Source organism: Gracilinanus agilis, chromosome 2 (genome assembly GCF_016433145.1).
Source record: "Gracilinanus agilis isolate LMUSP501 chromosome 2, AgileGrace, whole genome shotgun sequence".
Classification (NCBI taxonomy): Eukaryota; Metazoa; Chordata; class Mammalia; order Didelphimorphia; family Didelphidae; genus Gracilinanus; species Gracilinanus agilis.
In genome coordinates, this window is record NC_058131.1 from 303,578,168 (window position 1) to 303,650,256 (window position 72,089).

General features: G+C 35.9%; 1 protein-coding gene across 1 annotated transcript; it reads left to right on the top strand.

Moving 5' to 3' along the window:
- The first annotated feature begins 10,229 nt into the window (after positions 1-10,229).
- SHCBP1 (SHC binding and spindle associated 1) lies at positions 10,230-51,066 on the top strand. Its single transcript, XM_044661430.1, has 13 exons — positions 10,230-10,323; positions 14,324-14,491; positions 14,956-15,071; positions 21,860-22,068; positions 24,821-24,913; positions 29,473-29,706; positions 29,787-29,952; positions 30,423-30,543; positions 36,362-36,493; positions 37,132-37,250; positions 47,442-47,528; positions 47,914-48,055; positions 50,738-51,066. Exons 1-13 carry the CDS (start codon positions 10,230-10,232, stop codon positions 51,064-51,066), a joined length of 2,010 nt encoding a protein of 669 aa, XP_044517365.1.
- The last annotated feature ends 21,023 nt before the right edge of the window (positions 51,067-72,089 follow it).

Here is a 72,089-nt window from a genome sequence, read left to right on the forward strand (position 1 = left end):
AAGAAAAAGAAATCCTGGAAATAATAAATAGAATTATGCTTATTGGTATGTGTAAGGGGGATTTTCTGGCCATTGATTCCAGGTTCGCTTTGGAATTGCATTCTCACAAAGGCTATATATGAATTTGTAGCTTGAAGTATTGTGGGACATGACATGACAACATTAAAGGGCCTCTGGGGCAACCTACACACATACACACACACTTCTGTGTGTGTGTGTGTGTGTGTGTGTGTGTGTGTGTGTGTGTGTGTGTGTATAAATAACCCTTACCTTCAGTCTAAGAATCAATACTACAAATTGGTTCCAAGGCAAAAGAACAATAATACAGTAGACAATGGTTAAGTGACTTGCCCAAGGTCACACAACTAGGAAATATCTGAGGCCAGATTTGAACCCAGGAATTTTGTCACCAGGTCTGTCACTCTATCCATTGACCTACCTAGCTTTGCCAAACTACAGAGTATTTTAACAAAGGAATCAAACAGGCCTTAAAAATATTTGCTCTCTTCCCCTTAGAATCCACATGATTTCTGCTACAACCTTGCAACCTGTAATCTCAGCTATTAGGGAGGGTGAGGTTGGTACATCCCTTGAATTTAGGACTTTTCTCCTGCAATGGGGTAAGCCCATTGGATGTCTGGACTAAGTTTGGCACCAATATGGCTAGCCCCTAGGAGGATCAGAGAGGTCATCGGGCTGCCGAAGGAAGGGCAAACTGGCTCAGACTAGAGACCAAGCAGATCAGAGCTCCCATGCTGATCAGTAGTGAGATATACTCACCCAGAATCTGAATGATTCTGATGAGCAAGCAAAAACCAATAAAAGCAGAAAGTAGGAAGAGAAATTTCTAATAGTGGTCCCAGAATAGCTATCCCTTTCGTAATTCTCTTCAGAGATTCAAGTAGATAAACACTATTTCTACCTACCTCACCATCTTCTCTCTTCTCTCCTTTCTTTCTCCCTTTTCCCTCCTCCCTTTCTCCCCCACATCCCACCATTTCTCATTTCTCTCCTATCTCTTTTCTCCCTCCTTCCTTCTTATTTTTTTCTCCCCTCTCTCCTTCCACCACAACCGTCTCTACTCTACCAGTTTTCAAAATAAGATTTACTGGTTACTCTTTTGGAGTGGTTTCTTTGGGGAGGCTAGAGATACTTGTTTTTTTTTTTTCCTTTTTCTTTTTATGTCCTGTATCCCTGTTCTAGCATCTTTCCGAGAGATAGGAGAAGAAAAGAAAGCTTTCAGGAGAGGAAACAGTGGTATGGTAAGTAACCTGGGGACCTATGTTTAACTCTACACTCCAACACTTATTAGCTGGAGGACCAAAGATAAGCCTTTTTATCTTCTTGGACCTCATCTGTAAAATAGAGACCCAATACGTGTGATAGCCTCCTTATTCTGCTGACAAAGATATTTCTTTATGGAATTTAAAAGTGAACTTAAAAGTGAACTGGTATCTCTAAAACAGTGGATAGGAATTTCCCTGAGGACATGACTGGGAATTTCCTGCAGAGGTGCTATTAGCCCACATGATGGGGTTCAAGTAGTATAGGCCTTCTTCCAAAAGAGTAGTTAAGGTTAGCAAGTAGTACTTCTGGTCTTTTTAAAGAATATATATATAGGCGTCTGGTGGTTGAACACATTGTACAACCATAGATACCTAGTTTTTTTCTAAAATAAAATTTTATTTATATATTTTTAAATATTGCCTACATTTCCCCTTGTGTTCTTTCTGTTACCTCTTCTCAGAGAGCCAACTCACATAATAAGGTATGTTTTTAAAGGAAAAAAAGAAAAAGCAGACAAGAAATAAATAGTAAAACTAATCAATATATTTAAAAAATCTGCAAATGAATGTGATATTCCATATTCATGGATCTCTTGCCCCAGCAAAAGATTGGAGAGAGGATACCTCTTATATCTCTTCTTTGGGGGCCATGTTTTTTCTTTATGATTTTGCAGCATTTAGTTTTAATTGTTATGTGATCATTATTCTTTCTATTTAAGTTTTTCTCATTGTTTAAATTGTTTTCTTGGGGGTACCTGGGTAACTCAGTGGATTGAGAGCCAGGCCTAGAGATGGGAGGGCCTAGGTTCAAATCTGGCATCAGACACTTCCCAGTTGTGTGACCCTGGGTAAGTCACTTAACCTCCATTGCCTAATCCTTACCACTCTTCTGCCTTGGAGCCAATTGGCTCCAAGACAGAAGGTAAGGGTTTAAAAAAATTTTGTTTTCTTGGTTCTGCTTACTTCATTCATCATTATTTCAAATTTCAAATAAATTTCCATGCTTCTTTGTATTTATCATATTTGTCATTTCTTAAAACATTAATATTCCATTGCATTCATGTGCCACAATTTTTTTAGCCACTTCCTACTTGGTGGATATTGTAGATGATCAATTGTTCATTAATTAAAAGTAAGCATCAGGGATTTATGGGTTATGTGACCAACAAAATAGAATACTAAATACTCTCTGATCCCCACAAACTCTCGAAATCTTTTAAAAAAAATGGTTGTCAAAGAAAAGCAACTTTAGCTGGTTCTATGTTCTAAGATACCTGGAACTCAAAAGACAGTAAAAAACGCCATCAATTGACACCTACCCCGAATTTACACAGCACCCCTTTTCCAACCCACCATTCTTTATACACCAGGGCTACACTAGCTGACCCAAGATGTAACCTATGAGCTTGCAACAAAGTCCAACTCCATATTCTGGTTCACTCTTGCTTTTTCCAGGGTTATGGAGATCTAGGATCCAGGCTGTGGAAATCTTAGTAGCCAGTTCCCTGGAAGTGTTCTATGCTACAAAAATTTTTTACAGGGGAATAAAAGAACAAAGGGAAAGGGGCAGGACAAATTTCTGGGTTTGAAATAAAGTTTAATCCCTTACCTTACCTTCTTCTCCTCCAAAACCCAAACTCCAAATGACAGAAATCAACTATTACTTGCAGGGTACTGGTGTAATAGTACACTGAATTGCCAGATCTGAGGGAAAGAGTCCAGAATTCATTTGGTATTATGTTTCTCCAGTAATCACTTGGGACAGAGATCTAAAATAGTTATCATGAATTGCCTAGCATGAGAGGAGACTATATTGCTTTGAAATTCACTCCTATAAGTTTACTACTATTAGGGGGAACAGAATCAGAAAGTGAATAATAGGATAAAATAAGGGGGGAAAAAAGAATGAAATTACTAAAAATCTCAGGAGGAAGAAATTCAAATACCTTTGAACATAAGCTGACAAATCAACAGGAAACCCATTAACAGCAAAAGGAAATATAGCTTCCAGATCTAGTAAACTAGTTCAAAAAAATTTTTTTAATAAATATTGTAAAACAAAGGGAAAATATCACTTCATGAGATAAAAGACTCTATGGAATTTGAGGTGAATATGGGATCACAATGCATTTTCCTGAATAGTTTAAAAGAGAAATGAGAATTATGAGAATAGAATCTGTGGCCAATAATATAAGCAAAAATAATTGGCAGAACAGAAAAACTAGAATCCACGACAATAAATATCACTAAGGAAAGAAAAAAGAGTATAATTAATTAGGAATGCAACAACGCTTAAGTGAAGGACTATTTAGAAGAAGAGAAGCAAAAATAGTAACATTAAAAGAAAATGTTCTCAAACAAAACATACTGATCTCAAAGACAGGATATATAGAGACAACTTAAGGATTTTAACAAACAACCAATCCTGAGCACCACAAGGTAAAGAAAATACAAGAAAATTTCCCAGAACTTCTGAACATAGAAAAGAAGATGCCAGTTTAAAGAAGTCATAGATCATCTAAACCAGAGAAAAATATAACACAGAAAGAAAACTACAGGCAGTATCATTAGTGAATATTGCCTCAAGAATTTTAAACAAAAACCTGCTAAGTAGACTACAATGACCTTATTCAAGAAATTAGTCATTATTACCAAATAGTATTTATACCAGGGGTTCAGGAACTGTATGACTTTAAGAAAACTATCAATATGATTAATAATTTCATTTTTATTTATTTATTTATTTTTAAAGATTGATTAATCATTTTAAAAAATCAAAACATGGAAAGATGTAAAATAGCCTTTGATAAAGCATAACACTTATTTAGGCTAAAATAAGCAAGCAAACAAATAAAAATCCTTGAGGTATAGCAGGACCTTTTTTAAAAAAAGTCATAAAAAGCACCTAACTCCAAAAGCAAGTATCATATGTAATGGGGTTACATTGGAACTTTTTTCAATAAATACAAGAGTGAAATAAATATGGCCACTTTCTTCATTATTATTTTATATAGTTCTAGAAATGCCAGCAATAGCAGCAGTAAGAGAAAGAAATTAAAGGCATTAAGATTAGGTAAAAAGAAGATAAAACTATTCCTACTTAATGAGGACATGATAATATACTTGGAAAATCCTAGGAAATCAGTGAAGATACTAATCGAGACAATTAATAGCTTCAGCAAAGTTGCAAACTATAAAAACTATAAAAAAAACCAACAGCATTTTTATGTAATAATAAAAAACATCAAGAAGTAATAATAGAATATATGTTGGGGAGTAAAGTATAAGAAGATTGGAAAGGTGGGAGGGGATTAGACTATGAAAGGCTTTGCATGCCAAACAGAGCATTTTGTATTTGATCCTAGAGTTAGGGAGCCACTTGAGAATTTATTGTGTAGAGTGGTAACATAGTCAGACACATGTTTTTGTAAAGCCACATTAGTGTCTGAATGGATGATGAATTGGAATGGGGAGAGATTTGAGGCAAACAGACCCACTAGGAGACTAATGAAATATTTTAAGAGTGAGATGATAAGGGCCTGTACTAAAGTGGTGGCAGTGTCAGAGCTAAAAAGGGGAGTTATTCTAGAGATACTGCAAAAGTGAAATTGGCAAGCCCTTGCCCACCAATTGGATATGAGGGATGAAAGAAAGTGAGAAGAGAATGACTCCTAGATTGTAAGCTTGAAGGACTGGGTGGATGGGGTTGCCCTCTACAATAATACAGAGTAGGGAGGGGACTGTTTTCCATTTTAGACATTGAATTTAAGATACGTACTGGACATCTAGTTTGAAATGTCTGAAAGTCAGTTGGAGATGCTTAGTTAGATATGAGGTCAACAGAGAGATTGGGGCAGGATAAAGAGATCTGAGAATCATCAGTTTACAGATGGTAATTAAATCCATGGGAGCTGATGAGATTACCAAATGAAGTAATATATAGAGGGGGATAAGAGAAGAAGGTTCAGGACAAAACCCTGAGAAAGACCTGCAGTTAGGAAGTGTAATCTGGAGAAGGATCCTGCAAAGGAATCAGAGGAAAGGTCAGATTGGTAGGAGGAGAATCAGGAGAGAGTCCAGAAAACCTTTAGAAAACATAGTGTCAAGGATAGCGTGACTGACAATGTCAAAGGTTGCAGAGAAGTCAAGGAGAATGAAGATAGAGAAAAAGCAATTGAATCTGGCAACTAAGAAATCATTTTACCTTGGAGAGAACAACAGTTAGAGAGAAAGGTCAGAAGCCAAATTATAACAGTCTAATGAGAGTGAGGTGAAAGCAGAACAGTTTAGAAAGTGTATTATTGATGGTCCTTTTGAGATTAGCTGAAAGGGCAGAAGGGATGTAGAAGACATAGTTAAGGTTTGAATGAGGGTCTTTTATTTTAAGATTGGGGAGATGTGGTCATGCTTGTAGGCAGGAAGGAACGAGATAGAAAACAGAGATTGAAAATAAGTTAAAGAATTGGAATGCCAGAAAGGCCAATCTGTTGGAGGACATGAGATGGAAGAGGATCACTTGAACAAGTAGAGGGGATAGTCTTGCTAAGGAGAAAGACCACTTTGTTGTTTGAGACAGTAATGAAGGAGGAGGAAGTAAGAGAAGACATCTGACTGATAGGAAATGAGGAAGAAGGTAGAAGAGGGGCTTTTGGTGAATGGCCTGATCCACCCCCTTCCCCCTCCCCCCCCTGCAAAATATTAGGTAAGGTCCTCTGCTGAGAGAATAGGAGGAGGATGAGCCGTGGTTTGAGGTTTGAGGGATGAGAAGATTCACATGACTTGCTGTAGAGTGGGTCTATTGTATATTCAAGTATATTGAAATCTTCTGAAAATACTAAGAAATAGTATTTTCTTGAGCCTAAAACTCTATTTAGGCTTTTCCTTTTAGAAAAGTGAGTAGAACAAAGGCTAAGATTCCAGAAAATGAATCAAGGTCAATAACCAAACTTTACTCTCCTATCCCAAAATGCAGGAGACATTGTAAAGTTCAATAAGTCTGTGAAGCTGGGTTGGAGCCAGTCCATGTAAGTTTTAAAAGCTAAAGAGAAGAATAAATACTTTATTCTAGAGGCAATAAGAAGCCCTTTGATTTGATTGAGCAGATTTGTGGTCAGATTGGAGTTTAACGACAATTACAGGGGTGGGATAGAGTTGAAGGGGATGTAGATAAAAGAACAGAGCAAATCCACAGAAATATAAATGCAGCAGGATCAATATAAAAGTTTAAATTGAGGCTACCTTTCCTTAAGAAATATCAGCGCGCCCCCATGTGGTGCTTAAAACCAAAACACACAAATTGTTTCTACAGGATCATTTTTTATTTCTGTTTTATGAAATCAGGAACTTCTGAAATCGTTATAAAGAAAGCAGTTAAGATAGTCTCCTGCAAGAAAATGGCAATGGCACCGCCAGAATTTATTAATAATTGTGCTGATCACGGTCTTTTTTTTTTTTTTACCCTCCTCCCCCCAATGTATTTTATTGTTCAAAATAGCATAAAGAGCATAGCATCACAGGGGTACAGCAGGATTCTACAATGGCAGATAGAACAGCTGATCTTAAAAAAAAAGCAAGAAATTAATGGGGATGAGTGATAGAAGATGGAAGAAAAACGGTGGCAGGAATAAGGAATGGAGTCTAGGAGACAGTGAAATTTCTTATAATACATAAGAACAGGGGTCCTGCAGTTTTATAGGGGTCAACAGCAGAGGGGTGAAGAGGGTAAGATGGGTGAGTTGGGGAAAGGACATTGATCACTACCTCTCTTGCTTGGCCCAAGGAATGAGGAGAGACCCTAGCCAGGTCTTTGAAGCTGGCTTCTTGTTTGCAAATTCTTTTAAATAGCATTTTTAACAGTGTTCATTTTGCCAATGAAGATTGTGGGTGGGGCAGCTGGGTGGTTCAGTGGATTGAGAGCCAGTCCTAGAGACTGGAGGTCCTAGGTTCAAATCTGACCTCAGACACTTCTTAGCTTTGTGACCCTGGGCAAGTCACTTAACTCCCATTGCCTACCCTTACTACTCTTCTGCCTTAGAACCAATACACAGTATTGATCCCAAGATCTCTGAAAGAGAGAGAGCTTAGTGAACCAGATGTTACATTTATTTAACAAGTAGTGCCTGAAGTCTTTGAGAACTCTGGCTTTGGGGCCCCTTGTTTCTTTTTCTGTTTTGAGTAATCAGTTATAGAAATCATGGCTCAAAGTCTCTATTTAGCATAAAATTACTAGACCATGAAAGAGAAACCAATCTAATATTAAAAGCAGTTAATTAAGACATGAAAGCAATAAAACTGTTAGAGGAACTGAAATTGTAGAGTCATTTTGATACCTCTTGTTGAGAGTGAGAAGAAATCTCTTGGGGAAAACTTAATGGGGTATAAGGTAGTGGTGGGGAAATTGTTCCTTATAAAGGTAGATAGAGTGAGGATATTGTCAGTCATTCTTCATTTAAGGTTTTCATTGGCCAGCCATTCCACTTGGGGCTGATTGGAATCTGCTGAAGTCTCCCAGCTTCGTTTTGCAGTTGTCAGGATTTGTGAGGTCTCATAGATTTGGGGTGTCCATGGCAGTACCACCCTATGCGTTTCTCCTTCTGTGTCCCCATTCTGACCCCAGTCCATAGCCTGCCTATTGGTTTCCATTCTAGGTAGCTCAGGAACATTACAGGATTTCTCTTTCCATATGAATGTCTCACTTTTTCTTTCTCTTTACCAGACAATTCTCTCTTCTCTTTATCTGTAAAAGTTCCTTGCCTGCTCTTATACTCTGGCTCAAGGCCCAAAGGGAAGTCCAATGACCTAGAGTTTTTCTCAGTGAACAGTAGTTCCCCTTTCTTCTCATTATAGACATAAAGCTGTTCTGGGAGTGTTTCCCTTAAAGACAGGTAACCCTCATCCATACTTACTGAATGAATGAAAGGACATTTTAAAAACAACTAAATTTCAAAGTCATTTAATAAAAATTTGAGTTCCAAATTTTCATTTCTTTCAGACCCTCTCCCACCCATTGAGGAAAGCAAACAATATATTTATTATATATGTGAAGGCATATAAAACATATTTCTTTCTTTTATAAAACCCTTATCTCTTCCATCTTGGAGTCAATACTGTGTATTGACTCCAAGGCATAAGAGTGGTAAGGGTAGGCAATGGGGGTCAAGTGACTTGCCCAGGGTCACACAGCTGGGAAGTGTCTGAGGCCAGATTTGAACCTAGGACCTCCAGTCTCTAGGCCTGGCTCTCAGTCCACTGAGCTACCCAGCTGCCCCCTATAAAACATATTTCTATATGAGCCATGTTACAAAAAAAAAGGCAAGAAAAATAAATACAAATACTAAAGTGAGACAGTCCTCACTTTCAAGAAGCTAACACTCCGCTATTTGGGGGTGGGGAACGTAACTCACATGGGATTCACCTGTATGGAAGATCGAAAGGCCTGGAAGTCTTAAGAACAAAGCATAGTGGATAGGGCTTTGGTCTAGAACTTGGGAAAACCCACATTCAAATATTTCCTCAGTAACACAAAATAAATTCAAGGTTATGAAGGGAGAGAGTAGAGGGAGACACTAGTTGCTAGAAGGATAAGGAAAGCTTTCATGTAGGAAGTAGCCATTGAGCTGAGCCTTGACAGAAGGTAGAGAGTCTTTGGGGGCACAGGTGAGAAAAGAGTACATTCCAAGCATAAGAGGGAACCTGTGCAAAGGCATGGAGAGGGGAAATGGAAATTCCCTACTGAGAAATTTGGCAGGAACACTAGTGTTTTAATTTCCTCTGGTGTTTATACAGTATTTTACAGTTTACAAAGCACTTTACCATACCCATTTTCTAATGTGATCTTCTTAACAACATAGTGAGATAGGAATTATACACATTAATGTCTCCATTTACAGATAAGGAAAATGGGGTTGAGAGAGCTTAAATGACTTTCTGGTGTTCTTATAGCTCCTCATTAACCACCTGACTGCACTTATATTGGCTTTGGCTTTCTTTGTTTTCTTTCTCTAGCCTCAGCCATTTTAGACTTTTTTTTCTTCTCCAGATGTATTTGCACTCGAATTTCTTGGACTTCTCCACTATGCCTTCAAGCTGAGAGTCTTCCAAACTGAGTTGGAATTATTCTATCCTCAGCTTATTTTTGTGTGTTATCTTCCCCATTAGATTTTAAACTTCTTGAGGGCAAGGATTATCCTTTACATATTTGTATCCTTAGCATTTAGCACAGTGCTTGCCACATGGTAAGCACTCAATAAATGTTTATTAATTACTGATTTGTGTCAGAGATACAATGAAACACCTGGTCTCTCTTTATTCTACGTACAGCTCCCCCTTGTTAACACATTATACACAGCCTCTCAAAAAAATGAAGAACCTTGATATTTATTTAGTATTTTTAGATTTACCAAATCAATTTCTTAAGTGCCTATTATATGGCCAGTAGTAGAGGCTCTGGGGATACAAAGACAAAAAACCCAAACAAACCAGAAACAGTTCCAGCACAGATAAGTAAATACAAACTATATACAGAGTAACAGGAGACAATATTGTTTCATGGGGAAAATGTCCCACCCAGGGACTGAAGTCTTGTTTTATTTCTGCCCCGGTCGTTTACTAGCAGTAGCGACTCCAATTAGGCAAGTCATTTAGCCTTCCTGCTCTGCTTGCAAAATGACTGGGCAGATCAAAATCTAAAATCCTACCACATCAAACACAAAAACCGCACACGAGGCTGCTTTTTACAAGGCAACTTCGCCTCCTCGCCAGCAGGGGGAGACACCCTCTAGTCTTGATATGCCAAGAAGCGGCCAGGGTCTGTGCCTGCCGGAAGGGCGAACCTAAGAAAGTCTTCCTCTGATTGGGTCTCTGTGCCTCTGGCTACTGGCCAACCAGAGGCATCCGGTGGATTTACGTCACCACTTCCCAGGGTGCAGCCCGCGTAAATTTGAAATGGCTGAAGGGTTGATGACTGCTGAGGATCTGGAAGTTGAGAAGCCGGCCCTGGAACCCCAAACGCCTGGGGTGCCAGCGAACGAGCAGCACGGTGTGCATTTCCCTGTCCCCGGGGTGACCGCAGTGGGCCTGGCGAGCGAGAGGGGGCTGCTGCGGCCGTTGTTCGCCCCTTGAGCCTGCCGGGTCGCGCTTGCTCTCTCTGGCTGGGCTGGGCGTGGGGGTCCCTCCCTTGTGTGTTCTAACCCCCCCGGACCACTCGGCTAAGGCGTCGGGTCAGGAAGGGCCCTGGGGAGGCCAGGACACGTCCAGACTTGATCCCGTTTTCTAAATCCCTCTTGACTGTGTGATTTTGGGCGGGTCCCTTGACCTTTCTGGGCCTCATTTAATTAACTTGGTCTGTAAAAGGAGGGGACTGGACGGGGTTTCTGCTATTGACTCCCTACCTTGAGGTCGGGAGTACCATGGACCCCCTCAAAGCCTGGCCAAGAGAAGGCAACCAGGAAGGTTTATTTTAAGGATAAGAAAACTAGGGGAGTATGGGGGTGGGGATGGCGGCTGCAGAACTATTTAAGTAATTCATATATTCATACAAATACGTAAAAAGACTGTCCTTCCTTTCAAGCGCGTTTCATGCATTTGGGGAACGGTAAAAGTAGGAGCAAGGGGAGAGGCCAATTTAGGTTTGGTGTTTGGAAAAATTCTCTGATAGTTTCAGCTGTCTACAGTTGAACTGGAAGTAGTGAGTTCCCCATTGCTAGGGATTTTCAGAGCCACCTGGACGGTCGCGGGGATGTTGTACTGGTAGTGAGTGCTGGATTACCTCCTGTCCTTCCTGACTTGCGATTCTGTGGAATGCTCAGGACCTGCCCAGCCGGAGAGGAGAGAGGGCAAAGTTTGGACTATATGTCTGCTCTTCAAACCAGTTATCTGCTGCTCAAAACATTAGAAGCAAGTCACTTGACCCCCATTGCCCACCCTTACCGCTCTTCCACCTATGAGACAATACACCGAAGTACAAGGGTTTAAAAAAAAAAAAAAAAAATTAGAAGAAGGTGATTGCAATAGCTAACTCCCAAAAAGAATAGCTAGTGATTTTTATAGTGCTTCAAAGTTTGCAAAGCTCTTTTCGAGTATTGTCTCATTTTATCCTCACAACAAACTTAGGAAGTAGGTGCTAATAAATCTTGACCACTCAAGGCTTTAAGTTCAAATGGACATCACCTCTGAGCATTGGCCCCTCTACTTCAGCCTCTTAAGTCATGGGGGGAGGGACTTTTGATCCTGGTTTCTGTGCAGTTGGAGAATTTGCCACACCTGAGCTACATTCCCAGCATCCTTTTAAGTTCCGTCCTCCTTTGACATACAGGGGCTTGGAAGATAAATTTGGCTGAGACCCACGCTGTGGGTCTTTTTTGGGAGCTTGTGCTTTGTTTTGGTAAAGTGCTTTTTATTGGCTGTCTTTGCTTTGCTCACTTTACTGAAAGAATCCTTTTTCTTTTCCTCCACTTTTTGTTTATTATTAAATAATATATACATATATGTATATATATATGTATATATATATACAACACACACACATATATTTTAAAACACTAGGAGTATTTATTTTTACTCCTACATTTGGTTGAGAGTTCATACACTCTCATGAATCCTTTAAATACTAAAGTATTATATTGTAAGAAGCGTGGTGATCTAGGTGAAGGTCCAGGACCCAATTTCATGAGAGAACAGTAGTCTTAGAATTAGAAGACCCAGTTTAAAGTCTTGCCTCTGACTTTAGGCAAAACCTCTTCCTTCTGTGGGCTTCATTTTTCTTACCTGTAACATAAAAGGATTGGATTTAGACCTTTCCAGTTCTGTTCTTTTTTAACCTGAGTTGAATTGCTGACTGTTAATAAATAACTTCTTTCTGACTTTGAAAGTAGATTTTTTTTCCTTAAACTTTTCCTTACTTATTTTCTCTGGATATTTTTCTTTGTCCTTATTACATCCTGTCTTATAAAATATGTATTTCTGTACATGCTGTATCCCCTCCATGTAGAAAATAAATATTCCATTAAGAGAGCACCATGAAAATAAGTTCCTTGAGGAAAGGAATTATATTATTTTTGTCTTTTTTTTCCCCTCTCCTACTTTGATACTGAGCACATAGTAGTTCTTAAAAAAATGTTTCTTAAATTGAATTAAAAGGGGAAGCTGGGTAGCTCAATGGATTGAGACTCAGGCCTAGAGGTGGGAGGTCCTAGGTTCAAATTTGACCAAAGATACTTCCTAGCTATGTGATCCTGGGCTTACTTACTCCCCACATTGCCTAGCCCTTGCCACTCTTCTGCCTTAGAACCAATACGTGTATTGGTTCTAATGTGGAAGGGAAGAGTTTAAAAAAAATGAATTAAATCATAACTTCCTTCTTTGATAAGTGGAAAAACAAAATACTTTTTCTACAGGAAGCCTTTCCTCTCCCCTTCTTAATTCCAGTGCCTTCCATCTGTTAATGATTTCCTATTTATCCTGAATATAGCTTACTATATATGTTTGTTTGCATGTTGTCTCCCCTGTTAGCTCTTGACCTCAAAGAGCTTACACAATCTATCTTTTGCCTCTTTTGTATCTACAGTGCCTGTCACTTAGTAGGTATTTAATAAACATTTATTGATTGATTCTTGAGGAAAACTTGTTGTAAACCTTGAAGTTCCTTATAAATCTGAGTTGTTAATTAGCTTTCACACCAAATTCTTAAGAGGAAAGTACTTTGCTAAAAAGTTAAAAGATTTGGGGTCAACTAGATGTCTTGGACTGAGAGCCAGGCCTAGAGACAGGAGGTCCTGGGTTCACTTCTGGCTTCAGATATTTCTTAGCTGTGTGACCCTGGGCAGGTCACCTAACACCCCTTTACCTAGCCCTTACTCCTCTTCTACTTTGGAACCAATACACAATATTGATTCTAAGTTGAAAAGAAAGGGTTTAAAAAAAAAAGAGATTAGATAGCAAGTTATTGCTTTTATTCTGTCACTTTATGGTTTCTCTAGTTTCAACACAGTCAGTATTGCCATTCCTGAAATGTAGGACCCCATTGCACTATAATTCTCCATTTCCTGTAGGGCTAAGTAATGCCAAGTGCAGGCCAGGGCAGACCCTAGACTTGGAGTAAAAAGAGTCTAGAAAAGTAGGAGGGAGAGATAAGATAAGTGAATGCTGCCAATAGTTAGTGCATACTGATAGTAACTTGTTCTAAGACCTTTACTCCTCTCAACCTTAATTCCATCTGTAGAATGCTACCTTAAATACTGACATTAGTCAAACCCTGTTATAAAATGAGTTGTTACTATTTAGAATGAATGCTGTGTGGGAAATAGGTAAAATTGGGAAGTCAACATAGAAAAATAAATTTAGTAATGTTATTTGGCTATTAAAAGTAGAAGCACAGAGAGGTAAGGTAGAGAAATGACTAGACAGTAAATGTTTGATATATGATTAATCATATTCTTATCATTGAGGGCCAGCTTATAGTTTTTTAAAGTGCCAAGACCCCTAGGGAGGAGGAGTCCCATGGTCTATATAAGATGAAAGTAAACCTTTTTCTATTAAAGGTTATTTTATCACTGTATATTAAATGACCACTGTGAACTTGAAGTTGTGTTAGAAAAAAAAAGAGAGCCTCTCAGTTCTCTAATAATGCTAGTCTTTAGAGAAAGAGTCATAAATTACCCTTTTCCCTATTCCCCATCAAATTTATAGTATTGTTATAAGGGAAATGCCATATGAGTACTGAATGTTGAATAAATGAGAAGTGCTAAATCATAGTAAAGAAGTAGAGGTATATTCTTTGGAGAAAGGACAGAAAAGCATCTTTTGATCTAAAAATCTAATCTTGCAAAAAGCTCTTAGGATTTCAACATAGAACTTTTAATTTGCTATGTTTTCAGGCTTGTTTGGATAAACATTAGTTGCATATCACGAGGAGAGAGGTAAATAAACTGTTACCAGACTACTCAATTTGGGCTTTTCTGTTGAGTGTTTTTAATTTTTGTATGCCTAGAAAACATTGAAAGTGTTCAGTAAGTTGAATGTTTTCTTTTTTATTCTTTTAGACTTATTTGAAGATGAAGATGCACTCAGTGATAATAGCAGTCATGATAAACCAGGGACTGTTTGGCAAAGGTTTGTGCCAGAAGGGAATGTACCTTTTCCAGACATTTTCCAAACAAATCAGCTTTTGTTCTATGAGCGATTCAAAGCCTATCAAGATTATATTCTAGGTAAGTATTCACTTTGCATATAAGATGTGCTTTCTTGCTTCTCATCTATTCAGTGTATTTGTAATTTGGTGGGAGTATGGTATTTTTTTTACTGCGCTGCTGTATCCTAGAACCTGCTTTTGGAATTACTGTGTAAGTAGGACCCCTGTTTCTGAGGGAGAGAATAGAATCATCTTTCCTACCTATTCATTGGTTGTGGGACCTTGGGCAAGCAATTCAACCTTTCTGAACCTCAGTTTCCTCATCTGTAATATGAGGATGGTAATATTTTTTACTACTTCATAGGGTAGGTACTACAAAGAAATGTACATTTGTAGTTCAATGTATTTGAGAATGGTCCTGTCAGTCTGATTGCAGTGTTATATTGAGAATGGAATGCATGCACTGAATGGTTGGGTGGACAGTAACTTCCTTCTGCTTTATGTAGTATAAATTCTTATTTCAAGTATTTAATTTGTTTGTAGCTGACTGCAAGGCTTCCGAGGTAAGGGAATTCACAGCTGAGTACTTGGAGAAGGTCCTTGAACCATCTGGATGGCAGGCAATCTGGCGCACTAATGTGTTTGAGGTGCTGGTTGAGGTAAATTTAATTCAGTTGTTAAGACATTTGTCTCTAGCTAAAAGCACTTTACTTCAGACTGTTATAGCCAAAGTACTTATTTTTAATTAAAGTTTATGAGCTGATTGAAAATAGCATGTTTTCCACATCTAATTGCCATAGTGGATAAAGCATTCAAGCAAATTTTAAAAGCAACTGAAGGAAAGCTATTTGGGAATCTCAGTAGTTTAAGTTTCAATGTTCTCCTGATAAGGGGAAGTTGACTATAGATCTATGGAGTGTAGGTGTTTTGAACTCATTTAAAAAAGAAGGTCTAGTTATAAAGTCAACAGCAGTTTCAATTAATTTTTTTTTGTCTTAATTGTAGCACATTAAATAGTTCAAACCAAATAGGCAATATGAGACAGCTCATTTTTTGCTTAACAAATCTGTAGTTATGTGGTTAATCTCTTGGTAATGTGCCCCATTGCAGAAAGTAAAACAATCTTATTTTTCAACTGACTGGATCTTTCCCATTAAATTTGCACTCTAATTACAGCTCTGAATTTTCTCAGTGTTTGTTAACTGGACCACAAAAAACCCTGCTAAACTGTAATGTTAAACTGACAAGTGTGAATATAAGTAGCTATACTACAACTCCTTTAGAAACAGTCATTACTGTACTTATGTACAGGACAGTGAATCACAGATGTTGCTTGTGAATTTTTGATTTTAACTCAATTTCTATATTAATTTGGAATAAAATTCACACATGGATTTTATTAGAATAGTTCCTTGAGAATCTTCTGGAATAATTTTTTATTCTTTGAGATCAATATTAAAAATTATATTTGATCAAGATACCTTTTTTTTCCTAGTTCATATGGGAGTGAGGATACCTTTTATTGTCTGAAGATGTTTTGGTACCGATTAACTTTATTTTCAATGATTGCCTCACCTGGTTTACCCTGTTTTTTTTTTTTTGTTTGTTTGTTTGTTTTTTTTGTCCATTCTCCCTCCCTTATTCTCTTTAATATCCTACTTCCCTATAGGGTAAGGTAGGTTTCTATAGCTGGTTGAGTGTGAGAATTATTCTTACTTTCAGTTGGTTCTGATGAGAATAAGGTCCAACCATAGCCACCCCCAATCATCTCCTCCACTGTATTTGCCTTTTATGCACCTCTTAATGAAAGGTAATTTATCCCTTCTCTCTCTCCTTTTCTCATCTTCCCATGTGTATTTCTTTCCCATCCCTCTTTTAGGTGGAGAGAGGATATCAGCCCATCTTATTTAGCTTCCTTCCTTCTTTCTATATATACTCCTTTTAATCCCTATGATAGTGATATAATTCTTAAATATCTTAGGTACGTTTAGGTTTCTTGCATACTTTTAAGTACTTATCTTTCTCAAGTATCATAGATATTTAGTTATTTCATTTTCACCTTCCCAGGTATGTATGTACATAATTCAACTGTATCAAAATCCCTTAAGTTTTCACTTTACCTTTTTATGTGTCTCTTGAGTGTCAAATTTGCTCATCAAAATTTCTTTTTAGCTCTGTTTTTTTTGGTCAAAAGTATGAAATTCCTCTATTTCATTGAATTTCAATTTTTCCTAAAGGAAAAAGGGGGAAAAAAAAGCTCAATTTTGATAGGTTTGTAATTCTAGGTTATAGTTCTACGTTCTTTGCCTTTCAGAATATCATGTCTTCTAGTCCTTTAATGTAGGAGTTGCTAGGTCCTGTGTAATACTGACTGTGGCTCCTTGATATTTCAATTGTTTCCTTCTTGTTGCTTGTATTGTAGTACCTTGTAGTACTTTCTTCTTTGATCTGGAAATTCTGGAATTTGACTATAATCATCCTAGGGTATTTTATTTTGGGGTCTTTTTCAGGAGGTGATTAGTGGATTCTCTCAATTTCTGTTTTCCCTTCTTATTTGAGAATATTAGGGCAGTTTTCCCTGATGATTTCCTTGTAAGATGGTGTCTAGTCTCTTTTTTTGATTGTAGCTTTCAGGTATTCCAGTGATTCTTAAATTACCTTTTCTGGATCTATTTTCCAGGTAGGTTATTTTTCCAATGAGATATTTAAGATTTTCTTCTGTTTTTTTTTTTCCTTTTTTAAAAAAATTTTAGCTTACTGTTTCTTGATGTCTTATTCTTTCATCACCTTCTATTTGTCCAAATCTAACTTTTAGGGAGTTATTTTCTTCCTCAAATTTTTGTCTTTCCTTTCGGTCAATCATACTCCTTAAAAAGTTGTTTTCTTTAGTGTGTTGTTTATTTATTTATTTTTAACGCTTTTCCATTTGGTACAATCTATTCTTTAGGGAGTGGTTTTATTCAATGTATTTGTGTGCCCCTCTTTCCTTTTGACCTATTTTGGGAGTTGATTTTTTCAGTGAATTTTTCCTCTTAGCTGTTGAGTATTTTGTCATTTGTCTGAATCATTTTTTAAAAAATTCTTTTCAAGGTCTTCAGGAATCATTTTGGGGCCTGAGAGCCTTTCACTTTTTTTTTTTTTTTTTTTTTTTAAGGCTTCACATGTTTCCTTTTTTGGTATTGCAGTCCTTTTCTGACTTTGTTTTTTGGTCTTTCCTGCCACTTAAGTAACTTTGTAAAGGCAGGATTTTTTTTTGGTTTTTATTTTTTTGCTCATTTCTCTAGTTGTTTTTTTCTCTTTATCTTATCTGTTTCTGGGGTAGAGGGTGTACTGCTCTAAGCTTGCAGAGTATTCTTCTCTGGTACTTTGGTTGGTCCAGCTGCCTTTGTGCCTCAAGGTGTGTTTGTTGAAGTTTGCAGCTGCTTTGTCCAACTATATTTTTATGGGCTACTTTGGCCAAAAAGATGCATCATCTGGTGATTGGTTAATCCTCTGGTGATGAATCTTTCTGTTCTTAATTCTGCTGGTGCTCAGATGTTAGTATGCTTTTGGACCAATATCTGAAGCAGTTCCAGTTTGATAGTACTTTAGGAGCTTGTCCCCTGATAGCATAATTAAAAAAAACACAGAATTACTTCCATACCATGATGATGCATTGAAGTAGGGCTTTAGTGGAACTGTTTCTTTTCATATAGGGAAAAAGATTCTATATAGGGAATATATATGTATATATATATATATATTTATTTTCAAAATTTTAATTTTTAAAATTCCGAACTTCAACACAAAAGAGCATTTCCACATATACAATAAAACATAAAAGGAGGTTTCTATATGAAACTGTGAATCTCCATGTCACACTGCTTATCTTATTTTAAAAAAGTTTATAATTCCACAGTATTTTTCAAAACTGTGCTTCTTTAGGTGAGAATTTTTCCATAAGTTAAAGATTTGTATTTTTTGTGGAGAAAAACTAGTAAGATTTTTCTCTCATAATGATTACTTTGCTATATTTCTATGAACAATAATTGTTTTCCTTTATCATTGGGTTCTAAAGAGGTTATTTTCCATATAATTTGAAAATTTTAGAAATCTTAAAGGATCTTCTTAAAGGCCCTTTGACTATTGGCATAGTACTATCAGGTCATAGAATTATTCTGCAGTGTTAAAAGTGATGACATTCACAGTAAACTTTTGAATTTAGAAAAATGCTTACATTTTTGGAATCAAACATGGATATTTATGATTTAACTTTAAAATCTTTTTTTCTTTTTTTAAATGTTAAGCTTTATCTGTTCTGTGTTCCTTAAGTAATAACTAATTACAGTAGGACCTCTTTTTATGCAACCAGTATATTCCCAGACCTTTTGTGTAGTTGAAAATCATGCATAATAGCATTCTCCATTATTTAATAAAAGTATTTTCTTAGACAAACAAACGTAGGCACTTTACAACTTTTCTTAGGCTTATCAGAGCTACCAGGATCCCTACTCTTGTATTTTGGGGCCATTATTAATAATTAAATAGTGTTAATGAAATAAAAGAGAAGCACTGCCCTGATGCAGACATGACATTACAAGTGAGAACTTTGGACAAAGATTGAAGTGTGAGCTAATGTTTGGCTCAAAACAATGTAGTGACGCATTCTAGCACTTCTCAGAGTGAGAATGAGTGTGAATGGCCAAACTGCTGTGAGATTTTAGCCGTTTAGGAAAATGGCTTGGATTTAACATGTAACTAAATATTTTTATTTTATTATTTTTTGCCTTCATTTTTTTTTTGATTGCCAAAAGTGTATACTTGAATTCACATGCGTTGAGTTCTTGTAACATACAGTATGAATTCATTTTATCTCTCCTCTAACTATACATTTTAGAGTTGGTTTTGATTTGGTCTTCCTTTAATATTTAAGTGCACTGGTGATCGCATTGGTGTGGGTAGTCTTATTATACAAATCAAGTACTTATCCATACCTTCTTATCCTTTCATTATTATTCTTATATTTCTATAAAGTCTCCTTAGTAGATTTATCCAATATATTGGAGGCCTTCCTCTGCTTCTCTTAATAGTTTATGGATAGCCATGCAATTTGTAGGATTGAGAACTAGAATGGATCTTCACAACTACCTATTACAAACCTCTTCTTTTGCAGATGAGGTGGCTGAAGCAAGGAGAATCAAAGTGACTTGCTCCGGGCCAACTAAGTGGTTGGCAGAGCCAGGATTTGAATCCAAATCTTCTGATTACAAATCCAGTCCTCTTTTTCCACTCTCCTGGCTGCTTGGTGGCACAGTGTAGGGGAGTGAGATTTGGCATTGGAAGACATGGGTTCTAATTCTGCTTCTGCCATTTTATTTCTTGTGTAACTTTGACCAAGTCACTTAACCTGCCCAAGCTTCAGTTTCCTCATCTATAGAAAAAGTAAGATTACTAAGATAACTTCAAGCTCTATATCTATCATCCTATATTTCCTAATTCTTGGGCTTTTGCTGCATGACTGATTTATCTCATTTTTGGCCTTGATGATACTGTTCATGGTACACCTCATTTGTGATTTATATTTGATAATAGGCTGTACCTGAACTTTCTCACTCAATTTAAAGTAAAACTCAAATACTACATAAAATAATTTATCTGAAAATCTGTGGGTAGTATTTGATAGAAAGACAGTTGAAATTAGGTTTCTAAGATTATTTGGAATAACTATGGTTTTAGGCCATCAGTTATTTTTTAAGAATGTTCCATATGCTAGGATCTGTAGTAGATGCGGAGGATACAAAAACAAAAATGAAACCTTTCTTGTCTCTAAAGAACTTACCTTTTATTGTGAGGACTGGTTATGTGTTTGGCTAAGTAATTGAAAAATATATACAAAATAAATACAAGGCAATTTTTTTGAGGAGAGTCTAGCAGATGGGGGCTCAGGAAAGCCTTCATGTAGAAGTTTACTCTTTTACTGAGGTTTTTTTTTTTTTTTTTTTTTTTTTTTTTTACCCTTGTACTTCGGTGTATTGACTTATAGGTGGAAGATTGGTAAGGGTGGACAATGGGGGTCAAGTGACTTGCCCAGGGTCACACAGCTGGGAAGTGGCTGAGGCCGGGTTTGAACCTAGGACCTCCTGTCTCTAGGCCTGACTCTCACTCCACTGAGCTACCCAGCTGCCCCTTTTACTGAGTTTTTGAAGGAAATGAAATTGTGAGAGGTAGAGGTGAAGGGTGCATTCCAGGTGTAGGAGATGGCCAGCCAGTACAAAGGTGGGAGAGAATTAGAGGGTGGAGTGTATATGGAGTGTGAAGAACAGTGAGATCACAGCATGTGTGAGAGGGAGTAATATATAATAAGGCTGGGTAGGTAACTTGAAATTAAGTTGTGAAGGACTGTAAATGCTTAACAGAGGAGTCTGTATTGCATCTTGATGCAATAGGGAGCCAATGGATTTTATTGACTAAAGAAATGACAGTTAAACCTGCATTTTAGGTAATCATTTTGGCATTTGTGGAGGATGGCTTGGGGCAAGGGTAGACTTGAGGGAGGGTGATGAACAAGGAATTAATAACTCTACATGTTAAAGCTTACATTTTTTTGGAAGTCTCAGACCTTTAAGTTGTTAAATCTTCAGTGATTTTTTTTAATGTCTTAGAAACAAAACTTCTACCAACTCTGCCAAAGAACTTGACAGCAACTGGTTTGGAAGGGACATTGGAGGCCATCTAATCTAACTCAAAGCTGAACAAGAATCTTTGTGACATCCTTTACAAATGATCTTTTAGTCTTCTTAGAAGATAGCATAACCACCCTTCCTCCTGGTGGATTAGACAGAATAATTCTAATTTTCCTTTCATATGACAGCCTGTCAGATATGTAGACAATGATTATTTCCTTTCCCTAAGTCCTTTCTTTTTTTAGGTCAAGCATTTATAGCCCTTCCTTTGCTGTTCATATGTTGTGGTCACTGGTTCTATTGCCATCCTGGTTGCTCTCTTGTAGATGTTCTCCTCTTGTCAATGTGGATTCTAAAATATGGCATGCAGAACTAAATGTGGCATTCCAGATGTGCCCTGACTGAAGCAGGGTACAATGGGATTGCCGCATTCTTGCTGTGTCTCCTAATGCAGCTCAAGGTTGAATTAACTTCTCTGAGTGCCATGGCATATTGCTTACTCATTGTGAGTTTGCAGTGTGAAGCCAAACTTCCAGGTCATGAGAAAAGAACTATTATCTAGATGTACCTCCTCTATCTTACTTTGGGAAGTTTTTTCTTTTTTAAACTGAAGTGTAGAACTTTATATTTATTCCTATGAAATACTATCTTTTATGTGATCCACCACCAAAACCTGGTCTTTTGAGATCCTATCATCCAGTGTATTTAGTACCCTTCTTAGCTGTGTGTTACTTATACACTTGATAAGCATGCTATTTATCAAATTGTTGTATTTTAAATTTCAGGTCACAAATGTGGATTTTTCATCTCTGAAAGCAGAGGTGAAACTTACTCAGCCTTACCTTTGTGAATCTCGGGTTAGTACCTTTACTTTGGAATGCATGAAAGAACTGCTGGAGCTGAAAGAAAATCGGTTGCCTCTTCAAGAACTGTGGGTTGTGTTTGATGATTCAGGCGAGTTTGACCAGACAGCACTTGCAATTGAACATGTCAGGTAAGAAGAGAAATGTATAAAAATGGTCCTGTATACATAAACATTGGATGAAATTAAGGTAGTAAAGACCCCAAAACAAAGCTATCAAACTAGTTATTATGTCTTTACTTAAAATATTTAAAGGTGGAGATTTTTTCTTTATATGCTTGCAGAAGCAGCAATATCCAAAGTTAAAACAAATTTGAGAAAGGACATTTCTTTGGTGAATTTTCGTAGGAGTTGTATTATTTGGAAATTATTGCTAAAGAATTTTTAAGGTTCTGGGAAGCTGGGGCTTATGGGCAGCATCTGTGAATTCAGGGGAAAATAAATATTATATGTTCTGAGACCCAAGACTAAAGACTGAAGAACTGACTTCTAACAAGATGGTAGAGAATGACATGTGCTAGATTTGCCCTGATTTTTCCATGTGCCTTACATTCCTTTTTAAAAATGTTTCTGGGGCTAATGCTAACTAAAAACTGGTCCTCTGCTCCTTCCTATCGTTTTTTAGGGAAAATTCCATTTTGACCAGTACTTTTGGGCATAATTTATTTCTACCTTACATGATTACTACAAACTTATTTCTGTACTTCAAATGAGATTAAAACAAATCAATATAAACAGGTTCAGGTATTATATTTTCCTGAGGTTTAAAAAAAATACCATAAAATAGGATCACTTATATCTCAAGTCTCATTTATTTTGGATAGCTGCTGTTTTTGTATCTTTAACTGATTAATTCAGGAGAGTGATTGGACGTTCCATTTCATTAAAAAAGGCTTAAATGAAAAAAGGACTTAATTTTTTATTCAAGGATAGAATATATTGTTTTTCCTTTTTAATTTTATCTACAAACTGGAAGACAAGTCCCCATATGATTAGTAAACTATCTATCCTATTATTATATTTTCAGAATGGGGTCTAGATTTTATAGATTGAAAATTCTTCTCTTTGTCACCTACTTTAATGCCAGGTTGCAAATAACATTTCTGATAGTATTCAAACAAATTTAGCATAAAACGCCATCAGTTCAATACTAAGCTAAGTAATATGTATTTTTTTTTATACCTTTAACTTCTATCTTAAAATCAATACTATGTGTTATTTTATCAGAACAACTAAAAAATATCTGAGGTGAAATTTGAACCTAGGACTTTCTGTTTCCAGACCTGCCTCTCTATCCACTGAGCCTCCTAGCTGCCCCCTAATAATAGGTCATTTTTGGTAGTACTTTATAATTATGAAATCTCATACTTCATATTATTTTATCTCAGTTTATCCTCACTGACCCAGCAATTTTTGTAGTTCAAATATCTGGAATTTTTTGCTCCTGAGGCTCAGAGAACTTAAGTGTTTTATTCAAGTTATATAGCTACTATTTGAGAAAGCTGGGTCTTGAATCCAGGTTTTGTTATTCTAACTCCCTTGTTCTTTCACTGGAACATATATTGTCTTTTCTTGGCTAAAGAACTGTGTTCAGCATTATCAGAAAAGCAAAGTATTTATCCTGGTTCTATTAGTGTTTCTCTTAAATAATGGAAACAGTTTGAAGTAAAGGAAAACTTCTTATTTTTAAAGGAAATTATGAGTAAGAATGTATGTGTACGGGTGAGAAACTTGTGATTTATAGGTTTCTCAAAAGTAAGTTAGAATTCAATCAAATATATTTATGTTTTGCTTTACTAATAAGGTTTTGGCTATGGGATGGACTTTTTGGGGAAAGTTATACAACTATTTCAAAATTTTTCTTTGTCATAATTTTATATAAGAAGAAGCTGGTATACATTAAGTTATTCCTGATCTATAGGAGCATGAAAATTTTCTTCCATTAACTATTGTTCAAGTTTTTTTGGTTTAGGTTTTTAGATATAACAGGTGTCTGATCAAACAATATCATTTATTTGACGAGCCTGTGTCATTACATGATGATTCATTCATTTCATTTAAGATCACACAAATCTGACATTTTGAATTTCCTGATTATGAACTGTCTGAAAATTAATGTGTATGGTAGATCTAAGGGGAAAATCTAGTAGTTTTTCCTGATATGGAACATATCAATCTATGTACATATAGATAGAAACACATTTATATACATGGATACACATATCTGTACACACATAAGCATATAGCAGTGACACATGGTGGCTTTGTGACCCTGGGACAGTCATTTAACCTCTTAGTGTTCTAGACAGTTCTCTAAGATCATAAGTTGTAGAGAATGTTCCAGTCTGCACTGATAAGAGGGAGTTTCCTCATTCAGGAACTTCCTATACCTATAAACTCACAAGTTCAGACCCTAAACTCACAGTGAACCCAACTTTGATTCATAATACTTATGGTAATACTGAGCAGTTTACAACCAGTTTTTAATTGTAGTGTTGTCTTGTTTTAACTTTTTATGCATCTGTGTGTTCTGCCTCCCTAAGCAGTGAGGCAAAGAACGTGCTTTATATTTCTTTGTATTTGTCACAGTGTCTTGTCTTATTATAGATGCTTAATATTTTATTTTTGAAAAAAAGAAACTGAAAGAACCAGTGATTCTGGGAAACTCCATAAGTAGGTAGAAGGAATGTTTATATCTTACCTAATTCATGAGCCTGATTTTTGTTAGGCCCTGTGGGAATGTTTTATGTCATTTGGGATACTCCTTTAATTGACAGCTGCTTGGATTTATTTGCAAGTTCACTGTTTTTTCTACTAAAATATTTACTTTCTGAGCTAATGACCAGATTTTTAATTATTTTCCCTCTTATTTCATTATTTTTAGGTTTTTCTACCAGAATATATGGAGGAGTTGGGATGAAGAAGAGGAAGATGAATATGATTATTTTGTCAGATGTGTGGAACCTCGATTGCGTTTGTAAGTATGTCATTACTGGTCTCAGGGTGGTTTATTGCACTGCACTTGCAATGAAATGCTTTATTGTTATTGAATTGTATAAAACTAGGGCTCATACAGAAGCAGGATCAGTTACAAAGGCCATATCTACCTGCCAGTTTCTTGAGGACATCACCTGGTAAAGTTGGGGAGACTTTTGATTCAGGGATTGCACATAGTTTAAAAATACATACTAATTTGAAAAAAATCCATGTCATCAAAAAAGTGAGCTAAACAATGTCATTTAGCAAAAAGGGTGCTGGATTTGGATTTTGAAGGCTTTAGGTCAAATGTGAACTCTGCCACTTCTAAGTTATTTAGCCTCTCTGAATCTGGGTTTTCCATATGCACTATATGCACATATATATATGCACTATATGCTGAATCTGTGATACTATGAATAAAATCAAAGAATTTCAGAGCTGAAAGTGACTGCAATGCCTTTTGAGTTCCAATACCTACAGCAAAGGAATCCCCAATATAAGTCGTCAACAAATATTGATTAAATTATACTGTATGCTCTGGAAGTACAAGTACAAACAAAAAAGAGACAGTCCCTGCCTTTAAGGATCTTCTATTCTAGTGGAGGAAAACATCACGTTAAAAGAAACTGAAAATGGAAAGACAGGGAGAAGGTACCCATGGTAGAGAAAGTCCACAGAGTCAGGAGTAGGTTCTGGAGAGGAATGAAGATGTGGCTAATCAGGGCACTTTATCACAGATTGGAGAGTCTGGGAGTAATCAACCAATAAAGGGAAGAGGTCACAGTTGCAGAATCACTTTTGAGTGAGATAGTCAGAACCTAGTGAACTTCTATGAAGAGAAGACTGCTATGGCATGATAGAGAATCAGAAGTGAAAGTGGAACAGAGAAAGGAAGGAAGACACTTAGCTTAGGCCTGTTCAGTTCCTTAAAATGGAGATTCTAGAAGTAACTAATCAGATGAAGTGGCCACAGGGAGGGGAATAAACTTGGAGGAGGAACTTGCTACTGTGGCATGTTGGAGAAAATCTGGAGAAACAAGAATGAAACCCCCAGAAAAATAAAAATCTCTACATATCTAAATCTATGACAGATTTAGAAATATAGCAATAGAAAAATAGCAAAAATTAGTTGAATTATAGAATATTTTGTCAATGAATATAATTTTAGTTTAAGTCCAGATAGTAACACAAACCAGGCTAATAAACAATTTTCAGGGTATTTTATAAAGTAGAAATCTTTGGATTTGTTATAATGACTTCATAAAAATAATATTAACCAATTAACATTGGTTGTGAATGGGGGTGAACAAATGCTTAAATATTACTTTATTAAATAGACCAAATAACATCCCAGTTATACTGTTTACATGATTTGCTTTGCAAACTTTTTTTTTTCCTTTTCAGGAAAACTTGAGTTTAAATCAGTCTTAGACTAGCTCTATGACCCTAGGCAGGTCACTTATTCTCCATTTCCTCAGCTGTAAAATGTGGATAATTATAGTAACTGTCTTTCAGGGCTTAAAAAGTACTTTGTAAACCTTAAAGCATTATATAAATACTAGCTATGATTCATAGATAATTCAAAGATAAACATGTTATTATTTCATGGTCTGTTATTGAATTTTAAAACTAACATAGAGGGGAATCTGAATTAACATAGATTTGTATTAATTCAAAACTACACATTTTTCTATACAGTTGCCGCACCCCGCCAAACCCAATCACCCTCTTTCTACCCTTTGGAAATTAAAGATCTAAAACACATTTCTCACTAAATAGGTTCTGTGCTACTCTCTGGTTCCTTAGGTAATATGTGATTTTTGAGCCTTCCACTAGATGGTGCTACAAAACCAGATAACTTTTCTTACATTCAGGAAGGGGGACTTGGTACACAATGTTGAAATGATGAATAAAATTACTATTTATTCATCATAAAATATTGTTGAAGATGACTTTTTTGTATGGAAGGTGATTTGGTTCCATATGTTAATACACTAACCCTGTCAATTTTTATAGAGCCTTAATTGCCTGAGGAATGACTTATGTATCTAATTGGCAAAAAAAAAAAATCTCAATAATAACAAAAGATGAGAGACTTTAGTAATAGTTCTTTTGGGTTTAGAGTATTGTAATATGTGATTTCACTTTTTTCACAAATCACCTGAGATTTTTATTATCCCCTTTCTTTCTTATTTTCTAAAATGCTTGCATGGCAATGAAATGCCAGAATTGTAGTCAGACAAAAAATTCTCCAGGTATGTTATAATTTCTCTTAAAGAATAATGATTTATTTTGACTTAAATGTAATGATAGTTTTGAAAGCTATTTGTACCTGAAGAATTTAATCTTTACTTTTAAAAATGTATTTAGATTTGACAGTCTTAAATGGCTTAGACAAGAATAAAGAATTTATACATATACATACACATTTTTATAGATGATAAAGCAGAAGGGAAGAACTGTTTTCAAGAGCTGAGAAGAATCTTGTTGATTAGTCTTGAATGCTGTCATACAAAGGAAGATTCTTTAAGAAAGTCTTAGATGAGAGTAGATCTGGAATTAGCACTCAAAGGAAACCAAACTACACCATCTTGGGTTTTCAGTACACAGATATTTTTCATTTCTATTCAAAACATCAAAGTTTAAAGCTTGCTGATCTGAATTACACAGATAATTTTTTTCCTTGTCCATCCAAACTCTGGAGAATCAAATATAAAGAATAAAAAGATGGATTGGTACAGGTATTAGAAATGTTAGGATGCTTATACTTATTCTTGGACTCTTTTGGCTTAATTTTTTACAACTTCCTAAACTTTTGGCCAAATAACTAATGTTTTGTTTCTTCAATTTCAGTTTGATTTTTTTAGAATGGTTTTTAACTATTTGTAGAGTAATTAGTACATTTAAAATCCTTTCAAGATTTATCTAATGCATTTACTTTTAGAGAAATGAGTTCATTTTATACTCATTTAAAATAGTGTTTGCTTTCTTTATTATTTGATGGTAATTTGTTTAGGATTTGGGTTCAGATTTTTTCTTCATATTATCCAGAAAAATGTCTTTTGTAATTTTATTTTTACTTAAGGTTTTTTTTTAAACCCTTGTACTTCGGTGTATTGTCTCATAGGTGGAAGATTGGTAAGGGTGGGCAATGGGGGTCAAGTTGACTTGCCCAGGGTCACACAGCTGGGAAGTGGCTGAGGCCGGGTTTGAACCTAGGACCTCCTGTCTCTAGGCCTGACTCTCACTCCACTGAGCTACCCAGCTGCCCCTACTTAAGGTTTTTAAAAAAGAAAACAAACCTTTTTCTAAGGCAGAAGAGTTGCAGGGGCTAGTCATTTTGGGGTTAAGTGACTTGCTGAGAGTCACACAACTAGGAAATGTCTGAGGCCAGATTTGAACCCATAACCTCCTGATTCCAGGCCTGACACTATATCCACTGTGCTGCCCCTTGTGATTTGATACTTATGTAATTTTTTTTTTACCAGACCTCTAATTTCATAGATATACAAGGGAACTCTTAGTGATGAGCTTCATTTACTTATGCAGATTAGTAATTTCTCTGTAACTTAAAGAATTTTAGAGTTGACTGGGACACAGAGGTTAAATGACATGCCTAAGTTCATGAAGCTAAAATCTGGCAGAAGTGGGACAGGAACCTAGGTCTTTCTGACTCATAATAAAACTATTATCTTAAAACTGTTTTGATAATATTCTTTGTAGATGATAATGCTTTTACATCTTTTTTAAAAGTCATTAGTTCGAATTCCAGTATATATACATAAATTGTTTTGTTGACTTAAAAAGAGCTAAAATTTTTTAGTTCTCTTTTTGCAAATAACATAAATATAAAGTTGATTTTATAGGGTTATGCAGCTGTAACCATCTATTGTTCTTCCTTTATAGTATTTCTTTAATTTACTGTTAATTTTCTACTTAGAATCCCAAAGGCTTAAGTTTTCTAAATTGGTTAATCATCTTCCTAAGTGAAGATTCAGCATAATTAGGTATGATACTACTTAAAGGCAAAAGGAGGACTTGAATTTTTTGTAATTTCTGATGTGTTATAAACATGGTATTGTTTTGTTATATTTTAGATCTTAGGCAAACAACATTTTTAAATCATTGGAGTTACCTTCCCCCCCTCCCCTTTTCTTAAACCTCACTGTTTCTCTTATGCATTTCTCCCTCTTGCTTATGTATTGATGATCATTTTTTTCATTTTTACATGTGGAAAAAGAAATGTTGCTTTTTAAATAACTTAGAAATAGTATAAGTGAAGAAGTGTCATATTGTACTAATGGACTTTCAGGATTAGAGAAACACCTTGGCCTAAGTATTAAGAATTAACCCACCTTTCAAAATTCTTAATAAACTTAAAATGATCTTCTTTACCTGCTTCTGCTAGGTACTTGTCCATGTATAATGGCTTAATTTAATTAAAATATATTTGAGTATGTACAGTTTAAAACAAGCTTTTTCCTATCTATGTCTTTAGGAAAGACCCATACTGTCTTCTGAAAGGCAATGATTTTAACTATGTTTTTAAACTTCTAGGCATTATGACATACTTGAAGAACGGGTCCCTTCAGGGCTTGTTATTGACTACCGCAATCTACTCTCTGAGTGTGAAGAGATTTATAGGAAGTTTTTAAATCTGAGGAGCAGTATATCAAATGGTGACTCTGACACTGAGTTGGAAAATGTTTCCATGGCAGAAGGGTTAAGGCTATATTCTGAAATAGAACAGCTGAAAGAGAAGTTAAAACTCATTGAAAACCCTCTTCTAAGGTACTGTATTACTCTTAGCTTGATAATGTTCATCATATGGCCCTTGTTGAAAATTGACAGATATATTTGTTATCTTTAAGATACGTGTTTGGTTATCAGAAGCACACTGATATTCAAGCAAAAGGAGTACGTCCAACTGGTGGGAAGATCACCCATGTTGTATCAACTTCTATGATGGCTAGTTTGCTGCATTCTCTGCTCAGGGACAAGCTTTATCAGGAATCTCATGAAGAAATGGAAATTCAGGTATGTCCAAGTAGTTAAAATAGTTTAGATATCTGAGAAACCTACAGATAGTTTCCTAGAATCTATAATTTATACATGGTAGGTTCTTGATGTTTGTTGGACAAATTAAAAACAAACCTCAAAAATAAAGGGATGTGGGAACAGCCACAGTGGGCCTGGGCCTGGAGTCATGAAGACTCATCTTCCTGAGTTCAAATCTGACCTTAGATGATTCCTAGCTGTGTGATCCTAGGCAAGCCATTTAACTTTGTTTGCCTCAAAAAAATTAAACAAGGGGGCGTGAAGAGAATATGTGGCCAAAATTGTATGTTTTTTTCATTATCAATGTCCATTTTATTTGTATTTGGTGCATTATATAAAAACATTTGTATTTAATTATGTATCATGATTTTTCCAAGTTGAGATTTTAAACTAGCTGCAGTAATTTTTTCATGACATTTTTAATTGGTTCATATTTTTTCCATTTCTAGTTTCACAATGATCCACTGACAGCTATAAATGCTTGCTATGAAGGGGATACCGTCATTATATGTCCTGGTCATTATGTGGTAGATGGCATGTTCTCCATTGCTGACTCCATTGAATTAGAAGGTATGTATAGAAGATCACCTAACCAACAAATGTGCATTGCATGCTTAAGAAGTCAATTACTCACCTTAGGCTTCAAGAATATAAATTTGGTATTTGAATGATTTCTGTAAAAGTTTATAGATGAATTGCCTTGAAATCTGTCTTGTTTTTAAAGTTGGATTTTTGAGTGGTTTATTTATATTCACTTTTTTTGTGGTGTAAGGTTTTGAAAATATATTTACAGACATAAGATGTAAATATGGAAGAATTTTTTGGAAGATACACCCTAAATATTTTCAGGCGAATTGTGTATATTGACATTTCATTTTTAGAATTTATTTCTGAAGTGTTTTTAAGTTTAGAGTTTCTCTTGCGCTTGTGGCTTGTTCTTTTATACATATTGCAAGCATTCTGCTGTAAATTCAACTTGTCTCTATGAGAGAAAGAAAGTATCATGTTTGGGGAGTTGGCATAAACTAAACTATTGTTATTTAGTTTAATTCTTTAAAAGCTTGGTGACATTACAAATTTTCTACTTTGTACTTTGATGTGTTCTTTCCTTAAAAATTTTTAACATTGAAAAAGCCTATTTCAAAACATAATAACTTAGTAGCATTCAGGCAGCATACATTTGGAGTGACTTCTAAATTTAGGTTATTTTACAATCCTTTATCTTTGTCCAGTATATTTCCATAATGTGTCAAATATATATGCACCTGTTCCACTATTTACCAAAACAGCTCCAAGTTAGCAATAAAACTTGTAATGCAAGAAACTATATATCATTTTGGGGCTTCTGCAGCTGTTCACAAACTGCTTAAGCTGTGTTCTTTATCTTTATCTTGTCAAAACTTCTTAATGGAAGGAAGGCTGGGAGTTTAATTTCCTGCTGTTCACCACTACATCATCTTATCCCCTTTTTTATTTTATGTGTATAATTTTCATTCTCTTTTTCCTTTCCTACATTTGATTTATAGAGATTTGTCTGTATAAATAACACATCTGCAAAATAAATCACGGCAATAAAAACACCTTTTTCTTTAGCATAGTGAAAATAATATTGGTATCATGGATTGTGTGGATTTCTCTATCATGGATGAGAAGATTTCATGAATTGGTGAGGAAATTATAGCATAATTGCTAGAGCATAATAAATAGCTATATAGAATCTAACTATAAAACCTTTTTAGGGAATGAGTGCTGGTAGTTACAAGGGGAAAAGAGTGTAGATTTACCAACAGTGGGCAGTTCTGGAAAGTTGGAGTCTGAATGACTTGTTTCTTTGATGTGAATAAATAGAAATTGTAAGTACTTAAATTCTGTATTTCATTAGCAGGAAATCATTGGCTTATATAGTAAGTTGCTTCACTCAATAGAATGCAAGCTTCTTCTTCTCCTCCTCTTCCTCCCTCCTCTTTCCTCCTCCTTCCTCCTTCCTCCTTCTTTCCTTACCTTCTGTCTTGGAGTCAATACTGTGTATTGGCTCCTAGGTGGAAGAGTGGTAAGGGTAGGCAATGGGGGTCAAGTGACTTGCAGCTGGGAAGTGGCTGAGGTCAGATTTGAACCTAGGACCTCCTGTCTCTAGGCCTGGCTCTCAATCCACTAAGCTACCCATCTGCCCCCAGAATGTAAGCTTCTTGAGAGCAAGGATTGTTTTACTTTCATCTTTGTGTTTTCCACCATCCAGTACAGTGTTTGTCACATAGCCAGTACTTAACAAATGCTTATTGATTGATTTTTAATATATAGATTTGATTGTCATTCCCTAGTTCATTACCTTTCCTGATTCTCCTTTATATATAGGATAAAATACGAACTACTAAAGTTGGTGTTCAAAACTTGACATATTTTAATCCTAGTCTACCTTTCCTGTTTTCTGTGACACTAATCTACTTCAATTAGTCTATGTTTTAGCCAGCTAGGATTACTAACTTTTCAACCTCCATAAATTTGCTCTCACCATGCCCCCCATTCTGGGAATGAATTCCTTCCACATCTTTCCTAATTTTCCCTTAAAGTCTAACTCAAACTACGTTCATAAGAGCCTGCCTTATTCCCCCTTTCTTTTTTTAACCTTCATCTCTCCTTAGAATTAGTTGTAATCTGTTTTTCCTGAGTCCTATGCGTTATTGATTTCCTATCCACTTAATGCACCCTAATTTGTGTGATTATTCTTTCTACTAGACTATAAGACTCTTGAGGCCATGGGATATATGATTTTTATGTCTCCTTAGGTCATATCATAGCACATTGCTATGTGTATAGTAGGTGCTTAGTAAATTTTCATTGAATTCAGCCAATGCGGGCTATTGAGAAACATATACTCTCTCCCCTCATTTTTTTGTCTCATAAAATTTATTTATGCCTTTTAACTTTATAGATCTATATATTATTTGGGGTCTAGGTAATGAATAGTGTGTTTTTCAGGTTCCTAAGGAGTAATTGGCCAGCTGGGACATATGAGCAGATTCAAGTTTCACTTTGATGATTGTCCTCCCAGGTAAAGTCCTACAGGCTTCTGAGCCTCAGTTCAGGGTCAGAGCAGCACAGGGACCAGGGATCCTTGGCTAGACCCTGGAGCAGGATTGGTCTGCCATATAGCTTCAGGTTCCCTTGATCTAGGCTCAGTCTTGGTTTGTGAATTGGAAAACTTCTCAGCTCTGTACTTGATACCTATTTGCTGTCTGGACCTATTTTCTATTTCCTGCAAGCCTCTGGCTATGGGGACCTGAACTGGCAAAATGCTCTTGGTCCAATTTCTTCTTGGATTTCTTGATCATTTTTCAGCCTGATGTTCTGTTTTAAATCCTTGTTGGAATGATTTTGAAAGAATTAGGTTATTCCACTTTCTTATATTCCACCATACTGAGAAGTGTCTCCTTATTGTTTTTTACATCATGGTTATTTCCTCCCCTTCCTCCGTCTAGACCAGGGGTCAGCAACGTATGGCTCTTGAGCCATATCTGGCTCTTTCTGCAGGAGCCATAAAGTCAATTTTTTTTCAGGTGCTGTTACAGGAGCGCTCACTGTGAGCACTGTACAGCTCTCATGAAATTATATTTTAAAAAATGTGGCGTTTATGGCTCTCACGGCCAAAAAGGTTGCTGACCCCTGGACTAGACTGAATCCTTTGTGGTTACAAAGAAAAAAAAAAAGAACCCAAATGAAAACATCCACTGTGGAGATGTTCCTCTCTGCTCTGATGTTTGAGGAATGTTTTGTTATCTCTTCCTCAGGACCATCACTATACCTTCCTTTTCATGATGTTGTTCTGTTGTAATCATTATCTGTATTTTTAATTCTGCTTATTTTACTTCAGTTCATCTGAATATTTCATATTTCTCTGAATTTCTCATGTTCCTCATTTCATATAGCACAATAATATTCCATTATATTCATATACCATAGTTCTTTTTTCTTTTAGCTATTATCCAGTTGAAGGGCTCCCACTTTGCTTCTAGTTCTTTGTTCCTTCAAAGAATATTCCTGTGTTGTGGTATATATTGGACCTTTCTTTCTTTTCTTCTTAGAGGTCTGTACTTAGGAAGGGGATTGCTGGATCCAAGGGTATGGATAGTTACTTTTCTTGCACATTTCACACTGTTACCCAGAATGATGGCTCTACTCTGACAACTGCTTATTGGTGCCTTGCTCTCTAGTATCGACTTCTTCCTATCATTTTCATTTTTGTCTGTTTTCTTGGAGTGAGGCAAAAATCAGAAGTTTTGAATTTGTGCAAATTATACCATTAGTGATTTAGAGTATGCTTTTATATTCCTATTTATAATTAGCTGATCTTTGTTAACATATTGTTAGCATTCTTTGAATACTTATTTATTTGGGAATTGTTCTTGGTGTTATTTGTTCCAGTTCTCTATATATTTTGGATATCAGACTTTTCTTATTTATTTTTTTTTTAATTTTTATTTTTTAGGAAATTCTTCCGTGGTTACATGATTCATGTTCTTACTCTCTCCTCTACCCCATCCCCACCGTAGCTGATGTACATTTCCACTAGTTTTAACATGTTAGACTTTTCTTATTAACAGTTGGTGCAGATATTTTCCCCTGACTCTCCTCTAAATCTATTTTAAATTATTTTAGTTGTGTAAAAGCTTTAAAATTTTATGTAGTAAAAATTGTCTTTTATCCTTTGATTATCTCTATTCCTTGATTCTCAGAATATCTAAGAACATTACTATTTCTTCCCAATGTATCCTACCTTGTATTATGCCTTTCTGTGTATGTCACCATACCACCAATAGTTAAAAGCTTAATTTTGAACTTTGCATCCCCTGTTCCTAGTTTAATTCTTGGCATTAGTATGGCAATCATTTAATAAATGTTTGAATTGAAATGGAGTGATTGATCTTATATATACATTAAGTCAAGGAAATAAAAAGACCCTTGCAAAGATTGGTAAGATCTACTGATCCTTAAATGCCTCATTGTGCAATAATGGTGACTGGGTATTTGAAAACCATTACCTTAGAATGTAAGCTCTGACAATATTTCTAGAGCCTTGACAGTGGACTGTATGTCTTCCTTCTCCTTATCAGCCTGGATAAGTTCAAAAGTGAATCATCAAAAGGTTGACCACAAAGTGAAAACATTTTTTGTCTATACCAGATCATGAAGATATTTACTAATGTGTAGGTTTATTATTTGTGCCAATGAAAGGAATATCCACCCTGATGAAATCATAAATGTTTTGTATTATTCGAAATCAGATCTTAATTGTTCCAAGTAAGCCAGCCTTAATCAAAGCCTTTTTGTCATCTCATTAAAGTGCAACTTAAAGTTTACTCACTTAAAATGCAAATTTGGATATCTAAAATACATAGGAGCACTTTCCAATTATGTATTTAGTGAATAAATGGTACACGCATACCTACAATTGCTGAATTGAGAAATTTAGACGTAAGAAAGAATCTCTTCTCATGGCCTGTTTGGATCTGCTTTGAGATGAAAAAAAAAATTACTAGAGCCAATACTAGAATATCTTTTTTCCATGGTAGACCATTCAAAGGCCCTGGTATCATTTTTACTTTTTGATTTAGACTCATGGAAATCTTACTAATAAAGTACCTTTTAGCTATGTAACAAGGGAAGAAAGAAAGGATTTTAAATATTTGAAAACCGAGTAGTTGAATTGTGACTAATAGAATGTGCTAATTTTTCTTCTCTGTTGTGGGCGTTGTTCTTTATTGAGTTTCATAACTTTTGAAATTGTTGTGTTCATGTATTATGCTTTTCTATCCTATAGAATGGAATTAGAAAACATTCTTTTAATATCTTTTTTCAGGACATTGAAGGTAAACCATCTGGTAGAGTGCCTTGCAATAGATAATCAATAACAAAGGGAGGTTGAATTTTTTTTCAACAATAAATTATATGGTTCCTATTGAAACATTGATTTGACTAAATATTTTGAGAGGCTCAAGTTTGTCTTTTTAATTTAATTTAGACTCATTACTATATTCTGTTGATTCAATTATGCACATTTAAGAAGTGGCAATTTTGTGATGAGATTTGCTAGTAACAATGATTGTTTTTTATTATATTTTCTAGCAAATAACCAGATTGATGTGGATGAAAGTCACATGGAGTTATTTGGGGAAAATGTTAGTGCCATTAGATGTCAAGGGGGAAACTTTATAGTGAAGAATCAGTGGATTGTATCAACTCTTTCTCCTTAAACAAATTGTTTTATCTAAATTTCTGCTGGATGGATTGGTTTTAGAAGTTATGATTTGAAGTCCAGTGAATTACAAAAATACTTCTTTCAGATTGAGTTTATAGTTTTTCTAATTTATATTAACTTTTTTTTTCCTAATAGGGTATGGTCTGCCAGATGACATTGTGATAGAAAAAAGGGGAAAAGGAGACAATTTTGTAGATTGTACAGGTGTTGATGTTAAAATCTCAAATGTGAAATTTATTCAGCATGATGCTGTGGAAGGAATCTTGAGTAAGTATCTGACTCTGAGTTTTTAACCTTTGGAAAAAAAGAAAAACCGTGGTGTTTCCTTATCAGAGTAAGTAAGGGAACAAAACCCTAAGTCCTCATCACCTTTTAGTGAGTGAAGGGACTGATTATTTTTGTGGTTAAAGTGTACAAGAAAGGAAGCTTTCCCAAGAGTGTTCAAAAAATAGTTCATAATAAATTGCTTTTGTGTATTTGTGCATGGGCCAAGATTTCCTTAATACACTTTTAGAATTCTAATACTTGTTTATCTCTAACCCATGATCCATAGTCTTTTTGTAGAAATTGTGGCTTCCTTTTTTATCTGAGATATTCCACAGGAAAGGCTAACATATCCAGTAATGAAAGTTTAAAATTTTTATTTTGTCCTTTTATAGCCAGGACTTCCTTTTGTATCCTACATCTGTGTGTTGGAGAACAAATTAAAAATTGTCATTTACCTATTGTTAGAATTATAGTAATATATAAAGCATCATTACCATCAATTTACAATTAGTTTTAGATATTTACCTCTTTAGTCTTTACTTGGAAGTGCTCTAAAAATACATAGTTTATATATTAATGTTAAAAAAGACAAGATAACTCTGAATGCTGTTAACATTAGATAAACATTTCCATCACAGGCATTCATCATGGCAAGACCACATTGGAAAACTGTGTGTTACAATGTGAAACTACAGGAGTAACAGTGCGAACATCTGCAGAATTACTAATGAAAAATTCCGATTTATATGGGGCCAAGGTATACAATACTGTTTACTTATTACAAGGCACACCCTACCACTACTTTTATTCATTTATTTATTTTTTTTGTAAAGATATTTTATTTTACTAATTACATGTAATGACAAATTTCCACATAACTTTTCTAAAGTTAAATGAACCAAATTGTCTCCTTTCTTCCTTTCCTGTCCCACAGATGATAAACAATTTGATCTGGATTATCCATGTATTTTTATGCAAAACATATTTCCATATTGTTCCTTTTTGTAAAACCAAAACCCCCAAATACGAGCCCAAATAAACTACAGTGAAAAATCATATGCTTCTATCTGCATTCCAACTCCAACAGTTCTTTCTCTGGAGGTGGAGAGCATTCTTTGTCATGAATCCCTCAGAATTGTCCTGGATCATTGTATTGCTCAGAGTAGCTAATATTACAGTTGATCATTCCACAGTATTACTGTTACTGTGTACAATGTTCTTCTGGTTTTGATTATTTCACTCTGTATTAGTTTATGTAGGTCTTTCTGAAATCATCTTATTAATCATTTCTTACAGCACAATAATATGCCATCACCATCATATACCACAATTTGTTCTGCCATTCTTGAATTGATGGATATCCCCTCAATTTCCAATTCTTTGCTACCACAAAAATAACTACTATAAATAGTTTGGTACAAGTAGGTCCTTTTTCCTTTTTTTTTTTTTAAATTTCTTTGGGAGATAGACCTAGAAGTATTATTACTGAATCAAAAATTGCATTATATCCCTTTGGGCATAGTTCCAAATTGCCCTCCAAAATGGTTGGACTAGTTCACAACTCCACCAATGATACATTAATATCCTAATTTTACCACATCCCCTCCAACATTGATCACTTTCCCTAACTGTCACATTGGCTAACCTGAGAGGTGTAAGATGGTATCTCAGTTTTTTAATGTGCATTTCCCTAATCATGAGTGTTTTAGAACATTTTTTCATGTGATTATTGATTGTTTTATGTCTAAATCATATACCCATTTTGACCGTATCTTGGTATAGGGTGTGTGATATTGGTCTGTACCTAGTTTCTGCCATACCATTTCCTAGTTTTCTCAGCAGTTTTTGTCATATAGTGAGTTCTTATCCCAAAATCTGAGATCTAGACTGTTAATGTTATAAACCTCCATCTATTCCATTGATCTACCATTCTATTTCTTAGCCAATCCCAGATTGTTTTGATGATTATTGCTTCATAGTACAGTTTGAAATCTGGTATTTAGGCCACCATCCTTCACATTTTATTTTTTCACGAATTCTCTTGATATTCTTGATCTTGTGTTCTTTCAGATGACTTTTGTTATTTTTTCTAGTTCTTTAAAATAAGTTTTTTGGTAGTTTGATTGGTATGGAATTGAATAAGTAGATAATTTAGGTAGAATTGTCATTTTTATCATACCAGCTCAGCCTACCCATGAGCTTTTCCAGTTGTTTAGATCTGATTTTATTTGCGTGAAGTGTTTTGTAATTGTCTCCCTATAATTTCTGGGTTTGACGTGGCATATAGACCCAAGTATTTTATATTGTCTGGAGTTGTTTTAAATAGAATTTCTCTTTCTCTTGCTGTTGGATTTTGTTGGTAATATATAGAAATGCTAATGATTGTGTGGGTTTTTTTTTTTTATACTAAAACTTCAATAAAGTTTATTATTTCAACTAGTTTTTTAGTTGCTTTTCAAGGATTCTCTAAGGATACCATCATATCATCCACAAGGAGTGATAGTTTAGTTTTCTTATTTCCTACTTTAACTCCTTGTTTGGTGTCCTTGTTTCACCCTTGATCTTATTGGGAAGTCATCTAACTTATCCCTGTTGTAGATAATACTTGCTGATAGTTTTACCTAGATACTACTAGTTCTTTGGCTTCTTCAATTTCTTTTTCTGAGATGGAATTATTTAAGTATTCCATTTTCTCTTTTGTGAATCTTGGCAATTTATATTTTTATAAATACTCATCCATTTCACCTAGATTGTCAGATTTATTGTCATATAATTGGGCAAAATAGCTCCCAGTGATTGCCTTAATTTCCTCTTCATTAATGGTGAATTCACCCTTTTTCATTTTTGATATTGGCAATTTGATTTTCTTCTTTCCTTTTTTAAAAATCAAATTAACCAATGCTCTATCTATTTTATTTATTTTTTCATAAAACCAACTCCTAGTTTTATTTATTAGTTCAATAGTTCTCTTACTTACAATTTTAGTAATTTCTCCTGTTTTTTAGGCTTTCCAACTTAGATGGTGATTGGGGATTTTTAATTTACTCTTTTTTCTGATTTTTCTAGTTTTATGCTCAATTTTTTGATCTGTATTTTCTCTTTTTTATCGAAACTAGCATTCAGAGATATGAAATTTTCCCTAAGTACTGCTTTGGTGGTATCTTATAAATTTTAATATGTTGTCTCTCCTTATTTGTCATTCTCTTTAATGAAATTGGTTGTTTCTATAATTTTTTCTTTGTGCTGCCCCTTTTTAGAATTAGATTATTTACTTTCTGATTTGTTTTTAATTTGTCTTTCTGTGAACTCTTGTTGATTAAAAATTTTATTGCATTATGATCTGAAAAGTATGCATTTATTATTTTTGGTTTTCTATTTTTGGTTGTGAGGTTGTTATGCCCTAGTACATGGTCAGTTTTTGTATATGTACCATGCGCAGCTAAAAAAAAAAAGGTATATTCCTTTTTATCTTCACCAGAGATCTATTAAATATAACTTTGTAAAATTTCATTTGCTTTAAATTTCTTTCTTATTTATTTTTCAGTTAGATTTATCTAGTTCTGAGGGGGAAAGTTGAGGTCCTTATAATTTTATTGTCTATTTCCTCCTTAAGCTCATTTAGTTTCTCCTTTAAAGATTTGGAGGCATTTGGTGCATGTTAATATTGATACTACTTCATTGTCTATATTACCTTTTATTAAGATGTAATTTCCTTCCATATCTCTTTTAATTAGATTTATTTTTGCTTTAGCTTTGTTTGAGATCATGATTGCTACTGCTGCTTTTTAAAAAAAAAAAAATCTTATTTGAAACCCAATATATTCTTCTCCATCCCCTTACCTTTACTCTGTGTGTGTCTACCTACCTCAAATGTGTTTTTACATGTAAACATTTTTTAATTTACTCTGTTAATCAACTTCCATTTTATGGATGAGTTCATTTCATTTACATTCAGTTATGACTACCATCTCTGTGTCCCCTTCCATCTTAGTTTCCCCTTTTGATCCTGCTCTTTCTCTTTCCTTCTACTTTGTCCCTCCTTACAAATGTTTTACTTTTAATCATCTTCCTAATTTCCCCTGTTCACCACCCCCTCTTATTTTTCCTCTCCTACTTTTCTATAGAGTATTCTATACCCCAATGAGTACAGTACAACCTTCTCTGAGGTTTAAGCGTTGACTCTTACCACCTCATCCTCCCCTCCATTGTAAGAGTCTTTTTTTTGTACCTCTTTAGGCGATATAATTTACCTTACCTCTCCTCTTTCCTCTCAATACAATTCTTTTTTTCACCCCTTATTTTTTTGGCTATCATTTGCATATAATTTGTTTCATCCTAAACAGCTTGCTCCCATACTCTTTATGTATACTCCTTCTAACTGCTCTAATAATGATAGAAATTTTGATTTACAAGTATCATCTTTCCATGTAGGAAAATACAATTCAACCTTATTGAATCCTTTACATTTTCTCTTTCTTATTTACCTTTTTATGCTTCTCTTAAATCTTGTGTTTGGACACCAAATTTTCTGTTTAGGTCTGGACTTTTCAAGAATGCTAGGAAATCTTCTTTTTTACTAAATGATTATTTTTTTTCCCTGAAAGAATAACCTCAGTTTTGTTGGGTAGGTGATTCTTGATTGTAAACCTGGTTCCTTTACTTTCTAGAATATCATGCTCCAAGTCTTCCATTCCTTTATTGTAGAAGCTGCTAAGTCCTGTGTAATCCCAACTTGATATTTGAATTGTTTTTTTATGGCTGCTTGCAGTATTTTCTCCTTGATCTGGGAGCTCTTGAATTTGATAATAATAATCCTGGGGGTTGTCATTTGAGGATTTATTTTAGGAGGCCATCAGTGGATTCTTTCAATTTCTATTTTGCCCTCTTGTTCAAAATATCATGGCAGTTTTCTTTGATAATTTCTTATAATATGATGTTTCGGATTTTTTTTATCATGACTTTCAGGTCTTAAACATTAGTTTTTTCTTGCTGCTACCCTTAGCTTCATTCTAGGTTTCTGCAAATTTCAGTTCTTTCAAGACGTTATGATGGCCTGTGGGTTGAGATCCCGCACTGCTGATTCAGTTTCCTCTAGGGATTGCTTATGGTTTGCAGAGCTTAGAGCACTGTGAACTATCTTATGTTGGGGCTCAGGGCCTTACTTCAAACCTGGGCTGGTGCTCTAGGCCTCACTCTGGACTTAGGCCAGGCTCGCTGCAGACTGCCTTGCCCTGGGGTTTGGGGCCTCACTGCAGGTTTGAGCAAGGCTCTGGGCCTCCCCTTTGACTAGCACAGACAGTCTTGAGCTGAGGTTCAGGTCTTCACTCCCTGTTTGGGCAGAGGCTCAGAGCTTCACTCTAGGCTTACACCAGCTTGGTACACTGTGTCCTGCCCTGCAACGGAGCTTGAGTCTTTACTGCAGGCTTGAGCAAGGACTCTGGGCCTCCCCTTAGGTTTGAATGATCCAGGCACCTCAGACTGCCTTGCTCTAGGGCTTGAGGCCCCACTGCAGGCTTGTGCTAGGCCCTGGAACTTCAAGGGATTGGTGTGGTGTACTCTGCTGTTAGGCAGGGTCTCAGCGTCTTGAAGTTGGCTTGTGCCCAGGTCCATAACCCAGAGCATTAGCTATGGGGTGGGTGGCTTGTACTCCTCTGCTTGGCTTTGCTTCTAGCTCCTCTCTCAACTCAGAGAAATAGACCCTCATTTCCTACCTTTCACATTGTTCTTTGCAGGAGATCACTTCACTCTCTTCCCTTGTTTGTTCTGTCACTCAAGTATTTTGTTTTGAGGCGTTATTTTAAGGTGGGTTTGAGAAGATTCTCAGATTGCAGTTTTTTGTGCTACTATGTCATCTTGGCCCTACCTCCCATTTTTTTTAAACCCTTACCGTATGTCTTAGAATTGATATTAAGTATCATTTCCAAGTCAGAAGAGTGATTAAAGGCTAGGCATTTAGGGGTTAAGTGACTTGCCTAGGATCACATAGTTAGCAATTAGACTGTTATTTTTAATGAACCAAAAAAGCCAAATTATAAGAATTAATAATATTATTAAGCATTTTTGAAGTACAGGGGAAAGGAAAAATAAACTCCAAAGTTGAGGAAGTTAACTTGAAGAGAAATTTAGTCTTTTAAAATAGTTTAACTATTTCTTATTAGCCAAATATAAATTAATTTATGTTATCGAATTTTTCATGATGTATCTCACACCTGGTTCTCTATTTCCTAAGGAATGGTTGGTTGGTGAAATTCTTTTATAGCAACTTGATAGATCAAGTTTGCATATTTGACCTCCATATTGGTTCTTTTTTTTGGTTCTGTTGCATGGCCACAAGCTATACAACTAATTCTAGGCTGGTACTTGCCAGTAGTCAAAAGGTGGAAAACTAAGCAAGAGCCAAATGGCTTTTATAAGGAGTTAACTATAGCTCTCTCCTCATAGTACCTCTATGAGGTCTTGGTACTATTGGATCCATTTTAAAATTTATTTATTTTTTCAATTATCAGACATTTTTTCACTCCCTTCTACTTCCTCTACCACTGAAAAGAAAGAAACATAGAATCGTTGAGTCATATAAGCACGGTAAAGCAAAGCAAATTCTCACATTGGCCATGTCAAAACGTTTCTCATTCTGCACATTAGTTGATTATCTCTCTTTCATGAGGTGGACAATAGTCTTCATTAATCTTTTGATATAGAGGAATCATGATTGATTATTTTGTTGTTCAGAATTCTCATTTCTTTCAGAATTGTTTGTTTCTGTAATATTAATGTTATAGTAGAAATTATTCTAGTTCTGGTTACTTCACTCTATCAGCTTATACAAATCAAACCTGCTCTCTTGTCTCTTCTTATAGTATAATAATATTCCTTTACATTTATAGAATGTAATTCTTTAGCCATCTTTCATTGATGGGAACCCTGGTTATTTCCAGGTCTTTGCCACTATAAAAAGAGCTTCTATAAAAATTTTTTCAATATATTGGCCCTCTTCCTCTTTCTTTGGGATATAGACTTGTATAGTTGTATTAGTCAGTCAAAGGGTATACACTCTTCAGTAACTTTGGGACAATAATTCCAAATTACTTTTTAAAAAAAATTTAAAAAAAATTTTTTTTTAAACCCTTAACTTCTGTGTATTGGCTCCTAGGTGGAAGAATGGTAAGGGTGGGCAATAGGGGTCAAGTGACTTGCCCAGGGTCACACAGCTGGGTCTGAGGCCGTATTTGAACCTAGGACCTCCCATGTAAGCCTGATTCTCAATCCACTGAGCTACCCAGCTGCCCCCCCCAAATTACTTTTGAGAATGTTTTAACTAAATCCCAGCGCTATCAACAAGGGTCTGTATTCCTGTAGCTCCTCTAATATTTGTCATTTTATTTTTTTGCTAGCTTTGCCAATCTAGTGAGTATCAGGGGGGACTTTGGAGTAGCTTTAATGTGCATTACTTCAAGCAGTAATTTGTAGCATTTTTTTTTACTTTTTAATATTTTATTTTTTTAGAAACATTTTCCATGGTTACATGATTCTTGTTTTTACTTTCCCCTTCACACCTCTTCACTCCCCATCCCCCATATCCAACTCTCGTTTCCACTGGTTTCATATTATCTATCTATAAATGACTTCAGTTTCTTCACTTGAGAACTACCTGTTCACATTCTTAGGTTATTTGTCAATAAATGAATGACACTTATTCTTATAAATCTGAATTGGTTACTTCCCTGCCTTGGAAATGAGACTTATCAGAAAATTGTTCTTAAAAAAAATTCTGCAAAGGTTTTTTTCCCATCTGTTTTCCTTCTAATCTTAGCTATATTAAATTTTGTGCAAAACCTTTCTATGTAATCAAAATTGTCCATTTTATTTTGTATGATTTAGCTCCTCATTTAGTTGTGAACTCTTCCCCTATCCATCCATCTTAAAGGTAATTTCTTTCTTGTTCCTTTAGTTTATCTGTGACTTTTTATATCTTTAGCTCACATCCATTTAGAGTTTATGATGGTGTAAGTAAGTTGTGAGGTGTTTGTTTAAACCCAATTTCTCCCACATAGCCCTTTAAGAAACATTCATTGATTGATTTTATTATCCTGTTTTCCTAGCACCTTTTATCAAATAGTAGGTTCTTATCCTGTTAGCTGATGTTTGAATTTGTTAAACACTAGACTGCTAGGTTTGTTTGTTTCTATATACCTAATTTGTTCCACTTATCAATCTTTCAAATTTTTAAACAGTACCAAATTGTTTTCACAATTGTAGTATAGTTTGAGATCTAGCATTGTAGGCCTTCTTCTTTACCACTTATTTTTTTTATTATTTCTCTTGAAATTATTGACTTTCTGTACCTCCATATAAATTTTGTTTTTTTTTCTAGTTTTCTAATGTAATATTTCATATGGTAGTAAATAAAGAAGTTAATTTAGGTTGTATTGTCATTGTTATTATGCCAGCTGAGCCTACCCATGAGTAATATTTTTCCAATTATTTGGATCTATATTTTCTATAAACTGTGTTTTGTAATTAATTATATTATGTAGTGCTTGTGTATATCTAGGTAGTCTACCCAATATTTCACACATTTCACACATTCATACAATATTTTGTAGTTATGGAATTTATTTTCCTGGTAGCTTTTATTGGTAATGTACAAAAATTTATGGTATTTATGTGGACTTATTTTATATACTGTAACTTTGCCAAAATTATTTTTCAGCATTTTTTAGTTGAGACTCTAGAATTTTCTAAGTGTGCCATCATGTCATCTGCAACAAGTGGATTTTATTCCTTCTTTACGCTTAATCTTGCAATTTCTTTTTCTCATCTTACTGCTGTAGTTGGCATTTCTAGAATTATTTGAAATAAGAATTGTGATAAAAGGCTTTAGTTTATCCCCATTACACATAATTCTGGCTTTTAGTTTTAGATCTGTACTATTTATTATGTTTTTTTTTAAAAAAAAGTTATTTCCAACATTCTTTTTTTTAAATTTTGAGTTCTAAATTCCCTCTGTTCCTCCAGCCCTTCCCCCATCCTTTGAGAAGTTGGACAATATATCAATTATACTTGCTTCCATATTAGCTATATTGGTTAAAAAAAAAGCAAAAAAAATAAAGAAAGTGAATTTAAAATGTTTCATTCTGCACTAAGAGTTCATCATCTCTCTTGAAATGCATAGCATTTTTCACCATGAGTCTCTCAGAAATTGTCTTGGATCATTTTCTTGATCAGAAGGAACTGTCTTTCATAGTTGATACTTGTTACAGTATTTCTGTTACTGTGTACAATGTTTTCCTGGCTCTGCTTACTTTGCTTTGCATCAGTTCATGTAAATCCTCCCAGATTTCTCTGAAAGCATGCTGTTCATAATTTTTTATGATACAATTCTATCACAATCACATACTACAACTTGTTCAGCTATTCCCTAGTTGTTGGGCATCCCCTTAATTTCCAATTCTTTGTCACTACAAAAAGAATTGCTATAAATATTATTGTACCTATAGGTCTTTAGTTCTTTCCCCTTTGATTTCTTTGTGAGGGGTATTGCTGGTTTTAAGGGGATGAACAGTTTTATAGCTCTTTGGGCCTTGTTCCAAATTGTTCTCTAGAATTATTGGACCAGTTCACAGTTCTACCAGTAGTGCATTAGTGCCTCTATTTTTCTCCCTCTCTTCCAGCATTTGTCATTTTTCTTTCCTGTCATGTTAACCAATCTAATAAGTATGAGATGAAGTGCCTTGGAGTTGTTTTAATTTTCATTTCTCTAGTCATTTGTGACAGAGCATTTTTTCATGTGACTATTGATTGCTTTGATTTCTTTTTTCAGAAAATCATCTGTTTATATTCTTTCACTGTTTTATCAGTTGTAGAATGGCTCTTATTTTTATGAATTTGACTAATTTCCCCATGTATTTGAGAAGTTGATGCTTTATTAGAAGAAATTTGCTATAAATTTTTCCCCATCCCAGTCCCCTGCAATTTCCTTCTAATTTTGACTACATTGCTTTTATTTGTACAAAAGAAACAGAGGCTTCAAGAGGTGAAATAACTCACAGTTCTAAGTTCAGCACTGGGCAGAGCAAGGACTTGAACCTATGTCCAAGAATCAAGATTTCTGTAATCTCTCTGTCCTATTTTCTGCTATTCCACCACTTTCACTGTAAGAGTTAGGTTATTGGCCATTTTTTGACTCAATTATATAAATGGCTTTGGCCAATAACATTTTATTTTCTGTGGCTAGCCTCTTGATGAAGGAGCTCAATAATTAGCCAGGATGGTCCTTTGATAATCTGTTGCTAGATTTGTATTTAACTGGAAAAGATTTTGAGAACAGAGCATTAGATTTGGATTCATGACCTGGGTTTATATTTTGGCTCTATTTTTTCTAGCTGTTGATCTGGATGGTTGTTTAACCTGGCTGGATAACATTTTCTTCATGCGGAAAGTCAGGTGGTTAGACTAGATCATTTCTGTGCTTTCTTCCAGCTCAGTTCTATAATCATTTGAACTCCCAAATCATCCTTCTACCAAAATAATGCATCATAGGGGCAACAATATCTTATAAAACTTCACTCATTTTGATTTTTTAGCTTAGTCTGTTGGAATTGAATGGCTAATTTGAATAACTTGTATCTTTCAAGGAAATTGTTAAGTAACATCTTGTTTAGAATCAGAAAATTGATGTGCCCTAAATAAAGGAAGCCAAAACAGGGATCAGGTGTTGAAATTCTAAGGCAACCTGTTGTGTATGAAGGCAATAAACATTGTCATGCAACCTGTTGGAAATAGGACAAATGGAAATCTGGATTAGACCTACCTAGTAAAATTGATTTGTAAAGTATTTGTATTTTTAAAGGACTAACTATTAAATGATAGTAAATCTAGCTCTATGTCTGTCCTTTTTTTCATTTAGTTTTTTAAAATGAGATGACTAATATCTTAAACTACTTTATAGGGTGCTGGTATAGAAATATACCCAGGAAGTAAATGTACTTTGAGTGCCAATGGGATACATCACTGCAAGGAAGGCATACTAATTAAGGTGAGTGCAAACTGAAGTATGATTTTCTACAAGGTTAGATTGATTTCACTTACAAGATAGTTGCTTTGTTAAATTCCTTTGTTCTGTTGCTTTTGGGTTATGAAAAACATTTTCAGGTTTATGGATTTCAACAATAATAATAGTTGGTGATTGGAAGTTTCCTGTCTCCTAAAATAATGTTTTTCCTCTCTCTATATCCCTAGATAATAGAAGAGAAAATACTGTATGTCATTCAGCTCAGTCTGTGCTGTAACATATTAATAAGCTTAGCTTTTTATTTTATCTTTATTTTTAGACTAGCCTGGAAAAAAGTGAGGAAAAGATTTTAAAATCAGGCAGTGTTGGATGTGACAGTTCCTTAAAACATTTGTTTTCAATGTCACAGGACTTCTTAGATGAGCATTATGACATTCCCAAAATAACCATGGTGAATAATGTCATACATAATAATGAAGGCTATGGTGTTGTCTTGGTGAAACCTAAAACTTTTTCTGACCTGCAAGAAAATGCGCCAGAAGGATTTGAAGGTACTCTTATTTTTAGTAATTTTTTAATACAAAAATAGAGATCTAGTTTAGTTTGTTTGAGATAAACTAGAACTTAAGCTTTGATTATCTGTCCCTCACTTCCATGTCTCCTTTGGGGGGGAAAATCCATTCCCATAATCAGGTGGTTGAGAATGGATCTAGAGCTGTGCGACTCTGCCCTTCTCTTAGTGCCTGGGCCTGGGTGAAAAAGTCAGATTCTTATCTGAGTACATGTTATATATATTCTTTTAGACTATTTGCTTCTTTAGAGCAAAGTACTGTATTGTTAATATTTTTGTATACCGATAATACTCAGTGCTGTCCATAGTAGACACAATGTTTGTTTTGAGAAGGGATATATTATCTTTTCCCACCGTTGTGGGATACGTAGAGACAGATGGTTAGAAAAGCCAGGAAAACAAAATTGCATTTGCTGTCAACTGACAAGCATATATTAAGTTCCTCCTATGTGTTAGGCATTGTGTGAGGGGCTAAGGATTTAAGCTCAAAGAATAAAGAAATATCTACTCATAAGGAGCATTCTAGTGGGGAAGTATATATAAGTATATACAAAAGTTTTAAAGAGGAAAAATACAAATAAATGCAAAGTGGTTAAATACATAATTGTTTGAGAGTACATGCTGAAGATGATATCTAAGCAACATTTTAAAGGAAGAGAGGAGGATTCTAGTAAGTGAGGTGGGACTGTTGTCAGTCTAATGACACCTATTTGGGAGGCAGAATGAAATGTGATAGGAACAGAGAGATATAATTTAATTGGATCCCAAAGAAGGAGTAATGTCCTTTGAAGCCAGAAAGATAGGTTAGGGCCAGGTTGTGTAGGGCTTTAAAAACTAAACAAAGAAGTTAATATTTTATTCTTTAGGCAATAGGAAGTCACTGGAATTGATTAAGGGAGTCATATGGTCAATTTTCTTTTTCTAAACCCATACCTTCTTTCTTAGAATCAATGCTATGTGGGGGCAGCTGGGTGGCTCCAGTGGATTGAGAGTCATACCCAGAGACAGGAGGTCCTGGGTTCAAATATGACCTCAGACACTTCCTAGCTGTGTGACGCTGGGCAAGTCACTTAACCCCCATTGCCTAGCCCTTACCACTCTTCTGCCTTAGAACTAATACCGAGTGTTGATTCAAAGACAGAAGGTAAGAGTTCAAAAAAAAAAAAAAAAAAAGAATCAATACTATGTATTGGTTCCAAGACAGGAGGGTGGTAAGGTCTAGGAAATAGGGGTTAAGTGACTTGCCCAGGGTCACACAGCTAGGAAGTGTCTGAGGCCATATTTGAACATAGGACTTCCTGTCTCTAAGCCTGGCTCTCAATCTACTGAGCTACCAAGCTGCCTCCCCATCCCCCAATAAAGTCAGCTCTTAAGGAAAATCTCTCTGGCAGCAATGTAGAGGATAGAGTGGAAGTTGTGAGAGTTGAGGCAGGGAGAGCACTTAAAAGGCCATTGCAGTAATTTTTGCCATTGGGTCCCAGTGTCTTTTTGTTTCTTGACTCTCTTTCAACAACAAAGAATGTGTTTTGAACATCCAGGGTAATATAATATAGTACTTAAAGTACTTTCTGTGGTTACTTTCTTCTTAAGGCACTATTAAATAATTTTTAGCACAATCCCTTTGGATCATCATCATATAAATCAGTGGGAACTAGTGATCAAGGCAGTTTGGTGATGAAGGCTTGAATGAAAGTGAGAGCTACATGACCTGAGGAAAAGGATGTTGTTGTGGAGGAAGACAGCAAGATTTGACATCTAATTGGATCTGTAGATGAGAGAAGAGGAGGCACTGGGAATAACTGAAGTTTATCCTTAAAAATTAAGCTATGAACTTAGGACAATGGAAGGACCTGAATTTCAGTAGAAATAGTGACATTTTGAAGAAGGTTGGGGTAAAAGACAGAAAGTAGGGTTAGAAAAACTTGGAGGAGAGAGTCTCAAAGAGGAAGAGAACAGACAGAGGTGTTGAAGTAGATATAGGATATCAGGATTTGGTGTTAGAGAAGACTTTAGAAATTCAAATATTTTCTCCTGATAAGGAAATAGATCTAGAGCAGTGATGATGAACCTTTTAGGGACTGAGTGCCCAAACTGCAACCTTCACCCCACATGTGAGCCACACACCTTAACCTCAGACAGGGGTGGGTGATTGAGAAGTGTCCTTAGGTACACATGGAGAGGGAGAGAGGGGCAGCCCCTTCTGGCAGTTGGCTAGGCCCATGAACAAGAAGAAAAGAAGTGAGAACCTAGTGGTATTGAAAAGTAAAGAAATCTAATTGGTAGAAAATCTACCATGACATTTGAAATTCTTATTTTATTAGGGGCAGCTGGGTGGCTCAGTGGATTGAGAGCTAGGCCTGGGAGGTCCTGGGTTCAAATTTGGCTTCAGATACTTCCTAACTATATGACCCCAGGCAAGTCACTTAACCCCCATTGCCTAGCCCTTACCACTCTTCTGCCTTAGAACCAATACGCAGTATTGATTCTAAGATTGAAGGTAAGGTTTTTTTTTTTTTTTTTTAATTCTTATTTTATACTTGTTATATGGCTAGAAGAGATCTTGATTAGGAAATACTGGATAATCATGGTGACATATTTGCATTTTAATTGATTTAACTTTTATGTTCACCTTAATTTCTTTAATTTGTTCTTTTTCACCTAGGAAATAAAATACTTAAAGTTCAGACAAATAGAGAAGTAGATGCAATGGAGAAAGTGGGACAAGAAGAACCAAATGTATCTGGTGAATTGAGGCTGTGTGCAAGACCTGACCTTTCTGAGCAGACTGAGCAAATGGAAGGCAATTGTGAAATTGTCAATGAACTAGTGGCTGCTTCCATGAAGAAAGGCCAAATGAAGAACAAAAGATTGAGTGGCCTGGGCATCACTGAAGCTGATGATAACCTCATGTCCCAGGAGATCTTTGTTTCTATTGTGGGCAATGAATTCAAATGGAATGGGAAAGGCCGTTTTGGTACTTTTCTTTTCTGATGGAAATTAATGTTTAAAAATATTGGATTTGCACATGCTACCGTAGTAATCACTGCTCTTCTCATAGGTAGCTTGCTTCATACCTGGCATTTTGTACTTATTCCTTTTGTATTTGAATGGAATGCAACAATATTTATTCTTATCTGCAAATGTTGCACAGAAATTACTCTCCTTTTATAAGTAAGGTGAAAAAAATAAAGAGTTTTTAAAATGAGAGAGCCTTGGTAAGGGAAGCAGAGTTGGGCTAAGGATCATTTACCCCAAAGCTGTGCTCCGTTTTTTTGTAATTGGTTTTGTAGTGTTTAACACTTTAATTCTAGCTATTGAGGGAGAGAGGTGGAAATAAGGGGCAATGTGGCCAATGCAGCAGGAACATTTCTCATCCTTTTTTGCTTCTCTTTCCTCATTGTGGATTTGTTTTCTATGAAATATATACTCAATGCTTGCGTTAAGTGAAAGCTTTTATGATTAGGAAGTTGTCTACCTAATCAAACTCATTTTTAAGAGTGAGTAGGATTTGTTTTTTTGGGCAAACTGTGCAATCATCAAAACATCCATAGGTAATGATTATGTACTAACTTTTAAACAGAACTAAAAGTGTCATTAAGAGTATGCCTAGAACTTTTCCACTATTGCTGAAGGTGAAAAAAACTAAAAGGTAATGCTTTTCTTTTGCCATGTCAGTGTTAGGACCAATTTTTTCATTTTTTTTCAAGATGAAATGAAATAATGCTACTATATCTATTTTGGTTACATCTTGATAGAACATAAAACTTTAAAAAAACTTATATATTTAAAAATTTTATAATGTAATATTAATATGCCTATCAATTAAAATTATAAAGAAATTACATTGAATTTGAATCCAGTCATATCTTTTAAAACTCCTTAGGCAGTACCAAGGTGGGGCTTAGGACTATTGTAAGTAACCCCAGCATCATTTGTATTCTAAAAAGAATGGAAAATATTTTTAATGTGTTTAATGCCTTTTTCTTGCAGGCAGATTAATGCTAATCCTTATTATTTTTCAGGTTCCCTTACAAAGAATTTATTGTTTTGTTATTTAAAGGTGATTTTTTTAACCTATGACAAAATAATGTTAAAATAATTAAGTAAGAAAGTCATGCTGACTAATTTCACATTAGCTTCAGCCAAATGCTATTTTAAAACCAACTACTTAAGTAATTTTTATCAAATTGGTTTTCCACTTGTATTTCTTCCTTCATGTGGAATCTAGATTTCTTTTTACCTTATACAGTTTGTGCTCCCAAGAGAATTTTGTATAATTATGTAGTAGTCTAAAAACTTTTGTTTCTGTGCAACATAGTGTTGTGGAAAAAGCACTGGATTTGCTTGATACATGGGTTCAGAGGCCTCTTTAGACTCTGACTTTAACTTTGATTTTGAGCAAATCATATAACCTCTCAGCCTCAGTTTCCTAATCTGTAAAATGGAGATTGTTTCATGTTCTACTATTTATTTTAGGAAGAAAGTGTTGCGCAAACCACAAAGCACTATATAAATGAGTGGTAGTTATTTTGGGTGAGTGTTTTAAATTTTATTTTATAATTAGCTTAAACTGCAGTTTAATTATTGTTTTCAAATAGTACAATAGCTAAGTCCTCAGACTAAACTTATTTTTAAGAGGGTGACAGGAAAGTAAAAAGTGAAATATTGAAAATTGCTGTTAGTCACCAAGCATTTATTTGGTACCTACTGGGTGCCAGCACTTTGCTAAATTCTGGGAATACAAAGAAAGGCAAAAACCAGCCCCTGCCCTTAAGGGACTTAGAAGCTTAATGAGAAAAGACAACATTCAAACAACTATGTACAAACAAGATATTTACCAGGTAATTTGCAAATAATCTCAGAGGGAGGGCACTAAGATTAAAGAGGCCTGAGAAAGGCTTCTTGGAGAAATTAGAATTTTAGTTGAGACTTGAAGAGCCAAGAAGGAAAGAGTTTCTCACAAAGGGATATGTAGTGACAATGGACAGTGCTGCAGGTCAGGAGATGGAACTTTGTATGTAAAGAAGAGCTAGGAGGCCAGTGTCACTGAGTATGTATGAATATATATGTGATAGAGTGTAAATTGTAAGTATAAGAAATGCATAAAGGTAAGAGGGGACTGGGTAATGTAGGCTTTGATGTCAAAATAGGATTGTGTGCTAGAGAGAGCACTAGGTGTACTGAATATTTGTGATGAGTGGCTTTAAGATATGAAAACACTGGGGGAAAAAAATCTAAAAATTCATGCCAAACTTTTGGCTATTATTTTCTGTGCTTTTATAGGTCTTCCCTTGACATTCATGTGGTTTATATTTTTCTCAAATTTTGAGAATGCTCTGAGTCTTCACTTTATTCATATGAAATTATTATCTTGCTGTCATTATTCTATGATAACTACAAAAGAGTATATAATTGTATTTTGCCAAAACTGCCTTACCTAAGTATGGTACTTACATTTGTCATCAGCTATGATTTATTCTTCATCAGTAGACTCTTATCACCTAATCTTTTTTGTCTAAATGAAAAAGTTTTAAGCTAAGATGTGTGCAACTGCTGCTATTTGACATTGCTTTTGATTTTGTAACAGTTTAGGGGAAGCTGATATAGGAGCATATCTTTGCTATTAAATTATGGCTGCAAGTGATGGGGAGAATGCCTTTTAACTATCCAATTGTAAATTAGTTCTTCATATACCTTTTCTCTGAATAAGAATTATCTAAACATCTAAATTATCTATCTAAATAGATAAAACCGTGGTTTATCTTCCATATTAATAGTTTTTCTGTAATGTAGAGAACAGGTATGCTGAAATAGCTCCCAATTTCTGAACTTGGTGGCAATGAAGGGGAAGGTTACATAACTGTAAATGTTGACTACTTCTTAATCTGTCTGTGTTTCCTTTTAATTTTACTGTTAGCAACTCATACTGCACTTAATTCAAAGTAAAATTATCCCTAGATTTTACCTACAGTCAAGCTAGAATAACAACTATAGGATCAGGACCTTCATGCAAGCTGATAGATATAAAACCATTCACAAAAAAGGGGAAAAATATATACTCTATGGTTAACTAATTGGTAGCCAAGTAAAATTGCACAGTACTTACCATTTAGCTCATTTCTATTTAAATCCTCATTACATTAGTCAGGGAATGAGTGGCAAAATATTCAGAAGCATTTAAGTAAAATCAGTGGGGAAAACATACTATCTTACATAGTTAAAGTACTTTTAACATGACTGGTTTTTGTTCTAGCCATTGAAACTTCAGCTAACTGTGATCTGGACTGCCTGATGCCCTAAATTAAAAAAATTTTTTTTATATCATTGTGTTTCTTAGTCTTGATTATCGATTAAAACTGGTTAGCAGATCAGATCCTTATTTGCTTTATAAGAATGTACATGCCTGTATACATGGCTAAGTTTTGGGCTATATAGGATGTCTGTTTTTTATTTCAATATTGGGATTTTTGCACTTTTAAAGAACAGCTTGAATAAAAATTGTCCAATTACTCTATTAACAATCTGTCATATATTAATGGGAAGCAAATAACATTGCTGATACTAGTGAATTTTTCTGTAGACAAGGGTTCTTAATATGTTAGCCTTTAAGCTACTGTCTAAATGACAGCCAGTAACATTTTCCATATAAGTTTTAAAGAACTTGCTTGCTATATGTGTTTGTTTAGGTTTCTAAAAACTTTAAAAAGGTGTCATGGGTAAGAACACTGTATAACCCTAGTTATTTGGTACACTAATAAAGAACCCCTGCATTTCCATTACTTCAGTGCCTGCACAGTACCAAATCAACAGCAGGGAAGATGAGCAGTTTAACACTTTCTGAAGTAACATTAAGCTTTACAGCACTTGAAATCTATTTAATTCCCTGTCATTGCTTCAAAAATGCATTTCAAGTGTGTTGTCATTGCTAAAATGTTCAGTCATTGAAAACATTTTTGTAGGATGGAAAGAAAACATGCATTTCTAAAGTGCTACGTATGTGCCACATACTGTGCGAAGCACTGGGGATACAAATACAAGTAAAAAAGACAGTCCTTGTCCTCCAGGAGCTTACATTCTAATGGGGCAAGATAATACACCAAAGGGAGCTGAAAAGCTGAGTGAGGAGAGCGGAATGAAGGCATGGATTTGAAGGGTGAAAGTTGAGAATCAAGGACAGACTGGACCTCTCCATAAAGTAGATGCTCTAGGAGGAATTCAGGAATGGGGAAAAAGGGACAGACCTTTCAGAAGGCATTCCAAGTTGACAAAGATGCTATGATGTTCACAGGATGAGGAGATGCAGGAAATGAGTGAAGTTCAGGATGAGAGTGGTGGAGGCTTAGAATAAATGGGGTTAGGAGAATTTTGGCTTTTTGTTTCTGCCTTAAAATTGCCAGTGAAATGAATCTTTTCTATCATGAGGGAAAATGAGCATTTTTGTTTTTTTACCATATTATTAATACTAGGGTTATGGCCTCTAGGTTCCTTCAGTATTTCATTCTGAGGGGTTCAGGCTAACATTTTATATCCCATTTGTTGTGGCCACCAAAATGTGTATTTCAAAGACATTTACCCCTAAACTAAATACAATTGTTAGTTCTTTTAAATAATCATTTTCTGAAGGCAATGCTCTATAATTTATGTTGTCCCCTAATTTGAAAAACTGAATCAACGACTGTAATTCTTTTTTTAATCGATGTAAAATGCTTATGTCCAGACTGTAATTGACTATCCAGCAATTGATAAAGGGGAGTGTTCCAGTAGACTGTTGAATAAAATTTCTAATTTGCCTGTAGTGTTAAACTCATGAGGGGAAGAGGAAAGAAAATGTGCTCTGGAGAACAGTATAACCTAAAAGCTTTTCTGGAGGGGATGCTGATGTGAATTGATAATGCCAGACAAGTACTTATGCTGAAATTAACTACAGAATGTCAAAATGGCAATGAGGTTGGAGGCTGCAGAGGCTTGAGAATATAGATTATAAAACTTTAGTATATTATTTCCCCTAGAAAAACTAAAATGTATGGAATTTTTTTTACCACCTTTTACTCAATATTTGATGTAAGTTATAGGCAGTTTATTTTTTGAGGAAAGGGATGTATTCTCTTAAATATTAGTTGAATTGTCTTACCAGAAGGTGTAGAGTAAGCTATTTAAGGTTGTAATTCTATTTGGACTTTTTCCTCAAATGCTTGAAGATAAGGGAAATAACAGTGAAATGAGAGTTTTGGGGAGTTCCTAGGAATAAAGATGGTAAATTAATTTTAGTCCATGATTCCTATCATGATTGAAATATAGCTGCTGAACATCAAATTAGAATCAGACATCATTTTTCTTATAGCTCTTTTTGTGATGCTTGTTGTCTATAAGGTTGCTATGGAAATGCCTGAAGGAGGTGTATCTGGTTAATAGCTAAGCCTGGTAAGATTTAGGAAAAGAATTTAAGGAAATAGTTTCTTTTGTATTCTTTCTGCTCCATTTTGACCCAATCTCATCCAGTTATACATTTCAAAAGGGAAGATATGAAGCCTACTAGTAACTTTTAAAAATCTTGCTTAGGTGAAAATATTAGATCATGAAATGTCTTTTAGGTACCATTACTCTTCTTATATATTGTAATTTAATTTTTGACAGACCTAAAAACTGATTGTTTTATACAGATGTTTCACCAGCCAACCTATCATCTAATGTGACTACACATTCAACTACTGATTATATTAGATTATATTACTGAAGCATGTTTATGTGAGAGCTAGAGTAGGATAATACCAGATTCTGAAAGGTCTAGATTTCTAGGCTAAAGAGTAGATTTCTATCTCCTCACCTCAGTCACCCAATTACCTTTGAGTTTTGGTTTCTGACCACTACTCTACTGAAAATTTTGTCTCCAGTGTTACCAATTGTCTCTGTTAAATTCAGTAGCTATTTCTCATTTTCCCATTCTTAAAGGCACCAAAGATTTTGATTCTTTTGATGAATTCCTTGATTCTGTTTCTATGACATTTCAGTTCTATCTAACTTCCAACTCAATTTCCTTTTCTGCATCATCCATCTCCTACCCCTGAGCCTAGGGTTCCCCCATTCCAAGACCATCTTGACCTCTCTTTGCATCCTTTACACTTTCATTTATTGTCTCTATGCAGATAACTCCCATATCTGTCTATCTGGTACTAATCTCCTGAACTCCTATCTTGCATCATCAATTGCCTGCTGGTCATCTCCATCTTGGGGCAACTGAGTGGCAATATAGCATAAATAGAATTCCAGACCTGGAGTCAGGAAGACTGATTCCATCTTCCTAATTTCAAATTCAACCTCAGAAACTAGCTGTGTGATCCTGGGTAAGTCATTTAACCCTTGTTTGCCTGTTTCCTCATCTGTAAAATGAGCTGGAGAAGGAAATGGCAAACCACTCCAGTATGTTTGCCAAGAAAACCCTAAGTGAGTGAAATGATTGAACAAAGTTAAACATCTCCATCTTAATATCCCATAGACATCTAAATCTCAACATCCCCATTTCAAACACATTTCTTTTGAGAACATCATCAACCTGGTCATTTTGGATTGCAACCTTGAAATTATCACTGACTTCTCTAAATCTACTTCCACAATATCTTCTGCAATCTGTCACCTGTATGTCCATGTGGTCACTGCCCTCGTTCAGGCCCTTATCATTCCTCCCTTATACTATTTGAATAGATTTCTAGTTGATCTTTGGACCTAGGACCTACCCCCAGGTAGTTGCCAATAAAACATAGATCTGACCAATCAGTTCTCTTTCTTAAAAACCTGTTTCTTTTTGCCTTTAGACAAAAACATTCTCTTCATTTTGGCTTGAAAGTCCTTAATAATCTGATTTTAGACTTTTCTTTCTTTACTCTAGATTCTGGCCAAGTATACCTATTTGCCATTTTCTGGATCCAATGTTTATATTTTCTTCTTTGATGCTTTGCCCTAGCTATTTCTCATGAGTGGAAGGCACTATCTTCTCACACTAGCCTCTTTGAATCCTTGGCTTCCGTAAAGGGGTAATTTAACAATTAAATGCAAGATAATTTAGGGGAGAACACTAGAAAGCCTTTCTCAGCCCCTTACTGTTCTGTCTCTAAGTTATATTTATTTAACCATTTACTGGTCTTAATCCCTTCTGTTGCAATTCCTAATAGGATGTAAATTTGATAGGGTTAGGGACTGTTCTCTATTGTTTTGCTTTTTGTATCCTCACAACACTGCATTTTTAAAACTTTTTTTTTTTTTTTTGCATCAAACCTGTTGGTTTCATTGACATAGGGAGCTCCTTGCGAGGAAACTGTCCTCTATATCATAGTCTTAGAGAACCACCCGAAATAGTGAAATATTAAGTGACTTGCCTGATGTTACAAAGTCATCATGTATCAAATCTAGAACTTGAACCCAGTTCTTTCTTGAATCTGGGAACAGCTATTCACTATACCATACTACTTCTCTACCTTGCATCTAATATGTACTTAGTAAATGTTTATTGATTTGAATTTGGTCTTCCCAGAGGTCATAGGGAAATCACTGAATGTTTTGAAAAAAGTAGTAACTGGAAAATATTTTTTTGTCTAAGTCAAATTCTTCCCTTCCCCCTGTCATTCAGTAAATTTCGGTGACTCCATATTACTTCTAGGATCAAATATAAAATCCTCAGGCTTTAAAAACCCTTTGTGATCTAGGCCTGTCCTACCTTCTTTCCGAGTATTCTGCAATTCAGTGACACTGGCATTCTCGATATTTCTGGTCTTGGCTAAAGTTCCACCTCAGCAAAAAGCCTTTCCCAGTTTTCTTTAATCTTAGCTCCTTTTCTGTGAGACTGTCCTTTATCCTCTCTATATTATATACATACATAGTTGTTTGCATGTTGCCATTTGACTATGAGTGCCTTGAGAGGAAGTACTTCCTTTTTTTTTTTTTTTTTTTTTTTTGAGGTTGAGGGCTTTCTTTGTATCCCCATACTGAGCTCAGTGCCTGGCACTTGGTTAAGTCTTTAATAAATAACTGTTGACTAGTTATACTTGAGTAGGAAGAGTAGTCTGGCAACAGTATGCATAGTGGTTTGGTGGGAGAAGAGATGAGTTGGGTTAGGATACTGTTACAACCATTTTCCCTCTAGCTAGTTGTGCCAGAACTGTCAAAAATCTTAAATTTAATGGTTGGTTTTTCTTCTTTTCCTAATTATCTTGGTAACTATAGAAGCATTTTTTGATTTACAAGTTAGACAGTGAAGACCAATGGCAAAGATAACATAACAGATATGTATGTATATTTTTATTATATTATTTTTCCAGATTACATATAGATGCCATTTTTAATGTTCATTTTTTTTTTAAATTTTTGCAGTCTATATTTTTTCCCCTCCCACCCCTTTTTCCTCCTTAAGCTGCAGTTTGGTATTTTCAGTAGGTATACATATATTTCCTTGCATCTAACCTTCTCTTGAATATTTGGCTTATTCATACTGCCTTTCATTTAACATCCTCATATTTGGAAATGCCCAACTAAATCAGTCCTTGCAAATGGTTGGTCTAAAAGGATGCTTCCTCATCTCTCCTCCCTTGTCATTCCTCCCCAAATCAACCCAAACTAAAAAACTCCTAATTCCTCTGCAACTTCTCTATTTCTCTTGATACCCTTACTATTCTTACAGTCATTCAAACTTGAAACCTTAGTCATCTTTAACTCTTCCCTTTGATTGATACCTTTCCCTTCTCCCCCTCCTTCTCCTATTCCTATCCTTTGCCAAATCCTACGAAGAGTCTTTGGCAATTTCTTTTATATACCACCCATCTCCATGTATGCTGCCAAGACTAATTCAGACTCAAATCCTCTCAATTTATACTATTCCAAATATCTGATTGTAATCTCTGACTCTAGTCCTTCCTCTCTAATTTTTAGCCAGCTAGCTAAATTAATATTTCTAGTGTTCAGGTTAAACACTGAAGTTTCTGCTCAAAAACCTTAAAGTGAGCTCTTATTGCCTCAAGAATAATATACAAATAGCTTGGCTCTCTCATTCTAACTTTCTAGTCTTATTTCATGCATTCCCCATACCATAAACTGGATTATTAGTTGTTCCTTGTCCTCAATCCTCATAACACTCAAGTAAAAAGATAGGTTGACGGTTGTGAGGGAAAACTAAAAATTAATGGAGAACAAAAGAACTATTTCCTTAAAATATATATCTGGTCTTCACCACTCGTGTCTTTTGGGTTGATAGGATTGTCTTTATCACTTACCTTTATGTTAAAAATTCTGTACTGGGGAAGAATACTTCTTTTCCAATTTAGGTTTTATAATAAAAAGGAACCTGCTCAGTTGGGGCCCCAGATACAAGTTAGAAAAGCTATAGTACTGACCTAATTTATTAAAAAGAAAAGTTGGAGGAATGAAGTTGTCTGAATGAACAGTTTGATTTGAAATTCTGCCTCAGCCTGATTTCCAAGTTTTTGCTTTTATTAAAAAAAAGAGTAATTTTGGAGGTTTAGATTTTTAATAAGTTGCAGCAGCTAAAATAGAAGATAAATTAACTATAGCCTCAAGTCTGGAATGATCCAGGTCCAAGGGGAACTGAGAAATGAAATACAGTGAAAATTAATATCTGAAAAGTGAGCTTCTGGACATGATCACCTCTATGAAGTTGCCTCCCCGGATTTAGAATGAGTGCTGATAAAAGGTGCTAGATTGGGTGTATGCACTCAATTCACCCAGTTTAAGATTTTAAAATCCATCTAAGGGCCAGTGTATTTAGGAGTTGGTGTATTTGGCAATGATTTGAGGATATGCTCCTTCTTTTAGGAGAAAATGTTAGAATTGCCCGTTGGGTCAGTTCTAGCTAGGATCTCTCCAGACCAGTGGTTCCCAAACTTTTTTGGCCTACCACCCCCTTTCCAGAAAAAATATTACTTAGCGCCCCCTGTCACATACTATCACCGCCCCCTTACAGTTATTCACTGCCCCCAAATGCACCTGTGGCCATCACTACTCCACTGGATTGCTGCAGCACCCACTAGGGGGCAGTGGCACCCACTTTGGGAATCACTGCTCCAGACAAATATTTTCATAGAGTTTGAAGGAGACTGGTAAATACCATGCATGATATCATCTTCTAAAAGTTTAGAAATTTCCTGAATGTTTCTGGATTATCTTATTCTGGATCCTAGTATTGTTTTAATTCAGGATAATAATTTCCCTACAAGTTTACTTGGAGTTGCATGAAGATAAAGAGGGGCTACTTTTTATTTCAATACAACTACATCTTTCTAACTACAAAGAAGGAAAGACCTCTTATTTCCCTTTTTTTGGGCTTTGATGAACAAGGCACTATTCAGTCAAAATGTTGATAATCTCTTCTCAGGCTTCATATCCAGTCTGGAGTTTTTTGGGAGGACTGTCCAGGCTTAATTAAGATCTGCCTGTAACATAAAGAGAGAATAAGAATCAGGGAACCCTAAAAGAGACTGACTTTCCAGAGTCCAGTTGCCTCCTTTTCTTTCCCTGTACTATATGCAACCCATCTGATGCTTAATATTTTCATTAAAAACTTTTTAAAAATTTGTTTTATTGTGCCTTGTCTCATGGGGTCATTGGCTTTCACTTGACCAATTCTTTTTTTAAAGGTGTCATTTTCTTCAGCATTTTTCTGCCTCTTTTACTAAGTTGTTAATTCTTTTCATAATTTTGTTGCATAGCTCTCATTTCTTGTCCCAGTTTTTTCCTCTGCTACTCATTGATTTAAAAAAAATTTTTTTTTTGCTCTTTAAAAAACCACAACAGTCAAGAAGGGCTCTTCCAGGAATTCTTTTTGGGTTTGTGTTCAATCAGTATTTTTCTTTGAGGCTTTGCTTATAGGTACTTTCATCATTATATTCTTCTGAGTTTGGGTCCTGAATTTTCCTGTCACCATAGTAGCTTTTTATGGTCAACTTCTCTTTTTGCCATTTTCAGCCTGTTTCTTGACTTTGAATTTTAGCTCACCTGGGGGGGGGGGTGAGGGGCACTGTCCCTCTTCAGGTGTTTTTACTTTGCTGTTTTCCCAGCAAGTTCTGGGGGCCTATAAGTATTTGGTGTCTCCAAGGTATGTGATCTGGGCTGTGCTTTGGTTCTTACCTAGTCAGGGGGCCTATTCTCTTGCAACCACAAATAATGCTTCTTTCTGCTCTGAAACTGTGACTAGGGGACCTAATGCACTCCTCCATGTCCTGGATTGTGACCTGCAACTGAGTAATGGACAATGGAATTATTAAACAGTGCTCAGTCCTATGACCAGTGTTTCCCTAGAACACAGGGTTTCCCTAGAATCTCTTTTTGACAAGTCCAATCCCTTTATTCTCTCTAGATGGTGAGTTTCCAAACTGCTACTGCTTCTATTGATGGCAATGCCGTCACTACTTCTGAGGCCCACACCTGGTACTGCCACCATGATGGCCTCCTGGCCAATCCTCATCCCAATGCACATTCTTTTCCTTCCAACCTCCTGAGTTGTCTTGGCCTGGAAGTGTCTCATCTTGACCTTTTGTTGGTTATGCCACTCAATCAATTTGATATATTATTTTAAAGTTTTTTTGGAGGGGAATGTTGGGAGAGTTTGGCCTTTAATGTGCCACCTTGGTTGGATCTGCCTTCTGAACTAAATAAATAAACTGGGGGGTGGGTAGGATGAGTATAAATGATGTTAAATGAGGTAACACCAGGGTATCTAGCTGGGTTAACACAGCGAGTTTTTAACTGCTTGATGATGTGCCAAATCACCAGATCTGGGTAAAGATCTTTCAAGGAGAGTGGTATTATAAAAGGTTTATTAACAACTGGGACAGGAAGGGAAGGGAGTGGGGTAAATTATCTTAACTCTACTTGGGTTCCCAACCATCCCCTACTCCCCCAGGTCCAAAAGGGTGACACTATATTAACAGACTAAAATCCCTCAGATGTCTTAATCTAACCTAAACAGATTTCCTCTTAAGATATACAAATTAAGGAAAACTGGAAAGTTAACAGGTCCAGATGAATAAGGTGGGGTCTCACATGTATGTCCTCAAAGCAGTATTCACAGGAGTCTAGAAGGTAACTGTCAGTATAAGTCAAACTCGGAGAGGGAGTAAGGATCTCCACACAAGTGTCAACCACTTGTGTATCACCTATCACTCAACCAAACTCCAGCCAAAGGTCTCTTGATAGTTGTTGTCTTCAATCAAAGCAGGATACACAGAGGGGAAAATCCAACTCTCTCCATCCAAGGGAAATTCAAGGAGTAACTGACAACTTCTGCCAGTCACCCACTCAAAGTTCTGGAAACTTTTTCCCTCTCGATCACCTTCACTCTGCTACTCTAATTCCCTATAACACTCCTAATGCTTAATGTTTTCTTGGGATGTTTTTCTTCCTCAAAATTGACTCTGTGAGCCTATTATTTGCACTGAGCCATTTACTTAAAAAAGCCTCTTCTAACATGATGCTCTACTAGGTATTACATTGTTGTTCAGTCATTTTCCAGGCATATTCTACTCTTTGTGGCCCCATTTGGGGTTTTCTTGGCAAATATACTGGAGGGGTTTGCCATTTCTTTCTCCAATTCATTTTACAGATGAGAAAATTGAGGCAAGAAGGGTTAAGTGGCTTTTCCCAGGATCACATAGCTAGGAAGTGCCTGAGGCCAGATTTGAACTCAGATAAGTCTTCTGACTCTAGGCAAGGCACTCTATTCATTATGCCACCCAGTTGCCCACTAGGTATTATACCAAGCAATTTATTCACCCATTTAACTCGACCAACACCTATTGACCACCTCACTGTTTGCAAAGTACAGGAATTAGTGTGAAGGACATGAAAGGAACAAGATGCAGGTCTTGTTCTCAAGGAGTTTATTTTCTAAGTCAGATGTGCTGCTCTAAGCAAACAACTTCAAATAACCAAGATGCCGCTGCTTCACAAAGACACAAATAACATGCTTAGGACTACATGGCTTTGAATTGATTCTAGAGAGGAGATGGATTGCTGGGATGAGGCATCTTTTTCTGGTTATGCTTTTCACATGGTAATTTAGAAGATAGTTTGATGGGGTTAATTGTAGAATGGAATCTTAAATGAGATAATATTTGTAAAATACTTAGCACAGTGCCCGACACATAGTAAGTGCTTAATAAATGCTTATTCCTTCCTTTCCATATGGAATTAATTGATCCTTATAGAGGTTAGACTTAGGAATTTAATCTCGTTCACTGGGCTAGTTTCATATGGGCTAGTTCAAATTGGTACAGTTTTAATGTGGGCTCTCTTCTGTCCTATGCTAGCTGAGGACCATTCTTCCCTACTGAGGTTGTACCCTTTATAAATGAGATCTGGATCACTGGAGTAGTATGGTCCTTCACATTTAATAGCAAGAGGCCGTGGTCCTACTTGTCCTGATTGCCCTTCTGCCTCACTCCCTCTTTCTGGGCTTACATCTAACACTGTGCTCAATGACCCATTTTCCATTAGGCCTGTCACCATTAATCTTTCCCTGTTCCCTTCTACCCCCAACCCTCCCTTTCCACCACCCCCCCTCCACCAAGGTCAGAGGAAATGGGTGAAAGCCAGAGAGAAAATAGCAACACCTTTGGAGCATATAGAACTTGGCTCTAATTGAGCTCTTCCTGTTGATTGGAATCTATTTGCATTTATTTTCAAGGAGGAAGATTTTTTTTCCTTTCCTCAGATGGCCCTGTGCATCCAAGTAGAGCATCTGTGTGTGTGTCATCAATGATGTTATTTAAGAAAAAAACAGACAAGATGTATTAGCCAAACTGAAAAATAAAGTGATCTCTGAACCAAAAGAGATCTCTCTGATCTGGACTAAGGAAGTAGCAGCAAGGCAGTTCCCCCCTTTTGCCTCTTATTCTACTTGGAAGACAAAGGACGAGTGGGGAGCATGGTAGTTGGAGGGGGCAGAAAGGGAGCATCTTTATTTCAGCCTCATAGATGAAAGGTTGCTTTGTAGCAATGCAGCTGCTTTCATCGAAGTAGTTCTGAAAGCTTTTGAAAACATTAACTCATTAAGCCTCCCATCTCTTTGTGATAAATAGCATTCATCTTCATCATCATCAAAGTTAATACAGTCATAGTAATTTTTCTTTGTCATAATAGGCCATAGGCTTCAGGCTTTCCAGCATTGAGTTCAATACTGTGTATGCTATTAAGGGAGAAAATCAGATTCCTGCCATCCAGGAGCTTGTACCCTACAAATAAGAGACCCAGTGGCAATCTTCAAAGTCCTCTTTGGTCTGTTATTGCTGGCATAAGGTTTTCTTTCTTTTTTTTTGTGATTTGAAAAATTTTGTTTAATTTAGAGTATTTTTCCATGATTACATGATTCATGTGCTTTCCCTCCTCTCTTCCCCCCTCTTCCTATAGCCAATGAACAATTCTACTGGGTTTTACATGTGTCATTGATCAAGCCCTATTTCCATATTATTAATATTTGCATTAGGGCGATCGCTTAGAGTCTATATCCCCGAACATATCTCCATCGACCCATGTGATCAAGCAATTGTTTTTCTTCTGTGTTTCTGCTCCCACAATTCTTTCTCTGGATGTGGATAATGTTCTTCCTCATAAGTCCCTCAGAATTGTCATGGATTATTGCATTGCTGCTAGTAGAGAATTCATAAGGATTTCTTTTGAAGTTCAAAGGTACCAGAGTATGGCTGGGCGTATGCATAAAGGCCACTTGTCCCAGATATAGAGCTCAAGGTTTTGTGATAATAAGTTAGCTGATGAGAATGTTCTGAGCCAATTAAGAAGCCAGGTGTTCTTAGACAGTGATTTGTAGACCTGCAAGGTCAGATTGGCCCTTGCTAAGGTTTTGAGGCAGATCTGCAAATATGTCTTTTCTGGCTGCTTTTGCCACAATGGGCCCAGAATGTCCATATGGACTTGTCATTAAACCTTGACTGCTTTTCACATAGACTCTTGCAATAGTCCCCTAATTAGCCCTGCCATCTTTAGTTTCTCCCCTGTCCAATCCAACCTCCACATAACTACCAAACTGTTTTTCTCAAGTACAAGTCTGACTATCTCAATGACTCACTCAAGAAGCTTCAAGATATTGCCTGTGACTTGTAGGTTAAGATATACACTCCTGAGTTTGACACACAACATTCTTATTCCACCCTCTTACCTCCACATTCTTACCTATCTTTCTGGAATTATATTTTTCTCCTTCACACTTTTTATGTTTCATACTGTCCTAATCATTGTTCTTTGTACCTGACATTTCATCTTCTGTTTCTCTCTTCATATAGATTGCCAGTAGTGTCTATGTTCTTTCTGCTTACCTTCACCCCTTGAAATCCCTAGCTCTATTAAAGCCAAGCTAAGTGTCTGTTTTTATATGAGGCCTTTCCTCATCTCATTCGTGAGTTCTCCCTTCTGCACCAATACCCACATGCAAAATTATTTTGAACGTATTTTGAATTAAATTATATTTGAATATATTATATATAAGCTCCCCTCTTCTCCCTGATTCATGTAAGTTCTTGATGGAGGGCAGGGCCCAATGTTATTTATTAAACACTTTCTCTATACCAGGCACTGTGCTAAGGTATGAGGATATAAAGAAAGGCTACAGCTCTCAGAATAGCAAATATGATTGAAAAGAAAAATGATAAATTTTGAAGGGGATGCAGGAAAACTGGGATATTAAAACATTGTTGGTGGAGTTGTGGAGAGCAATTTGGAATTATACCCAAAGGACACTAAAACTGTGCATATCTTTTAATCCAGCAATACCAACACTAGGTCTATCCCCCCAAAAAAAATATCTTTCAAGGATCTCACAGTCTAACGGGTGAGACAACATGTAAATAATTGTACAACCAAGATATATGCAAAATAAATTGTAAACAAACAATAGAGGGAAGGCACTCGAATTAAGGGGGATTGGGAAAGACTTCTTGTAGAAGGTGAGATTTTAGCTGGGACTTGAAGGAAGTCAGAAAGTAGAGATGAAGAGAGAAAGCATCCCAGGAATGAGGGACTAGTGAGAAAACGTGGAGTCATGAGATGGAGTATCTTGTTCTGGCAAGGAGTCCTTGATAGTAAAGTGGCCTGGGGAATAGAAGGTATAAGAAAACTGGATAGAGTAGAGGAACAGCAGATTATGAAATGCCCTCATATGCCAAACAGAAGATTTTATATTTGATCCTACAGGTGATAGGGAGCCGCTGGATTTTATTGAGTAGAAAATGACATGGTCAGATCTGTGCTTCAGGAAGATCATTTTGACAGCTGAGAGGCCATGAATGGGAAGAGACTTAAGGCAAGGGGACCAATCAGAAGCCAAATGCAATAGTCTAGGTGTGAGATGATGAAGGCCTGCACTAGGGTGGTGGTGGTGTCCTAGGAGAGAAGGGGTTATGACAGTTATGGAAGTCAAATCAATATAGACCTTGGCAACAAGGATATTGGATATTAGAGTGAATACAGATTTGAGGGAGATACCTGGGTGAGAAGATGATGGAATGCTCAAAAATAATAGAGAAATTAGGAAGAGGAGAACCAGGAGAGAAAACCTAGGGAGAATAGTGTATCCAGGAGAAGAGGATGATCAGCAAAGTAAAAGGCTGCAGAGAGGTCAGGAAGGATGAGGTTTGAGAAAAAGACCATTAATTCTGGCAATTAAGAGATTGTTACCAACTTTGCAGATGGCAGTTTTTATTGAATGTTGAGGCTGGAAGCCCAACTGTTGAGGGAGGGTTTATAAGAGTGAGAGGAGAGGAAGTAGAGGCACCTATCGTTGATAGCCTTTTCAAAAAGTTTAGCCACAAATGGAAGAGAAATACAAATGAAAGCTAATGGAGATGAATGGATCAGTTAAGGAATTGGAGGGACATGGGCACATTGGTAGACAGCTGGGATAACAGTCCATAAAAAGGGAGAAATTTTATTTTTGTTTGTGTATCTGTAGTGCCTTCAAAATAGTATTTATTTTAATATTTAATGCATGTTGAAATGAATTAAGTATTTAATATTTATTTAATTGAATTGCATTGCATGTATGATTCCCCAAAAAAGAGTTCATGCTGCTGATAGGTTGTGACATAGTCCAGTATTGTTTTTGCTTGTCCCATTCTATGAATTTATCAGTATAGGAAATTCACAATATAATCTTTTAATTTACCAAGAGACCTCAGAGGCCATTTAGTTTAACATCTTGCCCAAAACAAGAATGTCTCCTATATTGTCCCTGAGCCATTGTTCAGACTGTCTTCAACCATTCAATAGCTCTAATTATTTGAAATTTCATTCTTATATTAAGTCAAAACCTATCTCTCCAAAACTTCCACCGATCCTATTTTTTCCCCCACTGGAGCTAAGCTACATACAATAAGTCTGTTCTCTCTTTCACAGGGCAGCCCTGCAAATAGTCTTAAGGCAAATTTCAAATCAGTTCCTTCCATTTCAAGGATTCAGTTTTGTCCAGTCACTTTTTTTTTAATTTAAAATTTTTATTTTTTTACCCAGCCACTTTTATTGTGACATGGAAGCTAGAGGTTAACTGCAGTGAGAAAAAAGGGACTTTTCACCTCTGGCATCATTGGAACTTAAATAGAAACATCCCCAAGGTATGTGTGTTTCATGAGGAAAAAGGTGATTACAATAAGAGAGAACACCTAGTCTGCCATGAAATGTGAGCCACTGCAGTGTTGTTGCCTTAGGTATAGGACCTGGGGTTTTGGCTAGTCTGAAAATGTGCTGAGACAGCCATCAGAAGCTACCCTCACTTTTTGAGTATGAATTTGTGAAATATTCTTTGAAGGGGGCTGGAGAGGGTTGGGGGGAGTGAGAGTCATTCTTCTGGTCTTAATTAGATTTCTGCACCATCCATTGCTTCAGCTCTACTCCATTGGAATGGCTGGGGATAGAGCTTTTCATTTTTGCCTAAATTGATGAAACATGTGTGGCCTGACACAGGGGTGACCATTCGGTTGTGCTAATCTTCTAATGTTTTTCTAAGTGCCCTTTTCAGGAACAAGCCTGTAATCCTATTATCCAGTTGACTAGAGAGGAAAATTGATTTTGGGGGATATAATTAGGAGAACTGATCTGGAGAAGTTAACACTGCATCTTGAAAGCAAACTCTTTTTTCTTCTTTGAGTAATATAAAGGGGGGGGGGAACACAAACCCCTGCAGTTTGTCCAATAAAGATTGAAATACTAATTCAAAGGAGTAGATTTTGTGTTTCTCCATTAACTTGACTTTTTCAGAATAGGATCTTTTTAAATAAAAATCACAACTTTGAGGGAGACTCTTTTATAACCGGAATTTTTATATGCACTGAAGAGGCTTAACAGAGATAGTCTGTGCACCCAATCAGGTCAGGGCTGAAATCCTTTAACCAACTTGTTTCTATTAATTAGCAAATTATTAGATGTCTTCTACTATTTGTACTGGTTTACTTATTTAACCAATGTTCTCTTTTCCCTTTAGGGGCTATTTGCCAGGGTCAGCCCTTAGGATTTTGACTAGTTAATTGTTCATGGGTTTACTTTTTGATTCCCAAGGCTAATTAGTGGGGGATGTTCTAGATACCCTTTTGAGGATCACCTAAAAGAAACAGCAAAATTGTCCAGTTAGGGTAGGAATAACAAATCAGTTGATTGTGCTTATATTGTCCATTCATTTTGATAATTGACGAAATGGTCTGATAATAATAATAATAATAATAATAATTAATAAAACAATAGTAGCATCTACATTGTACTTTAAGGTTTAAAAAACCCTTAACATCTCATTTGATTCACACAACAAGCCTGGGAGATATGCCCCCATTTCACAGGTGAGGGAACTGAGACAAACAGGTTGACTGACTTGCTCAGGTTTAGACAGCTAGTCAGTGTCTGAGGCTGAATTTGAACCCAAGCCTTCCCATCCCTAGGTCCAGGGCTCTTTCCAATAGCTCTTAGTTAGAATGACAAGTACCTCTTGAGATAAGACTGAAATAACTGAGATAAGAGTTAAAGTTCTTAGAAGGAAACAACAATGAACAAATTCCAGATTAGCCCTTGTTTAGGCTTCAAACAAATGAACTAATGGGTTGTTTACCTTCTGACAAACACTTAATTCCAGGTTACTGACCATTAGTGTCTCTCCCTACTGGAATCTCTAACTGGATTGTTCAAGTAGGTTTGAATTTCACATCAGGAAGCCAGCTTTGGAACCACTAGATTTCAATTTAGCCTCTAGAATGAGTTAGAAACTAGAAGACAGTGCATGGAATTGCTTAATTGCTGTTGTCTGTCATGTTTCGTTAATATTCTTTTTAAGTATAATAATAATAATAATAGCCAGCATTTATATAGCACTTTAAGGTTTGCAAAACACTCATTTTATTCTCACAACACCCCTGGGAGGTAGGTGCTATTATAATCGCCATTTTTCAGATGGGTAAAACTGAGTCACAGAGTGGTTTAAGTGACTTGCCCAGGATCACCCAGCTGGTTAAGTGTCAGAAGTGGGAATTGAACTCAGATCATCCTGGCTCCAGGTTCAGTGCTCTATCCATTGTGTCACCTAGCTTTTCTTAATAATAATAGCATTTATCAGACACTTCCCAGCTGTGTGACCCTGGGCAAGTCACTTAACCCCCATTGCCTACCCTTACCACTCTTCTGCCTTGGAATCAATACACAGTATTGACTCCAAGATGGAAGGTAAGGGTTTTTAAAAAAAAAATAGCATTTATATAGTACTTTTCATATATTATATGTTGATACAGCATAAGGTGCTATTATTATTATTTCAATGTCACAAATGAGGAAATGGGTCACACAGCTAATGCCTGAGGTCAGATTTGAACTCGGGTCTTCAAGACTCCAAGTTTAGCAGCATGGACACTGTTGCCACCTAGCTGCTTGCATATTTATTGGACACCCACCAGCTCCATCTTTCTATAACAGACACTCAGGGTATACACAAAGTACCACAAAGTCCCTGTCTTTAAGGAACTTACATTTGGTAACACAGAACACTAGACTGGGAGTTAGAAGAGCTAAGCCCAATCCCTTGTCAAACCACGGAGGTGGTTTCTCATGGTTAATAGTCATTCCCGATCTTGTTTATCTGGTTAACTTTTGGAAGATGGAATAAACCAACCATCTTATGTCACTGCGGAAAAATAGTTCTCTAAGTTTCATGACATCCTAGCTTCATTGCTGTGATTAACAAAAGGCAGTCTCATATCTAAGGATGTTTCGGACAGCAACATTTCTGATTTTGGCCGTCCTATCGCCACAAACACATTTTCCCTTTAAATGTCAGTCCACAGTTAATAGAAGGTCACAGATCCCTAAAGCTGGAACTGAGCTCAGAGATCAATTAGTTCAATGCCCTCATTTTATAGGTGAAGAAACAGAAGTCCAGAAAAGGTAACTGACTCACCCAAGGACACAACAGCAGGAAATACCAGACCTGGGCTTTGGACCTAGTATTTTCTGACTCCAAATTCAATGTTCTTTCCATTGTAGCATAAAAGGCAGAGAGATAGCATCAGAATATTCTAAATATCATTTAAAGAGGTAGTTTTTTTCATACAGTCAACCCTCTCTTACTTTATTGAATGTATGAAGATCAGTCTGAATGAGGGAAAAGACTCAAATATAAAATATTTTTAAAGGGATGCATGTTTGTTTTCTGATGCAGAGTTAGCAGTCTCTTGGGTCCTGCTAAATTGGACTTGCTTTAATAAAGGTATTTTTAATTAGTTCATTAATAATTTGTATGCAAATGACTTAATATGGAAATAGATTAATTGTCTTAACATTCCCCCATAACCTCTCTAATCTTGTTCATTTGGCCAGCAAAGCCTTTCTTATGAACTGATGCAAAGATTGTTGGATCTTGAATTAGTGGGGTCTTAATTAATTAATTACCCAGGGCTTTAGATATCTTCTTCAAAAATCCTCTGGCCTTCTACCTCTACTGGTTTTTACCCTGTTTCTTTAAATGGAAGAAATTCTAG

Bases quoted from the DNA above. Each gene is read 5' to 3' on its own strand.
- SHCBP1 (XM_044661430.1), top strand. From the start codon at position 10,230: ATGGCTGAAGGGTTGATGACTGCTGAGGATCTGGAAGTTGAGAAGCCG. The intron at 14,492-14,955 runs GTAAGTATTCAC...ATTTGTTTGTAG, and splicing joins CTATCAAGATTATATTCTAG to CTGACTGCAAGGCTTCCGAG. The intron at 37,251-47,441 runs GTATACAATACT...ACTACTTTATAG, and splicing joins CCGATTTATATGGGGCCAAG to GGTGCTGGTATAGAAATATA.